This window comes from Vitis riparia, chromosome 17 (assembly GCF_004353265.1).
Source record: "Vitis riparia cultivar Riparia Gloire de Montpellier isolate 1030 chromosome 17, EGFV_Vit.rip_1.0, whole genome shotgun sequence".
Classification (NCBI taxonomy): domain Eukaryota; kingdom Viridiplantae; phylum Streptophyta; class Magnoliopsida; order Vitales; family Vitaceae; genus Vitis; species Vitis riparia.
The window spans coordinates 6,863,343-6,935,431 of record NC_048447.1 but is presented as its reverse complement, the minus strand read 5'-3'; the positions used below and the strand labels follow the sequence as shown (position 1 = coordinate 6,935,431).

Here is a 72,089-nt window from a genome sequence, read left to right as displayed (position 1 = left end):
TTGAATTTTAATGATTGAAATAAATAAATGAACAAATATGGAATAACGATACTTATTAACGAAAATAATGTTCAAACGAATAAAATAGTGGAATTTTTCTAATTGAGAATTTGAATTAGGGCGTTGGATTTTTAAAGGATATGACTTTGAGTAAATAGGTAGGTATGGGATTATAATACTAATTAACGAGAATAATATTTAGGTGAATAAAGATAGATAATAGAATTTTTGGGACTGAAGTTTTAATTAAGGCATGGGGTTTTCGGAAGATTGGACTTTGAATAGACATAGAATAATGATACTAATTGATGAGGACAAAATTTAGACGAACTGTAGAATTTTTAGGTTTGGAGAAATTGAGTTAAGACGAGATTTTTGAAGATCTAGGTTTTAAATAAATGGAGGAATATGAGATAATAATCCTAATTGATGAAAATAAGATTTAAACGAATTACTAAGAAACTAAATTAAGACAGAGGATTTTTGAAGGAGTAGATTTTTAAATAACTAAATAAACCTGGGATAATAATTCGATTTATGAAAATATGATTTAAACAAGTATTTGAAGAATTAAATTAAAAACATGAGATTTTTGAAGGATTAGGCTAGATAAATAAATGAATGTATAGGATGATAATGCCAATTGATGAACATAAGATTTAAACGAGTATTTGAAGAATTAAATTACTAAATAAATATGGGATGATGATTCTAATTGACGAAAACAATGATTAAACGAATTATTGAAAAATTAAGTTAAGGCACGGGATTTTCGAATGATTAGACTTTTAAATAAATAGGTAAATAGGGGAGTATAATTCTAATGGAAATAAGATTTAAGCGAATTGTGGAATTTTTAGATTCGAAAAATTAAGTTAGGGAGTTGGATCTTTGAGGGCTTAGACTTTAAACAAGTACATGAATATAGAATGTTAAGTCAAATTAAAGAAAATAACATATAGACAAATAGTAGAATTTTAGGATTGAAAATTAAATTATGACATTGGAACTTTTTAAAGGATTGAATTTTGGATAAATAAACTGATACAGGATGATAATACTAATTAACTAAAATAATCATTTAAGACGGGATAAAAAGAATAGTGGAATTTTTAGGAGTTTGAAAATTAAGCTAGGACATTGGATTTCGAAAGGGTTGGATTTTAAATTAGTATATAAATATGGGATATTAACTCTAATGGGTGATAATGAGATTTGAACTAATTATTGAAGAATTAAATTAAGACACATGATTTCTTTGAAAGCTTTAGACTTTAAATAGCTGGACACATATGGTGATAATTCTTAATTGATGAAAATGGGATTTAAATAGATTATTGAAAGATTAAATTAGGATATGGGATTTTTCAAGGATTAGAATTTAACTTTAATGACTGAGAGTTTTAAAAGATGATAAATAGATGCGTACGAAGTAATAGCAATAATTAACAACCATGATGTTTAAACTAGTGAAATCGAATAATATAAGCTTCAAGATAAAAATATAATTAACAATAATAATGTCTTTTAATTGTCTCGAAGATGAGTTAACTAAATGGATGAAAATAAGATAACAAATAAAAAGAAATGATTTGATTAATTAATTATGGATATTGGAGGTTTTGTTTTCTTTTAAAAATGATTATTTAGGAATTGGTAGCCTGATGGGCAAACTTGAAGTGGGCATGGACCATGAGAGTGAATAGTACAGGGGGCATGAGGCCCTTTATTAATGCAATTGGGCTTGGGCTTCCCACCAGGCCCATTTCCATCATCTTGGACAGGTCTCAAATTCTAACTCCATCACATGCTTGGATTGGGCTCCAACTCAAGCCCAAATTGAAAGCAAACCCAAGGACACCAAATTCTCTCACAGCCCACATCTCCAACCTCCGCCTGGGCATCACCATCTAAATACTCCACGTCCTTGAGCTCACCGTCAACCTCATCGTCGTCTTCATCGAAACCCCGCATCTCATCATCCTCTTTCAAGGTCCGCCACCCACGCGCACTCGCGCATGCTTACTCCGGTTGCTGAAGCCAAGAGCTGAACCAGTCTTGGACAGCCGCGGTGACGTCAACGCATGGGCATCGACTCAGTTCTCAGGTTAGACGAAGGAGACGGGCCTTCCGATCGGGGTTAAGGAAGAAAGGAGGAGGCGATCCTGCTCGTTGGTGCGAGGCGGCTTCGCGATGCGGCAGGGAGTCAGCCGCCGAAGTGGAGCCTTGCTGCCCGCAGCAATGTGCCTGGTGACCATGGAGATCGGTGGAGAAGTTTCTCCTAGCCTCTGAGACGAGCAGTGGAGGAGGAGGAGCTCCAATGCCGCCATTGATTCAGCTGGCTGGGCAAGCTTGAGGAGGCAGGTATGAAGGGTGGCAGCCACTCATGGCTATGCATGGCCACGCAAGAACGAGAGGAATGAGTGCCATGGACAAGGAAAATGGGTTTGGATAAGTTAAGAGATATGATATGCATGGGCTGCTTGAGAGGAATATGATGGATGAACATGGAGTATACTATGGATAGGAAGGTAGGGGTGACCATGCGCATGGAGCTCCATGCACACGAGACGGCAGAGGATCAAAGGGTTAGTATAGATAGCATGGGATGCTCAGATTTCAATGTCTTCAATATTGTGTTCTCTGCATCACTCCAAGCATGACGCTGGCTTTCAAGATGGAGGCAAACGGAGCAAAGAAAAAAAAAGCAAAACCAAGCATGGATAATCGAAACAGATGGAACCCATAACAACCTCATGTTGTGCATCAATCCCTGGGCTTAGGTGAAGGTGGATGAAACCAAAAGATCATCAAACAAAACCAGAGCATGGTTGCAGATATATTATGGGGAAGAACAAGGACGAAATCACCTTAAGCAAGAACCATTAAGAAAGGATATATGGATATGCTTACCCTCAACACACAAACATCACCCAAGAATGGACAGAGGAAGAGAAAAGAACCATACCTGTGAGTGATCTTCTCTGACAAGATCGAGCAAAACTCAGCGAAGCATCCCCTTTTTCCTTGCTTCCTTACCTCATTTTTTCTTCCTTCTTCTCTTATGTGGGTGTCTTCTTCAGCAAGCCAACCCTCCATTTCCTGTTCCTCTCGTCAGCAAGGATGGGGTCTCTGACCACTCGCACGGCCGGCGTCTCTGCCCCTCCATGCAGCTCGTCTCCTCTGTCGGGAAGGGGTCCCCCCACTTGCCTAGGGTGCTGCCAGCTGCCAGTGATCCCGAGGCACTCTTCCAATGTTATTATCATTAAAAAAACCTAAAGTCCCTGGCTCCTAAAAGGGGGTCTACAGTGTGCCATATAGGAGATTCTTAACTAAAGTATTCAAGGAGTTTAGGATTGACTTAACTTATGAGAAGGACATCCAAGTTACATCTATTTACGACACCTACAATGTAAAAATTGAAAGACCGGATGAAGTTCAAGCAACTTCTAGATGGCTCTTCAGTGCACAAATTTGATGTCTCACCACCTAGAGCAACCCCTTCACTAGCAGATGAAGAGGATGAGGAAGTTAGGGCTATGAAGGAAGGTGAGTATATTTAGGAGGATTGGCCAAGTGAGGCTACAATAGAGGTTCCATTGAGTATTGAGTATTGAGTATCCAAATTTGACTCAGCCATATACAACATACTACTTATGTTAAGACATATTACTTTATTGATCTTACATATATCGAGCCTATGTGCACTAAGCATGCATTCATTGATGCTAGTTACACTAAGGTTCCATCTCCACATGGTATTGAGTATAGCAACCCTTAGGTTCCATCCACTAACTATGCAACATGGATGGACTTTTCTACTTAGATTAGCTTATTAAGGACTCGGATAAATGAATTAGCCTTGATTAGTGACCGTCATTTCTACTTGATTGAGTATCGCATGGATTAGTATTAGACAAGAATCACTTCTCAATATGAGCAGCTTACTACCTACATAGATCAAGATTAGCATCAAGATGGAGTGGCTACCTAGTATGATAGCATTCATGCCCACCTTGATAGATTTGAGGCATTCCTGTGATCAGTGTTTCCACTTCTTCCTCCCCAACCTTGATGATGTGACTTTGATGCCCTTTTGTTCCTTTTTTATGTTTCCAATGGGGAAGACATTGTAGCCATATATCTAGGAGGATAGGAAGATAGTCATTATACTTGCATATTTTAAGATTGACTTGCACACTTTGTCTTATTTTGCTTATCATGTATACTTTGGCTTACTTTGGTTCTCTATTTTGGATATTTTGGGCATATTTGGATTGGTTGACATGCTTTGTTACCTTTATTTCTACATTTTGGATATTTACAATATGATGATTCACACTATTCTCTATTGCTTTCAATTTAGCTCATGTTCCAAAATCTTGATTACCTTGCCATATGTATCTTTTGATTAGCTTATATATTATGTTTCATTACTTGTTACTTATCTAGGAGTTAAAGACTTGATTTAATTTATGCATCAATTGAGGAGGACACTTTATTTCTTCTACTAGATAACCTAGTTTTATCACCATAAAAAATAGAGAGATTGTTAGCCTAAGAATTTCCCTAAACAAGTTTGGTGTCAAGAAAATAAGGTTAAGCAGTCTAATGTTTTAAATCAAGTTAAGTTTCAGGTTTTGAAAAGAAAATTAAAAGTGGATAAGTTTGCTTAAGAAAATTCAAGGAATATGAAGATTTAAGTATGTGAAGACCCATCAAGATTTGGATAATCATGTAAGATGAATCCTTTGGGTATACTTAAGATTTAAATTATTTTCATGCATTCATTAATACTTGGTTTTCATAAAATTGAGCTTTAATGTTTATAAATTATTTAAAATTGAGTTAATATTTAGAAACCTTAGGCAAAACAATTTCAAATTGACTTATAAAGTCCCTTAAAAAAGTTGTCTAAGTGTTAAAATATTTTTTGGATGAAAAAATGGTGGTTTTAAGCCAAATTTGGTCCAACTAGTTTAGGGGGACCTAAAATGACTCAGCCAATTGGGAATTGATTCAATTGATTTACCTTTTCTCAGTCAAGGTTTGGTGCAAGCTTAAAAAAATTCTCTCTCTTCCAGAGAGTTTGTACTCCTGATTGAAGCTTCACATTTCCTGGTCGAGGTGCAATTAAGGGCCAGTTGAAGCTCAAAAATGACCAACAATCACTAATAGTAGATGCTCAAAGGCTAGTTAACTAGTCGAACCGGAGCTCAACCGATCAAGGCCTCTTTCTATTGTTTGAGGTGTCCAAGGTTGGTTTCCTATAAATTGAGAGCTTCTATTCATTTATTAATAAAAGAACATCTACATTAAATTTCCTAGCTACTCATTTCTCTTTTTCAAAGATCTCATTCTCTTGTGCATTGATTATTCACTTGCGAATCATCTTCTAGTGCACCCATTTGTGTTCATCCTAACTTCCTTTGTACTTGAGCATTTATTGTGCTAAGTCGAGTGAGATTAAATATTCCTTAATTGAGAAAGGTTGAATGATTGAAGCTTCAAGTAAGTATTGAATTTGAAGAGACGTGTACATGTCCATTGGAGCCATTGAATCCAAGTTAAAACTTGAAGGCTTGCATTTGAAGCCTTGAACTAGTAAAACCCTCACTTGAAGAATGTTGAGGAAAGTGGATGTAGGTAGGAATTGTCAAACCACTATTAAATTGTATTGGCATCTCTCTATCCCTCTTTATTTACTTGTGTTATTTATTGCTTAATTCAATTAGTTTTCAAAAAAGTTTTATTAACCCAATTCCCTCCCACCATCTTAGGTGTTTTGTTTAAGTCAATTAGTATTATTTCACATTTTGTTAATTATGTAAGGTTGCATAGGGGTTAGTAAATGATATCTCTTGACTATGCTAATTGATTAATTAGAGAGCTACTTGGTTAATTAATTGATTAGGGTCTTTTTTGGGCTAGATTAAGTAGCCTAAGCCCTAGGTAGACTCAAGTCACTTAAGCCCAATTAAAAACCCATAAATACCTCCTTATGGGATTAAGGCTTCAATCTTTCAACACTTTTGTTAGGAATTTGATGTTAATCCAAACTATGGTAATCACCCTAGAGGGGGGGGTAAATAGGGTGATGGTCTCTTTTTCACAAATTTAAACTATGCAAAAATAAGAGACAATTATATGCAAATATATAATAAACAAAATAAACACAATTGTATATAATTTAAAAGAGTTAGTGAAAAGAGAGTGCAAACACGAGAGTTTATAGTGGTTCGGCACTTCTTTGCCTACGTCCACTCTCCTCAACCTCCTAGCCGAGTGAGGGTTCCACTATCTTGAAACTTCAACCAAGCTTCCAATCTCTTTACAATTAGATTATGGTTCCAATTCACCCTCTTGGACTTTTGGCTTTAAGCACCCTTTACACTTCTTCAAGAGATATCCCTCTCTTGAACAACCTCTCAAGTGATACCCCTCACTTGAGAAAATTCCTCACAAAAATACACAAATAATGATCTCACAAAAATCCTAGTAATAGAACTTTAAGCTCAAAGATACAAGAAAAACTAGGATTGAATGGTGCACTAAAGATATGCAAGTTATGAAACAATGGTGCACTCAAAAACATTCTTCCAAGGCTCAAATATAATCAAGAATGATTTGGGAAGGTTAAACTTATGAAACAATGAATATTGGAGCCTTTTTATAGAATAAAAAAGTCAAACTAGCCGTTGGGGATTCGACCGATCGAGGTAGGGGTCGACCGGTTGACTAGCCATTAGGAAAAGTGACCGTTGGGCCTCAACCGGACCTCAACCAGTTGAGGTTCAACCTTGATCGGGAAGAAAAGGCCACTGGGAGAGAGAAAAACTTTTAGGCCTCTCTTAACCGGTCCTCGACCGGACGAGCATAACCGGTCGACCGATTGAACCGGTTGAGCCATTTTTTTGGCTCAACACTCAACATTTTTCAACTTAAAACCTTTTAACACAAGTTTGAAAATCATTTAACACAAGGTTTTAGTTGAAAACATGAAATCATCCAATTCTTAAGATATTTAAAACAATATTACTCTTGGATGATTTTGGTGCATAAATAAAGAATGAAATGCATGAAAGTCCTAGTGCACCAACAATCTTACAAAGAGATCTTAAGAAGTTTTGGTCTTGAAAAACTCTTCTCTTTGAGGTGGTCTTCTTCTTCATGATTTCTCCTTGGCTTGATTTGTCTTTGGATTGCCACTTTGGAAGTCGTTTTGCCTAATCACACTTGAAATATGATCATTAGTTCTAAACCTTGTTTTGTTATCATCAAAATCAAGATTAACCAAACCTTGGTTTCACAACTTTCCCTTACATTTTAGAGATAGTCTTAGTCTTTACCTTCAGAGATTTCTACCACTCTATGTCAGGCTTCAAGGAAGATTTATTGGGTAGAAGATCAAAGGTTTGTGAGATCATTTTCGAATACTAAAACATTTGACAACACTTTTCACTACAAGGAATCGATTTAGGAACATCCAGATCTTGGTAATCAATCCTAACTCCTAAGTCTAGATCCTAATATGTTTTAAAGTGCAATTATTTTCACTATGTATAGGATCTAATACCCCTAAGAATAGTTACATGTACCTAACGAGATCCATGGTTTGGAAATTGAGTAATCCAGAAATCCCAACAATGATAAGATAAAGATTTAATGTAATTATATGTGCCCTTAAGCATAATGAGGTGAGGAAGGAGTATTGAGAATGGTTTTAAACTTTCCATTTCCTTAGTCCTTAGGCTCTATAAATAGAGGTCTTTTCTTCCATATTATATAAGCATAACAATGCTTTAGGATTTGTAGTATCTCTTTTCTCATTTTTCTTTCAATATTTAAGAAACTAGAGTAACTACAAAAAGTAGTGTACCATGCTCTAGTTGTATCAATTATGCTCATATTCTAACATTCTAAATTATACCAAACTTGCACATTTTTAGTTATACTACATTTTCCGTAAGGAAAATATATTTCTTTTTTTTTTTTCTTTTTTTGCTCAATTTATTTTTGAGATTTGATCAAATTTGCCTCTTTTATGTATATGCACAAAATCGAGTCCAAGCATGTTCTCTTTACTCATCTAATCACTTAATGAAACAAATAAGGCTGCTACAATCTACAAATGCAAATTATTAACAAGAGTCAATTATAGTTTCTCTAGAAATAAATGCTCTTAGGTATCTCTGAATGTCTAAGAATCACAAACCATTTGAGAAGAATTCTAAATGAGAAAATTTCTTATCCAATTCGCATTTATAATTAGTGAGCTTGAGAATAATAGTGTCATAAGTTAATCAATTAAAGATGAATTCTTCTCCACTTTCTTCATCTCAATATTCCACTTTGTGATAATATGAGACTGGTTCAAGACTATTTGTGCATGATGTGAAGCTTCAAAATGATTTTACAATTGAGATTTGTAGTGTAACTCTAAAATTGATGTGATTCATATCCCTTGGTGTAAAATCAAAGTGTCAGTGAGCATGAAGCTAGTTCATAGATTTTGACCTCTAACAAGTTTTCCATGTCATTGTTACTCTAATTAATGCTCATCATATGTACTAATTATTCATTTATATAAAAAAATTTAAGTGATAAAAAAATTTCCAACATTATTATATTAGTCAAAATTTGTTAAGTCTTGAATCTTTTTTTAAGAGCATTAGTTCCCCCACAAGTAGAAATAACAATAGGTCAAGTTTAGAATAAGGCACCCCTATCCTATTCCCATCCCAAAATGTAAAATTATTTTGCATCCCTATCCCAAACCTGGGTCAAGGTGAGGTAAGTGTTCTCATTTATGTTTTCAAACAAAAATTATAATCTCATCCCCATCCTCGTACCCCCATCTGACACATGCAAATCTCAAATCCAAAATGAAATTGAACCAATGAGAAAGGAAAAAGGAACTCACATAGAGGTGGATTGAAGAGTGGAGGCCATGAAAGCTCTATGAGATTTGGGACAACAAAATTAAGGAGGGTTATGGGATGGGGGGATGAAGGCAATGTTGAGCTTGAGAGCCATTGCAATGGTTGTCATTTCAGTTGTGCTTTATCTTTGTGAGAACAACCAACTCCACAAAGACTCAGAGTAAAAAAGATAAAGAAAGATAAGAATGAGCATCTCCACATTAGAGAAGAGGAGAGGTTATTGAGTGAAACCCTAAAAGTGAAGAGGAGACAAATATTTATAGGGGGGTTTTAGTATATTGTAATATATAAAGGGTAGTTCGTAATTTTATATATGAGGCGAGGCAAGACATGTTATTACAAAATCCAACCCTACCTCAAACCCAAATCAAGTTTTAAAAAATAAAGTCAAACTCATCTCATCTTCGATTACTATGCTCTTATACTCATCCTAATAGGGACAAGGCGGGATGGGTAACCCAAAAAACCTACAAAACTACCATCCCTACCCATGAGACTCAAAACTGGATATTAGTTTTCAATTAATTTTGTTATTGGCCATTTTAGTTTAGTTATTACTTATACATGATTTGTTGGATTTTCTATTTGATTCAAACCTAATTTAATATCTTCTATAAAAAAAATACTAATTAAATTTAATAAATTTTGCCATAAATATCAAAACCCAAGAAGAAACAAAACAAAAAGTCACAGTAGCCGAAACCCAAATTCATTCTAGAAATTTTGGGTATGGGCCAAAGCTAGCTGATTCAAACCTCCTGAGATTTAGCAACCCTTTGAAGCTTAATAAAGGTGACCAATAATGGAGTTCTGGAGTGATCAAAGTTGGCTTATTCTTCACTACAGGCCTAAAGAAATGAAATGATTTGAGTTGTTACATGATCATATGTGGAATCTTTCTTCCTCTTAATCATATGAGAATAAAGCTAATTTATTAATAATACGACAAGGCTATTTATTTTTTATTTTTTTCCATAATTCATTATAAATATTCCTTTGATTTAATCTAAACAAAATTATACGTGCATGTCGGGATAGAGAAATAGCTGGGCGAACACCGTCTGTCATTTTGCAAAACTAACAGTCCAACCATAATCATTCCCTCACAGAATGACAATGAAATAAGAGAGTCAAGTGAAGATAGTTGTACACTTGTACCAGCCAATATCAGTTAGTCACCGTCAAAGACGAACCCCGTGGTGAGGCGATGAATCGCTAACTACCCGCCGAAAATCAATCACTCAGTGGACCAATCCTTTTCATCCATCACTCCGGCTCCGGCCTTTTCTGGGTGTTCCTGGACTCTCGTCTGTAAGCCTCTTCTCTCTCTCTCTCTTTTTTCAATCTCTTCCTCTTTTTCTGTTGTTGAGGTCTTTTTATTCTTTTCTTTTCCTTTGAAGGGAAATCGATTCCCGAGTTTTAAGTACTTTTATGGCCTGAAATTTGATATATATATGTTTTTGTTTTTCCTTCACTCATCTTTCTGTAGATTTTGTGGTGCTTCCGTTACTCAATTCTCTGTAGTTTTTATGATTGGGGATGATTGGATTGCTCTGTTTTTGTGCTATTCTTTGACATTCTTGAAGAAAAAAAAGATCCAACTTTTGAGGGGTGGTTTTGGAATGATTGTGAAAGTCGTTGGAGGTTCTGTTTAAAGAAATTTCAAAGAAATCGTGAGACTTGATGATACTCTTTTTGTGTTTAACTCCAACCTGCTTTGTTTTTCCTTGTCTAATTCGTCTTTTGTCGGAATTGTAATTATCAGGTGGTATTGGAGTCTGAAATTTAGTTGTTGGAATATAGTGTTAATTCTAGGGATTTCTCGGATTTTTGCTTGGCTCGTCAAATTCACTGGAAGTTTCCTTTTGGGGTTTTTCCTCTTAGACAGGGAAAAAAAATGGAATCCTTCTGGGATCTATCAGATGGGAATGTGAAATCTGGTGGAGAAAATTGGCTATCAGCAGTTCTGCCATTGATGAAATTGCTCTCACTCGCTGTCATAGGCCTAATTCTCGCCCACCCAAAACTCCAAGTTATGTCAAAAGCTACTTTCAGGCTTCTCAGCAAGCTTGTTTTTGTCCTATTCCTGCCATGCTTAATCTTCACCCAATTGGGACAATCCATTACTGGCAAGAATTTTGTCCTCTGGTGGTTCATACCCGTAAACGTCATTATCAGTACTGCTGTCGGTTGCATTTTGGGGTACTTGGTGGCAATAATATGCCGGCCACCACCCGAATTCTTTCGGTTTACCATCATCATGACTGCATTTGGGAACACAGGTAATCTCCCGCTTGCCATCGTTGGGTCGGTATGCCACAGTGCGAAGAACCCATTTGGTCCTGATTGTCATACCTCTGGTGTGTCCTATGTCTCTTTTGCTCAGTGGGTTGCTGTAATTCTTGTTTACACACTTGTATACCACATGATGGAACCACCCCTTGAGTATTATGAAATTGTTGAGGAAGGGAATGAGATTGAGGAGGTGGTCACTGCTAACGATTTAAGCAGGCCACTGCTTGTTGAAGCTGAATGGCCAGGAATGGAAGATAAAGAAACTGAGCATTGCAAGACACCCTTTATTGCAAGGGTCTTTACCAGAATCTCTAGCATTTCACCAAGTACTTTTCCTGATGTTGGTTCACTGGAGGAGGGAGGTCCAAACAGTCCCAAGTCCATTAGGTGTTTGGTGGAGCCCAAGGTGGTTAGGAGAATTAGGATCGTTGCTGAACAAACACCAATTCAGCACATACTTCAGCCCCCTACAGTTGCTTCTCTGTTAGCCATTATTATTGGGATGTTTCCTCAGCTCAAATCTTTTGTTTTTGGCTATGATGCTCCACTTTCATTTATCACAGACAGCTTATCAATCTTGGCTGGGGCAACAATTCCATTCGTGTTGCTTATCCTTGGAGGAATGCTTGCTGAGGGTCCATATGAATCTAAACTTGGAATTCGGACTGTAATTGGAATTAGTGTTGCAAGGCTTTTGGTACTTCCTTTGATTGGAATTGGAATCATTCTTTTAGCTGATAAGATGAATTTTTTGGTTCCTGGGGATAAAATGTACCGGTTTGTGCTTTTATTGCAATATACAACACCAAGTGCCATCTTGTTGGGAGCAATTGCAAGTTTAAGAGGTTATGCAGTTAGTGAAGCTTCATCACTCCTCTTTTGGCAGCATGTGTTTGCAGTGTTTTCCCTTTCATTGTATATAATTATCTACTACAAAGTTCTGCTTCCTTATGTCTGAGGTATGTTCAAACCAATCTGCTTTGTGTTCATCACCTTTATGAGTTATATCTTGCATGTAACATTCAATTGACTTTATGATTATAGACATATTTTTCTGCTCCTTCTTGTGCACAACAGTAGATTTTTGTGCAGAGGGCAGTTGATTGGCTGTTGGTCATGCAAATGAAAAGATTTTTTGTTCTATTGATCATATGTATCTCCAAGACATCCTTTAATAGTTTTTTTTCTGTAATTCCATGCTAAATAATTACAAAATGACAAAATTTGCTTGTTTAAAAGGAACTTAAAATCTTGATTGGATTTGTGGTTGTGAAGATGAGCTACCCGAAAACATCTAAGTAACTACCCCAGTGTCCAAAATTGTATGACGGCATTGATTGAGTTGCCCAAGGAGAAAGATTAATGACCTATCTTGGTTGGGTTTTGGATCTGTCCAACTAATAGTTCTAGTATCCGGTATCTTATTGTATTTTCTCCTTCCTGCTATTTGTATAAAATAATGCATTTCAGTGTGTCTGATGGCTGTAACACATTCTTAGCCTAGATTTACCTTTATAGATGGAATCCCCAAAGGTAAAAGAGATTCCTTCTGCAAATTGAAAACAGGTACTGCATGCCTGAGTTCCCCTGGGCGTATAGACTTAGCATCTGTATGTTTCTTCTACTCTTATTAGAATTCATTGCTTGTAACATCAAAGAATTCATTCAACCTTTTTCTAGCTGCATCTGAACTAGAAATATGTCTATCTTAATCATTCCCAAGCAGGGCTCAAGCATGCTAGGGATGCTATTCTCATGGTCCAGGGGCATCAGCTTCTGCTTTATTTATGGAGATCCTATGATCAAGTCCTCTGGGTCTGTAGCAGCTTAAAATTGTGAATGAAGTGGAAGTCTAACCTAATAGACAAAGCTTCAGTTCTCATGTTAGGAGGGCAATAAAGATAACAGTGACAACACCAATGGTCCATGGCTCTCCTGACACACTCCATCTTCCTTACCAAGGGGAAAGGGAAATTTATTTGTTATTAAAAAAACTTGGTTCATATATTCTGCTCAAACTGTGCATGTTTGTATAAGCAAGTAGTTGGAGTGTTTCTACTTGATGATTATTGGAGGGATAATTCACAGTATATTTTAATTTCTTTTTTTTTCTTTTTTAATAAATTTTGTGGAGCTCCTCTTGCAGAATTGCTATTTGTTTCTGTTTCATCACTTCATGTTCTAAAATTGAATTTATTCTTTCAATTTGGATCATTCTAAAGATGAATATTTATCTAGTTTTTCATGCCTAGACCACATTATAGTTAAAATCTCCTTAATAGACTTGAGGCATTAATCCTTGCTTCTGATTCTTTGATTATGTTGCACATGGAATTAATGTGGAATGAACTAAGAAATTTAAAGATCTGAAGACAGAATTGGGTCTACCAAAAATTTAGTTTGAGAACTTTTGAAAAGCATACACTTTTTTTTTCTTTGCCTATAGATGACTAAAAGAGAAGAAAATTTGGATTGTTACAAGAATTTGGCAAAAAAAAATAGTTGTTATGAGACTCAGCTACAGTGTCTAAACCACAGTTTAGTTGAAATACCTTTAACCAGACTTGAGGCATAGAACTTTTGGTTCTTCTTAGTTTTTAGACATGTTGGAGGTGGAAATAATTTGAAATAGCATGGGAAGTTTTAAATCTAACAAAAAATTGGCTTTCAAAAATACAATTCGAGAATGTTCAAAAATCTTATGCTCCATTTTTTGCTTAAGGTCTAGCTTTAAGAGAAGAAAAAATGGATTCTTACAAAATTGCCTTATGGTCAATTGTAATGAGATTACAAAATTTTCAGTTCTCCTCCATTAGCATGGTGATAATGCTCAAAACCTCAAACTGTAGTTCAACACCATGCCCCAGTCAAAGAAGTAGTTGTTTGGGTTCCTTAGGTGGATTTCAATGTAGACCTTTGTAGGAGCTTCCAAGTGGTTTAGTTTTCAGTTAAGATGTACTGTACTCTGTTCAATGCTTGGTTCTGATTTGGGTTCTTGCCCTTTTTGACTTGCCCAATGATCATTATTGGCTAGTAAATGCATCGTTTATCTCCACATTGAACAGAAAAAAATTTTGCATGGAGAAGGATGAATGTAGCATCTGTGGGCATATATTACTTGCATATTTGGCTTTCTCCATTCTATTTTGCTGTTCTCTTCCAACTTATTCTCAAGAGATTTTCCCAACATTTTTCACTCATAGAATGTAAAATTATATGAAATAAGTTTGTATTGTAATGTGGGTGCAAAGGGGTAAAGAAAAAGAAGTTTGGAAGATTGTATAAGGTGGATGCATCTCAGTTTTATATTCCAAGTCCTTTAGTTTTCAGACTACTGATGCACTCATCACTATTCATGTTTCAGTTTTCTTCAACAGCTTGAGATCCCTTATCATGGACATATATACGAAACATCTTGCAGATAGGATTTCAGCATAACAGAGAAATCTGGGTGATTTGTTAGTGGAAGGAGTTATGACCATCCAGACTATATGCCATTTCATCAAGCTGGGAATCTCCATTCTGACTTACTACCTTGTGAGTCCCCTCAATTCAACATCTCTCCCAGCTTCTGCTAGTCCCAATTCAAAGATTGATCTGTAAGTCTTCCAATCTTGAACTTCTCATAGTTCTGCGATGAGAATGACTAGTCATTGTAGCTTCAGAATTTGTAAACATCTTAAAGATGATCTCAAACCTTTTCCTTGGAGAGGAATCTTGCAAGTTTGACCAGCTCAAACTATAATTAAATTTCTATCGATATCCTTGGAGAAAATCCAGATCTAGTTCTAGCGGTTTGATGGGTCAACCAGCATGCAACCACCATGCTGGTCTTTCATGGCAAGCAATCCTTCAATGGGTCTTATAAAGAAATAAAGTCACAATCAGAGCAATTGAGCCCCTATGCTTGCTCCTTGTAGAACTAAAAAATGTGAGCCCTAAGGGATAGCACATGCAAGGAGAAGTGTGCCCACTAAGTTGATGCGCCTAAAGAGAAGTAGCACACTTAAGAAACAAGAGGGTGGGTGGTGTACTTAAAGTTCAAGGAAGTTGGCGCACCTAGAATGTGTGTACAAAGGCTAATGCACTTGAAGTAGTGCACCAAGGCTGGCGCACCAAAGATGATCTATGTCAAGAAGGTTGGTGCACCTAGAAGCAGTTTGTGCATTGATCATATTTTTCAACACCTAGAACCTTCTAAAAACACTCATTGAAGAATTTTATACCTTGAAAACTTACCTACAATTGGAAAACTTGAATTACAATCTTTCGCCAATGACAATCTGTGACATGTGAGGGTTAGGTGAATAAAAATAAATAAAAAATAAAAAAATTTTATAGGTTACCAACCAGGCAACCATGCCAAGAAAATAATCCAATATACAACACAAAATTTTTAAATCTTTATAACATCCAATTATATAATTTGAGGAATTATATTATAAAAATCAGAAAATATTAGATATTTTGTAAAAATAAAAATTTTGTGAAAGAGAAATTAGAATTTATTTTATTTTGTAATATAAAGTGATAAACCCAAGAGGTGAAGGAAAATTAAATTAAATTTAAAATAAACTATATGATGTAAAAAATAATTTGGTGCTATAATTAATAAATTGAGAATTTGTTAATGTATTTTATTTTAAATTGAAATTATCTGTGGAAAAAATTGGATGAATTTTGAAAGTGAGAGAAGCAATATAATTGGTTTATGAATTGAAATTTTTTTTTTTTTTGAATAATTTCAATGAATTGTAATTGTAATTAGACTTTTATAAAAAAAAAATGGAAAATTTTGAAATAAATTTAAATAAGTATACATTGAGTGAGAGCAATCAATGTGTGATAAAACAAGAAGCAGAATCTACATCTCATATAATCAAGAATATAACAGAAGAATTCCAAAATGTCAATGGCATGCACCGTGGATCAACTTGGCAGATGAGCTTCTCATCCAACACAACGGCAAAGAGGTAGCATTTTATGAGGAGCAGAATCCACAACAAATATTTAAAGAGGAAGAATTGTGCACCAAGCATAACAAGGAATAAGGATCCCCTCATATGAAACCATGTGATATATGAGGTCTCCAGCCAGTTGATGAATTGGAAACATGGAATGTCGTGCAAATATGGGACAAGGGCATTGTGTCAGGCATAGGACATGGGCACAGTAGCACAGAGCATATATATATCCAATATGGAAGATGGATCATCAAATTGAATTTTCTTGAAAGCGTAATGGACTAGTAAATTCCATGTGGTCAGATGATTAATAGTTCAATTCCTGACCCAATTCAGCTCATTGACAGGTTTTTATTTATGTTGTCCTTTTTATTTGGAGGAAGGAGATTGGAAAATGGGAAAGGGTGCTCAAGAAGTTTTAAGACAGAATCCATGCAAAATTTCCGATCCCTAAATCCAATTTCCAATTGCCAAAATCCCATCTGCGTAATTATCTATCCAATCTTTATTATTTTTCGTTATTCCATTCATTTATTTATTCACTCATTCATTCATTTAAAATCTCATCTCTAAATAATTCTTCAATTTTCCAATCTCTAAATTCAATTTCCAAATTTCTCATCTTCGTAATTATTTATCCAATCATTATTATTTTTATTATTTCATTCATTTATTTATTCACTTATTCATTTATTTAAAATTTCATCTCTAAATAATCCTCCGAAATTCCAATTTCCAAATTTAATTCCCAATTTTCCAAAGTTCCGATTTTCATATTTGTTTATCATTATTATTATTATTATTATTATTATTATTATTATTATTACTTTAGAATTTCCACCTTCAAATTTAACTTCCTAATTTCCAATTCTTAAATTTAATTTTTAAAACTTCCAATTTTTAAATTCAATTTTCCAAACTTTAACCCCCGAGTAATTTTCCAAGTCCTAATTTTCATGACTCCCAGTTTCAAATTATTTTTCTAAAAATTCAAATTTTCAATTTAGTTCTTAAAACTTCAATTTTCAATTTAATTTCAAAGCTTGATTTCCAAAACTTTGTCTTTCATATGGTTTTAAATATTTTAAAATTCATTTATTCGATCTGTCTATTTGCCAAACTTAATTATTTTTATTCGTTCATTTTTCACATGATCATTTATTTATTTATTTTCTTATTTTACTTATTTTATTCGTTTACTTATTTACTTGCCATTATTATTATTATTATTGTCATAATTACTTTTATTTTCCTTTTCTTCATCAAAATCCCGATTCACCAAAATCTAACTTTCTAATAAACGTGCTGCCATTTTTCATTCAGGCACGCATCTAGTGATTTTCTTTTGTTTTTTTAATTATTTTCCTTGTTTTTCACTGTTTTGATAAGCATGAAAACGATTTTCATAATTCCAAGTGATGAAATTTATGGAATTAATTCATGCAAAAATAAACGGACTTTGGTGGGGGCCCAACATTATTGGATGTTTCCTTTAAAAATCAATTTGATTGAATTGTGACATGTGATGACTTTATATTCGATTTAGTGGCATGCGAGCCATGTTTTATGTCCATTATTTGTGCACTAACCTCATCTCTTGATAGCGCATTGTGGATCGTTGTCTAGGTATGCATCCTATTCCCACTCTCGCTATTCTCGTGTGTTTTTTAATTTCCGTATGTACATAGTCGCCTTAGGTATCCATCGATTTTCTTATTGATTATCGCATCTACCACATTTTATTAGTAGAGACCTGACTTTAGGGACTTAGCGGGGTCCTACGGTATTTACCGTACCTTCCCGACAAGTAACCTGACCCCTGAACTTGATCCGGTTTTTCATAGTCTTGCTTCTTCCAAACAAGGAGTCACATTTAGGGGTTTTTTTTTCTTATTTTGTTTTTCCTTTAAAAATAAAACAAAAATAAGTGGCGACTCTAAGTCATTTTTTTAATAAATAAAATCATTTTCAAATAAAAATCAACCTCGCCATCGAGTGAAAAACGCATGAGCCGAAATGCAAGGTCCACAAATATGCTTCCTTAATTTTTGAGAGCATTCTCAAAATTTTTGTTTTCACGTGGATTTTAAATCAAGTGTGTTTAACCTAAACTATTCAATTGCTTTGAATTTTTTTATGACGTTGTGTGATTAGTAGAAAAGTGCCATGGAATATTGCATTTTTCCTGTATTCCTATTATCCTATACAAGAATGGTATTATAGCCTAGTTATACTTTGATGTAAAGTCCACTCAGCTTAGGAAGAGCCTGCTTCAGACATGCATTTTGAGGAACTAGAATAGCAAGTCAAATAGCCCATTGGAACCAAAATTCAAAAAAGGGTGAAGAATGGTGGCTATGGGGAGAATACTTGTCCGCAGTTGAGAAGAAAACATGTGGTAGCCACACATACACGTGCTTGGCACGTGATGCCATAGCCATCATCCCTTATCCGTTTTGAACACGACCAACAACTCTGGCTTTTTTCCCCTTTCTTTTTTTTTTCTCAAATTTTAATTTTTTTTTCTTTTTTTATACCTATGGTATTTTTGAAAAAAAAATATTAAATCGTTTCGATATTCTTTTTAGCGCAAGTTCAAGTGTGAGGTCCATTATGTAAGAAAGTCCACATTATTCAATTTCCTAATCCTAGATTTCATTAGGTGCATGCTCATTCTAAGGTTTTCTAAATCTTAACAACGAAAGTGAAATAACCATAAAAACTTTTCCAAAATCTAGATATAAGGTTTATGTGTTTACATAAATTTGGATGTTTTTAAATTGATTCTTATCAATGAATAGTGCAACAAAAAGTGTAAGTCTCATAGATAAAGAGTCTTTCGTCTTATGACTCTTTCTTGAATCCAAAACACAAAGATGGTGAAGATTTCACAAAGGTGAAGACTAAAGTTCTCTAATGGACGGGAAGTAAGAAGTTAAACCCTAACCCATAAGAAAGTATTTTAGGCTTCTCATAAGCTTAAGTTACTTGAACCCAACTTTGTTTTAGGTCACTTAATCTAACTTTAAAAAAAAAATGAGTTATAATTATTTAATTAGCCTAATTGGACTACAATCAGGCAATTAGCCTAGAGATTGTTCACTAGCTCTTGTACAATTTTACATATTTACCAAAATACCTAGATGTACACTAGTGATAAGAACTAATCCAACCCATATAAATTATGTTATCAAGAAATATAAGCTGAAGGAGTAGAACAATGATGCACTCAAAAAACACTCTCCTAAGGCTCAAATATATTCAAGAAATGCTTAGGAAGGTTAAGCTCTTGAAACAATGAAGATTGAAGCCTTTTTATAGAGGAAAAATGCTAATATAGTTTTTGGGGGTTCGTCCGGTCGAGCTCCGATTCAATCGGTTCACTAGCCATTAGCATTTAATGCATGGCAAGTGACCGTTAGACCTCTATCGCCCCTCGACCAGTTAAGGTTGAGTCTTGACCGATTGAACAAACATTCCGGAAGAAAGATAAGGTTTTTGCACCCCTCGACCAGTTCCTCATTTGGTTTAACCGATTGAGCCATTTTTAGCTCAATAACCATCTTTTTCAACTTAAAAACTTTTAAACAAGTTTGGAAAGCATTTGACACAAGGTTTTAGTTGAAAACATAAAATCACCTAATTTTAAAGGATTTAAAACAAAATAACTCTTGGTTGATTTTGATGCATAAATAAAAAATGTAATGTATGAAAAACTTAGTACACCAACAACCTTACAAAGAGATCCTATGAAGCTTAGGTCTTGAAAAACACTTTTCTTTGAGGTCGTTTTCTTCTTATTGATTTATCTTTAGCTTGATTTTGTCTTTGTGATTGCTACTTTGGAAATCTTCTTACCTAATTACACTTGAAATATAATAATTAGTTTTAAACTTTGTTTTGTTATCATCAAAATTGAGATTAACCAAACCTTGGCTTCACACACTGCATGTAATCTTTTCATAAATTAGTGTTCGTAATGACTCACCATATAGTATAACAACTTGGTGAAGTCATGACTACCCAATAGTCTTACATCATGACTCACCATATGTCATGTCTAATGTATAACCATATACACTAGTGCACTCATCATAAAAAACTCATTTCAATGACCAAAATTAATCATTCCTTCAATTGAGAGACAATATACTACAATCTCAAATAGATTACTCAAATCCACGAACTAACTATAAACAAATTATCTATTTACAAGGAACTCGCATCTTGAATCTTTTGTGCAATTCTTAATACACTCAAATCATGTACAATGCAAAAATATCAAGTTAATATATTTAAAAAAAATATTAGAAATTTTTAAAATCCAATTAGGTTTTTTTTTTTTTACCCTTTCTGTTTTTTCAAACATGGATGCCAATGTAGAGAATGAGTAAGGGTATAGTGAGCATAAAAAACCCACTTAGCACATAATGCACCAATATCTAATACTTTTCTCATGGTTTTAAAAATCGAACCGATTGGTTCGACTGTCGGCTGGTCACGGTTTTGATCTAGTCCGGTCAATTGGGTCGAAAAGTGGACGGATCAAAATTGGACTGGTTAAACCATTGGTCTGACTGGAGAACCAAATGAACCAGACGGTTCAACTTTTTTTTTTTTCCACTACCGTCGTTCCCCTCCAACATGACCTCCCTCCTCCCCCCTCCCCCCCTCCCCTCGCAAAGCCACCCCCATGACCCCGTTGGAACACCACCACCCCCTACCCACATGTGCTGGAAAAACTCTTCTTGCCCACCAGAACCCCACCCCAGCCGCCCCCGCTAGAACCCCTTGAGCTAGAATAGCAAAAAAGCTCTTCCCTTTTTTACTCTCCGAAAGCCCTCCCACTCGGCATTGGAAGTGGAAATCTCACCCCCCAAAACCCCGTTGGAACCTTTTTTTGCCCGCTCCTCTCCTCTCATCTCATTGTTATTTATTTTCTTGTATATTTATTATTATTTTTATTTCATGATGTTTAAAACTTATGATTTTAATTTAAATTAATGAAAACATTGCAATTTTAAATAATTTCCTTATTTTAAAATAAGGTTTTTGTTTAAAAATGAATTTTAAAATTTTAAATTTTAAATTATAATTATAATTATGATTTTAATTTAAATTTCTAATTTGAAACTAATTTTAATGATTTTCAAATAAAATTTTAATTTTTAAATAATATATAAATTATTACTTTTATAATTATTTTAAATTTTAATAATTTACAAATTATATATTTATGACGTCACCAGTTCTACCACTGTTCGACCGCCAGTCTAACCAATGAATCGTGAATCAGTAACTTTTCTGATTTAATGATCGGTCCGATTCTAAAAACATTTACTTTTCCACATTAACACAAGTATCTTGGATTTCCAAAACTTGTCTTCTCAATATCTATTTACTTTGGAATAGGCAGTTTAAAACATACTTTTCCCTAAATCAATTGATAATATCGGTATTCTTAAATTTCTTGGTTTCCTACAATATTCAAATCTGAATGGGCCAAAGTGCTACACTTTTCCCATGTTATTATTTAAGAATTTCCTTTTTAAAATTATTAACATTCTTTGATATGTGTTTTATATATTTTTTTGCAAAATCAGTAACATTTGTTTATTATGTTTATTTTATAAAAATAAAAAATAAAAATCATTTTAGCCAATTTGTAGAAATCATGTAAGCATAGATCAAAAGGTTTCATTTTTGTTTATGTATTTTTACATAATTTTCACAAGGCCAAAAATATTTATTTATTATATATATATAAACAGAAATAAAGATCAACTTACCCCAAATAATTCTAATATAGTAATTAAATAAATAATTAACTTTAACCACCAATGACTAAAATTATGTATCTAATTACTATTATGATTACACTTGAAGCTAGTGACAAATCCAAATTTGGCAAAGAACTCCTAACCAATTATTTAAAAACCGGAGTCAATCGAACCTTGATTTGGTCCGGTTCAGCTTTTGAGCCCGAACCGGACAAATCATCCGGTTTTTTATGAACCGATCAACATGTGGGTCAATCAAAATGCCACTGGGCCTTGGCCGCATTTGGCCCAAAATCTTCCTAATCTTCCACCCACTAGGAAGGCCTTGCAGCATTTGGAACCCCTCCCACCAACAGCCCACTCGTCAGGCGGCCCATTGGGCAGCTTTACTCTTCCTTCAATGAGAGGTTATTTATGGAGCTCATTAAACTTGTGAGTTTCCGTTGATTATAAAGAAAAATAAATGCTTGCATTGTGAGGATTTGAAACCCATATCTAAGGTTTAGATAAGGAGGAGACAACCATCATGCTACGTAATCCCTTTATAAAATATAAGTAACAATATTTTATATTAATGCTCTTTGCAATTTTTATAATAATTATTAATAAATATGAAAATAATATAAATTAATTAATATAATATTTTTAAAATAATAAAATGCATAGATATGTAGATAAAATTAAATGTTATAATTTTCTTCTCATATGTAAATATTATACATATTCTATTTAATAAAATTTGATATATTAATACATTTATATTTATGTTTATCAATTAATAGACATATTAAATACAAAAAAAATGAAATGCTATATATATAAATTTCTTAAAATTATTCTTAATTTTAATAAAATATAAATTATATACTTATAACATCATCGTTCCGACCAGTAAACCGTGAACTGGTAACTTTTTCGGTTCAATGATCGGTTTGCTCCTAACTGGTTAAATAAAGAATTATTTTGTTTGTAATATAATAAAATTACTTTATTAATCTTATATTATGTTATCATTTTTATTATTGTTGTTGTTCAAAAATTATTTTCGTGTTTCTTGCGCGTCTTGTATAAACTAAAATGAAGTTTTCAAATATATTAAACCAGTCATTTACATCTATTTTAAAATTGATTTTTGAAGGGTTGGAAGTGGATTATGATCCTTGAAAACATTTTTATTTCTATAAAAATTATGTATTTAATAAAATTATAAAAATATATATTTTAAAAAATTTAAAGAATTACTTAAAATATTCATTTTTTTTAACAAGTACTAGGTCTGATTGAAGTGCAAGACACGTGAACACTAACTAATAGTGAATTTTCTTTTATATTTATATTGATTTTAATTATTTGATAAAAATTATAAGATAATAATTTTCATATATTTTATGATTGTACTTCAATATATTTTATTTTATAATAATTATATTTATCCATTTTCACGTTACAATTGTAGTCTAAATTAAAATTAGGGTAAAATAACTTTCTATTCTCTCAAAAGGAAAATAATTTTGAAAAGCATTTGTTTGTCTTCTTTTTGCAAAAAATAAAGTCAAATAATAGACTTCTTTTTATAATAGAAGATTAATTCTTTTATTATTTTTAAAAACAATTGCGTAAAATATCTAGAAATACATAAATAAACCATGTTTCCACAACAACTTCTAATATTTATCTTCTTCCCTTTTATTTTTTTTTTCTTCTGTTTTTATTTTTTTTTTTATTTTTTTTTTCAGGATAATTCCATGAAGTGAATGGTAGACTATAGACTGAAAAAAAAAATCCAAAATATTAGGGCCTGTTTGGTTGCTGGTTTTGAAAACTGTTCTGGAAAACAGTTTTTGAGAATAGTTTTTAAGAACAGTTTTTGGTGTTTTTTTAAAAAAAATTGTGTTTGGGAACTGAATTTTAAAAAACAGTTTTTGTTCTCAAAAACAAAAAAACATATTTGGTTGAGTTAATAAAAAAAAAATTTAGAACAAATAAAACAAAAAACACGTTTGAAAGATGTTTTTTTTTCTTTTCTAATTAATAAAATATTTTTTTCAAGTAATTTTATATTATAAATTTATAAATATTTTTTAGATATATAGTTCATTTAAATTAAAAAAATTATTTATCTTATTAATTTTAAAATAAAAATAATTTTATATTTTTTTAAAATAAATCAAACATAATAAAATCATTTTTATTAATATTTTTTTATTTAATCTTTAACTTTATGAAAAATTATAGCATATTCTTAAGTTGAGATAAACTTGTTATCGTGATTTGTTAAATTTTTTTTTATCTCTTCTCTCAAAATAATGAAATGGCCTTTTTTCACTCGGGCATCAAGAAGCCCTTTTCTGAAGTTGCCCTCCAGACGAGAGAAACCCTAAAAAGGCCCTATTTTCCTCTGCCACTCTCAATCCTCCCAGGTACTAATCTAATCTTGTTATTTATTTTTATTTTTCTGCAACCCCGTTTGATTCCCAAGAAAATCCATGCCTCCGTTTGATTCCCAAGAAAATCCATGCCCGTTCAATTTCTGGGAAAATTCATCCTCGTTTGATTTCCGAGAAAATCCATGCAAAACCCCAAGGAAAACAAAAAAAAATTACTTTTCTTTTGCTCCCTGTGTTTTCTGGATCTGTTTTAGGGATCTCTTTGCTATTGTGTCATTGGATTTAAATTTCACGAACCCTGAATCAAAACTGAGAAAGGGGAAAAATCAAGAAAGAGGCGACGCGACTGTGCTGGAGAAGAGATGAGAACGAGAAGAAAAAAAAAAACACGGAGAACAGATTGTTTTTTTTTTTTTGTTTAATTTTGTTCTGTAAACAGTAAAAAAACGGGGAAAACAACATTTTGTTGTTCTCTAAACAGTGCCATTTTGAGAACACGGGGAACAACAAAAACAAAAACTACTCTCTCAACCAAACGAGTTTTTGGTATTTTTTGTTTTCAAGAACAGAAAACAGTTCTTGAAAACACTAAACAAACAGGCCCTTAGTCACTCTTCCAACGGTTTTCCTTTTTTTTTTTAAAGGGTGAATAAAAAATTCACCCATCTTTGAGAGAATGTTTTATTTTGCATAGTGCAAATATTAATATTTACAAACTATATGGGATTTAGATATAATTTTTTTATAATCTAAACTATTATTTTCATTTTAAAAGAAAAAGTACATGTCACATCATAAAATTTGTACACCTAAACTTTCATTTATGAAATTAAAGAATAATATGGAAGGTGTCGTTTGCTTACCGAATTGGAGATCCAATGCCTATTTATCAAATGAAAATGATTTGTTTTTTTTAAATTTAACATTTAGTTATTTTCTAATTATGAAAGTTAAGATTATTATTTTAGTTTTTTAAAAGTTTAAGAAATATGATGTTAAAGGAATTCTATTTAAATGAGATTAATAGTTTGTTTTTCTAATTTTTTTAAATTTTTGGAAAAAATTGTGTCAAACAAATCTTATTTAATTAAGTCATACTCATCGACATGACAAATAATAATATAAGCTTGTTTATTAGATAATTTTAAAAAATAATTATGTATAATTATATTAATTTAATTAAAAATAATCAATTACTAATAGGTGATTTTCTAAAAAAACATTTTTAGAGAGAATGCTTCTCCTAGAAGCATTTTAAAGAAAAATATTTGACAATGATTAAAAAAATCACAAATTTTATAAAAAAAAAACTTTTAAATTTTTGAAAAATCACTTTTAAAATTGAAAAATTATTTATAGTGTTTTTAAAATAAACACTTTATAGGTGATTATTCTAAAAACACTTTTAGAAAAATCACTTGAAATTTTTGTATTGTTTTTTTTTTTTAAAAAAATACTTTTAGCCTTAAAATGTTTTTAAAGAATAATTGAAACATTTTTAAAATTTTGAAAAATTATTTATAGTGTTGAAACATCACTTATAATGTTTGTTACAAAAACATTTGATATGTGATTCTTTTAAAAATACTTCTAAAAAAACATTCTCACTAAATATTTTTTAAAAAATAATAATAATAATAATAATAAAAGTTACAACAAAACTATATTCCGACTTTTATATTATAAAAATATTGTGGTTGATAATATACATTTTCCAAATTTAATTCACTTTTATAATATAATATGTTACAAAAACACTACAAAAATATCTTTGTTATTTATTTATATTCAAATACTTACCAATGTCTCATAAAATAATTTCTAATAATTATTTCCCAAATTCCGTAAAAAGTAAATATTTTTTGTTTCTCCTTTTTTAAAAAATAAAATTTCTATGTTCATAGGTTTTCCACCAATCTAAAACCATAAAAAGTATATATAAAAAAAAATATACAAGAAACTTAGGTTTTGTTTGAAAACTTTGAAATGTTTTTAATTTATTTTTATTATTTTAAAAAATAATTTGTATATTGGTTTTTTTTCAAATCATTCAACATGTTATATAACTATTTTTTAAAACAAAACTTAAAAAACCAATGAAAACAATTAAAATATATATTTTTATTTTCTGATTATCAACCATATTTTTCTATTTTTTTTTCTAAAGAACAAAAAATTGTTTAAAAAATAATTGTCAAAAAACTTTATTTTCATATTAAAAACCTCTCTTGAGGCCTTATTTGAAAACCAAAATAAATAAAAAATCAAATAAAAATCCAAAACCGAAATCTCAAATGAAGAACATGAATTAATCACGGCTTTAAATAAAAATAGAGATGAAGACAAATAAAAACAGATCAACTATCATACGAACATAGATTATGTTTCAATATGGTGGGTCAATGAGACGTGACATCTAAAAAATTGTCGCCATAATTGTGAGTAAAGGAGAGGATGTTCCAAGGATGTCCTCTGATTTTATGTGGCGTGGTCATTTTCTCGTCATTGAAGGGAGGTTCTTTCCTGTGTGTTCTTTGGTCTTTACAATGGTAAACTCCAATTAAAGATAAGACCGAGTTGTTGGGACAGGAGTTCCTAAGGAATTGGTGGGCAGCTATGTAGAGAAGGTGGGTGCACCCCCGGAAGCATGCTATTGGGTCTTCCTCGCCCGACAACAAAATCAAGAAGGATCCACTCCCATGCATGCCCTATCACTGTCTCTTAGATTCGTCAATCTCACTCTCCTTCCACACACACTCCATCAACCCTATCCCTTTCTCAAAACTCAAATCCTACTACCCTCTATGTCCCTTTATTCATTTCAATGTCTTCATAATGCAAATTCCTCAATTTTCCACATTTAATTTATTTTGCCAACCTTACACCTGTTGAAATTATAATCCATTTTGGGAATTTGAGAAAAATTAGAAATTATTATTTACTTAGGTTTTTTTTATGTTAATTAAGACTTTAGGTCTAATATAAATTAGAGTTATACCACAAGTATAATTAGTTTATTATAAATAGGTTTATTATTATATTAAAAAAAATATAATTGAATACAATAAAATATTATTTTAGAAAAATATTATCAGCATCCAATCTTGTGTGTTCCAACATATGATATCAAAGGTAGAAAATTAAGGAATGTGAAATGTAATATCAAAGCTAGAACAACAAGAAATGTATATAATTGCAAGAAAGTCACAATTTTATCGGTGAAAGTATGGTTATAAATAATAACTCAATTCATCTTCAACTCTCCAAATTTATAGGTAAGAACCATATGCTTATCTTGTTTAGACCTTAAGATTTATCAAATATAATAAATAATGGTTCCAATGAAGTGACCAATTCAAAAGAATTCAAGGCACTATTGTTGGGAATCCTAAATTGCTTTATTCTCTAGCTCTAGATTGAAAAAGGTGCATGTAATCTATCCCTATACTCTCTAGATCTAACATAATGGAAAATATGGTAATCTAAAAATATAGTGAACATACCTGTGATCCGGATGTTTCCAAATCAAATACAATTCATTGAAGTTGTCATAGAAGCTATAGAACTCATCTACTCAATGTTCTTCCACCCAATCTCTCCACACACGAATCTAGGCATGTAAGAGAAATGTGAGATTTTCTTCCTCTTTAAGGGTGGCTAGGATTTCTCTTTGGAAAAACCCTCTAGAAGATAGAACATCTAAATCCCAACCCTTAAGGGGGGTTTATATACGGCTCCATGTGGGTTTAAGTGACTTAAACCAAAATTGGACTTAGCTCACCTAATCCAACCCACCTAGGTCTTAATTAAGTAATAGCCCTATTAGACTCCATTAATTAATTAGTCATATTAGGCTTTAATAAATTAATTAACCTAGTCCAAACGGACAATTCATATGATCTACTACAACTTTGTGCTTTTACTAAAACACTTAATGCACACTTATGAACCAAAAACTCAAATCCCATAAATAAGACATGTCACCATTAATTAGAAGCTCAAGTGGGGACTACTAGGACCATAGGAAAATATTGTCTCTCCCATAATCCTATTCTAAAATTGATTCAACACTCTACTAAAAAGAATCAACTACACTTCGGTATCCTACAGAATTACAACAAAACAAAGTTCAAGTCTATAAGTTACTAACCATTGCTTGTAGACTCTCCATGAATTGATGTTCATAATCTAATAAGATAGTGTTATCCTATCAATATTATCTCTCGAATCATTGAGTTACAAATCCACTTATTATATGATCAATTGACATACTCTAACTTCAAAGAGAATATGTCAAATATCACTAAAAGAATTGCTATGATCATAATCTTCTTAATCACATGTCCTTTAGACCACTTAAAGGAACACGTTATCTCAATCTCATGAGATATCATGGTACTTTCATTGAGAATACTTATTGTCACCAACTTTCATCAGCAATGACCAAATCTGTGTTGATATATGACCATATTAGGATTTTATCCATAGGTCAAAGCTTCTTATTGACTTCAGCAAATGCTCAATATCCTCTCAAAGTTAAGAGTCTATGCAATATAGTAGTTTGGTGAACCATAACAACTAGTAGTCGTATATTATGATTCACCGTAAGTCTTATATAATTTGTAACCATACACAATGAGAAACTCATCTCGACAACTAAGATAGATTATCCCTTTAATTAGGAGGTAGTTCACCACAATCTCTACTGGATTTCTTAAATCCATTATTTGACGATGAACTACTTATCATCTTGCAAGAAGCCTATGGCTTATATCCTTTATGCAATTCCTAATGTACCCAAGTCATGTACAATGTGAGTAATATGAAGATGAGTGCTAAGATAACCAATTAATTCATATAGGATAATAAAGGAAACTGGAAACATAAATAAATAAATTTATTAATAAATCAACTATCCATTACATCATACCATGCTTTCCAAAGCTTTATCCCAACAACTATCAAAGAAACAAAAAAGTTCACTGACAAATTTATTGAAAGATTCTTAAAAGAAAGATCAAAAAACACTCTATGCAATACTCCAAGTAGTAGATGAATCCATATTTGAGAAAATCTCAGAAATAAAAACAAAAAAAAGGCATAGGTCACTCTATAAAAATTATATAAAAGTGATGATCATGTCAAACGAATGAAATTGTAGACAATAAAAGGTGAATTCGAGCCTTATTACATGAATGACTCGAAATCAATCTTAGATTATTTTGATCATGTACAAACCATTGTAAACCAAATGCAAGTTAATGGTGAGAAGCTTGATGATCAACGAACAGTAGAGAAAATTATGTGATTTTTAAGTACAAAATTTGACTATGTTGTTGCAACGATTAAAGAAAGAAAATATATCCTTACTTCAATAGTTGAAGGGTCGATGAGTTCATTATATTCACATAAATAGAAAATGAATAAGAAAATCAACTGTAACAATTTGAAGCAAATATTGTAGAGTAGAATATCTACAAGAGGTCGTGGTGGCTAACAAGGTAGCAAAGGTTGTAGTCATGGTAGAGGTAGAAGAAAAGAAACAATAGCTTCAACAATATAGATGGAGATGGTGATAAAAATTATTCTAAAGGAAAGGGTAATACTCTTAAACTTAAAAAAAAAACACTGTTGAGGCAGAATAGATAGATCACAAAAATGTTTGGTACCTTGATACATGATGCAAAAATCACATGTGTGGTAAGAAAGAATTGTTTTTATAATTAAATGAATTAGCGTTTGGAAACAAATCCAAAGTTCCAATCATATGCAAAGGTAATATTAAGATACATTCTAAAGATGGTACCATTGTTATTATAGCAAATGTATTTTTTGTTCCACATTTTTTTTATAATTTGTTGACCATAAGATAGTTAACAAAACAAAAAATAAAATACCATTAACATCTCTAATAGAGTTTGCACCCTTAGTGATAAAAATAAGAAGATGATTGCAAAAGTACAATTGACAAAGAAAATGATGTTTTCTATATTTCTTCAAGAAAAAACTTTATTTAGTTTGATGAAAATAGCGGAAATATAGCAATTAGCTTTAGCATATACATTTTGGTCATCTTATTTTTTATGAACTATTATTGTTGGTACAAAAAAAATGGTAACAAGATTACCAATGATTGATGTTCCAGATCATGCATGAGAAAGATGTCTCCTTGGGAAACAACATAGGAATTCTTTTCCAATTGAAAGATCTACAAGAGTTAAACAACCTTTGAAGTTGGTGCATATAGATATATTTGATCCCGATGAATTAATATCTCTTGGTCATAACAAATATATTGTAACCTTTATAGATGATTTTACAAGAAAAACTTGGATTTATTTATTAAAATAAAATTCTGAAACTTTTAACAAATTTAAAGAATTCAAAATTCTTATTGAAAAACAGTGGTTGCAATATTAAGATATTGAGACTTGATAGAGAAGGAGAGTTCACCTCTAATGAATTTTATAATTATTGCAAGAGTCAGGATATTCGATAATAGTTGATAGCTAACTATATACCTCAAAAAAATGATATAACTTAAAGGAACAATAGAACCATTGTACAAATGGCAAGAAACATGTTGAAGGCCAAATCACTTCTAAAATTATTTTGGGTAGAAGCTATTACATGTGTAATGTTCTTGTTGAATAGGTTTCTTACTAAAGCAATCTTTAGAAGAGCACCCGAAGAAGCCTAAAGTGCTCATAAGTCAAAAGTTTTTTTTTTGTGAATTTTTTATTTATTGCATATTCCCATATACCAAAAGAGGATAGGAAAAAGTTTGATGATAAAAGTGACTAATGTGTTTTCATCTATTATAGTGATGTAACTAAAGGTTACAAACTACATAATCTAGAAACAGGGAAGTTGAGTGTGAGTAGGGATATTTACTTCCTAGAGAATGAGAGTTGGACATAGACTCAAAAATAAAGTGAGAAAAGAGGAGTTTTCATTAAAAAGGACTTTATGGAAGACAATGAGAATTAGGAGAATTCTATAACAAATATTTCGATTTTAAGCACACCTTCTCCTATTAGAAGCCTATGTGAACAGACACATGGTAGGAGTCTAAATCACAAGGTCACCCAAAACATTATCATATTATACCTACACATCTAAAGGATTATAAAACGATGATAGATGTTAAAAAAACTGATAAAGGTTTAGTTAACTTTTGTCTATTTGCATATTGCAATATGATTTCATATGAAGAAACAATAAGTGATAAAAAGTGGATTCGAGTAATAAATGAACAAATTCAATTAATAGAGAAGTACAATACATGGAAGTTAATTGTTCTACCAATTAGAAAGAAGCCTATAGGTGTTAAATGGATTTATAAGAAAAACTATAAACCTAATGGTAAAGTTGATCAATTTTTTGGTTGCAAAAGGCTATAAACAAAAGGCATGCATTGATTAGTTTGAAGTTTTTGCATCAATTACTAGACTAGATACCATTTGCATGACAATTGTACAAATAGTTGAGGAAATGTGAAAAGTCATCAAATGGATGTGAAGTCAACTTTTCTTAATATTGTACTTAGAAGAGGTTTTTGTTGAACAACCACTAGGATATATTAAGGAAGGGCAAAAGAAACAAGTTTATAAACTCAAAAAGGCATTGTATGGTTTAAAGCAAGCACCACGTGCTTGATACATATAGATTGATGCTTCTTTATTACGATATGGGTTTCAAAAATGTTCTTTTGAGTGAACACTTTACATCAAGTTAAATTTTAATGGTGATGTAATTGTTATATGCTTCTATGTGGATGATTTAATTTTTATAATAAATTATCAACCGATGTTTGAAGATTTCAAGGAGGTAATGACACAACACTGTGAGATAATAGAATTGGGATTAATGTCATATTTTCTTAGAATTGAAGTCCAACAAATGAATGATGGTATCTTTATCTCAAAAAAGAAGTATATCATAGATATAGTAAAGCTATGCAAGATGAAATCATCATCATCAATAATTTGTACCCCTATTATGGAAAGACTAGAAATGAAAAAGAAAAGCACCAGATAATTAAATCCCATATATTTCAAGGGTGTAGTAGAAAGTTTATGTTATTTGACTTCTACTAAACCATATATTCTTTATGGAGTGGGAATTATTGGCTAATTTATGGGAAAAAAAAAAAAACCATATCAATCACACTTGCAAACAAGAAAGAAAATTTTGAGGTATGTAAGTGGTACTCGTGATCATAAAATTTTCTACTCCTACTCAAGCTATTTAGATTAATGGGCTATACAGATAGTGATTGGGGAGGTGACGTTGAGACTAAAAGAGTATTATTATGTAAGTTTTTTTTTTTTTAATCTTGCATTATATAAGAGCATTTTCATGGTCATCAAAAAAGCAATAAGTTGTAGCATTATCAACTGTAAAAGCTAAATACATGATAGTTACTTTCACAACGTGTCAAGTAATTTGGTTTCGTAGAATGCTCATAAAATGAAGTATAAACAAAAGTCCTACAAAGATTTTGTGTAATAATAGGTTTGTTATTTCATTGACAAAAAAATTGTTGTTTCATGGTAGAAACAAACATGTAAGTATTAAATTTCATTATATTAAGGAACTTATGAAAAAAAAAAATCAAACTTGAGTTTCATATATCAGAAGATCAAGTTATAAATATTTTTAAAAAATCATTAAAAACAGATGTGTTCGAGAAATTGAAGATGATACTTATTGTAATTAATTTTACAGCTCAACCTAAGGGAGGTTATTAAAACTATAATCTCACTTAAAGTCAAATTAGAAAAATTTTAAGAATTTGATAAAACTTAGGAATTGTTATTTACTTAGATTTCTTATGTTAAGTAGGACTTGTGATCTAATATGAATTAGTCATAATACAAATATGATTACTTTATTGTAAATAAGTTTATTATTATATTGAAAAAATGCAATAAAGTATTGTTTTAACAAAAATATTATCAATACCCAATCATATGGTTCCAACAGCACCTACATACAATATCTTTCATCTATATAAATAAGAAAATATATTGTATGACCAACTTCCTCCTTTAGCTGATATCAGACAATATCTATAATAGAGAGATTAAATTATTATTATTATTATAATCTTATTCGGTATAGCTTATGAAGGTTAAAAAAAAAAGGAATATTTGAAGATGTCATATCATATTTGGAATCAAATATTCTAAGAAAGTAATTTAGTAAAATAAAATTTAAAATGAAAAGAATGTGATTTCAATTCATTCATCATATTTAATATAAAAAAAAAACTTAAAATAAAAATAGTTATTTTCTTTATTTGGGGTTACAAAAGGGATAAAAAAAAAAAGGAAGAGAAAAGAAATAATATTTTTCCTATTAACCTTGTTTTAATGGTAAATATGAATAACCCAAAATTATTAATATCTATCATCCTTTAAATTTTCAATTTTTTAAAATTTTAAATTCTATTAAAAATTTAATTTATAAATAAATAAATATTTTAAATACTTATAATTTATATTTATAAAAAGTCATATTTTATATATGTTAAAAAATTGAAAAATAAAAAAAAATATCAACTAAAATGATTCTTTATTTAATATTTTATTTAATCATAGGACAGGATAGGATAAAGTTAATCTAAACTTATCTTGAATTTAAAAAAAAAAAAAATCAAACTAGTGACAAATCTATTTATATCTATCCCAAATTCGTCTTACAAAGATGAAATGAGAAGACTTTTAAAAAAAAATCTGAGTCAATATCATTCGAGTAAGAGTTACCAGTTAAGCACAAACGGACACTAAAAAAAATAATAACCTAGAGACAAATCTAATTTAAAATTTTTATAATATTAATAATTTATATTATTATTATAGTAATTTTATTATTTTATTTTTTAAAATTGTTTAGTTATAATCATATCATTTACTAATTTTTTTTAAATATATAATTTTATATCTATCTTCCTGTTATCATTTTGAAATATGGTGCCATTTACTATTTACATTTTAATATAAATATATAAAGAAAAGTTTTAAAAAACCAATACCCCTGCCCAACTCAATTCTCACTTATACAATCTCATCAACACTACCCATCAAAATCTAATCTTAACTTAAAAAGAATATGATTGTGTATGATTTAAAGTAAGAACATCTTGTTAGAAATTGAACTAGATTTTATATAGATTAGCCACCAACCCGATTGAACTGACACAACTCATAGTCCCATCAATATAATTTAAAATTCAAAATTTTCAAAGAATAAGAGATAAATAGAGAGAGAGAGAAGGAAAAATGAAAAAAAAAAAAATAATCTTATAATCCAAGTGATGGAGGAGTTGAGACTTAGAAAACTATTTGAAAGGATACAAACAAATCACATATTTGAAAATGTCCAAAAGTGGGGGTCAAAAAGTCACCCATGCATACATTATTGGTCCCCATCCCCTCAATTAATGACTAGTAAGATTGTCACTCATCCTCCAAAACCCCCTCTGCTTCTTGATGTTAACACATCTTCCCTTTCTCTCTTTTTTGTTTTTTGGTCTAGGGTTTATGAATGTGATCATCTATCTCCTTGTAAATCTCACTACATGATGATGGAAAATGACACTCCTCTATCCAAACTTCCCCTTTTATAAACCCTTGAAATTGACTTTTGATTTGATAAAAGAGTGTGTTTAGTGACTTTTAGTAAAAAAAAAAAAATTACGTCTCATTTGTATAAATTTTTATGTGCATTTTTGTATGATGTTAGTCCTTTGATACATCCATTGCCTCTTCCAATGGGTTACCCTCTACTATATCTTATAGCATAATTAATTTAACAATCTTATCATCATCTTGAAGACATTTATTTCAACCTCAACCTTGTATGATTTTAATATGCACTTAATCATTATTAATTTTATCTATTTTGGTTGAGTTAGAATCTGATAGATTGCAAGCAAGTACTAGTGCAATAAAATAATTTTTGGTGAAAAAATTTCTTAAATATGTTTTTTGTTTTAAAAACTAGAAAATTATTTTTAAACGTACTTCTCAAACAAGCTTTATAAAGAATGTTTCTACTTTGAAGTGTTTTTAGTGACAGTGTTTTTAGAATAATTCCTTATTAAAAGTTTATTTGACTATGCATTAGAAATATTAAAAATGTTTCCTAAAATCACAATCAAACCAACTCTAAATGTTTCTCGAGAAAATATTATAAATAATTTTTCAATATTATAAATGATTTTTCAAATTTTAAAAAGTGTTTCATAAATTTTATCAAACGCCCAATAATTGTTTTAAAACATTTTTTTAAACCTAAATCACTACCATAGTAGTGTTTATCACTCATTTAAATTTTCAAATAAAGACCAAATCTTGTATATAGAGGAAACAACTTTTTTTGGTCAAATTACTGTGTCAAAGTACCATTAGAGTGTTGGGTGAGTTTTGGGTCAAAGTGACCCATTTATACATTATATATAAAAATAAAACATCTCACCAATTTATGAAACTTATTTTCAAATTGGCCTCTTTAGTGTCATGTAGGAGTCATATCATATATATATATATATATATATATATATATATATATATATATATATATATATATATATATATATATATATTCATAATTTTAGTTAAAGCCTCAATTGGCAACTGATGCTTTATTTTTTAACTAAAGTTGCAATTGTCAATAGATACTTCTTTTTTGAACTGAAGTCTCAATTGGCAATTGAGACTTTATTTTTGAACTAAAGACTCAATTGACAACTAAGACTTCATTTTTAAACTAAAGTCTGAATTCTCAATTGAGGCTTCAGAAATTTAATTAAAATCTATTAAATTATAATTTATTATTGAAATTATAAATATATACTTTAATAATAAATTAGTCGTCAGTCCATCACCTTGTCAATATCAGCATCATTACAACTCTTTGTCTTTCTATCCCTACGATTAGTACAATCACTCATCTTTTCAAACATACTATCAGTACAACCTTCTACCTATTTAGATCTACCATCAATGCGGTCTCCTACCTTTTCAAACTCACCATCAGTATAACCTCCTACCTCTTCAAACCTACCATCAACATGACCCTCTACCTCTTTAGACCCACTATCAATACAAACCTCCAATCTCTTTAGACCTATCTCCATTACAACCCCTTATCTCTTCAAGCCCACCATCAGTGCAGCCCCCTACCTATTCAAACTCATTATTAGTACAACCACCTACCTTTTTAGACCCACTTTCAATGTTTGCTACCCCATATGTCGATCCCCTTTCATTGCACCTAGATGCTTCCTTAGCTAGTCTACTGGGACCTAAGTTTAGGACATAAGTTCTACCATCACCAAAGCTATATATATTTGTCCATATACTTTTACAGACTGACACATCTACTCAGCTAGATTTACCCCTAACCATTTCAAGGGGTAGGTGTGACCTACGTCAACCTAAATTACTACATCCATCACCACCTCTATTTCCAACCCCAACTCCATCACAAACAGATGTTCTTCATATGTCACATGTAGTACTTGCTATAGTTGGAGAGGAGTGACCAAAAAGGAAGAGAGTACCGATTACACATAAGTTCTCTCCTTATGGAGGCATGTGAGATTATATATCTTTTTTTTCCCCCACTATATAAATGTCTAGTGAGTATCTTTTGTGACTTTGATGAAACTATTAAAAGTTACATTTTGTAGTAGACTTTTTCTAATTAATTTCATTAACTAATTTTGTCAAAAAATCTATATATGGCAATTTAAGAGTATACTATTATTTCAATAAAGATAAGTTTGTCATAATACAAATAAATTAATATCTAAAAAAACAACAAATTAAATATCTTAAATTAATAAATTATACAATTTTATATCTTATTTATATGTTGTATAAATTTATTATTTTAAGATTATTAATTTATTAATAAATAAATATTCATTTATAATATCTTTTATTTATTAATTTATGTTTATCGAAGTAATACTAGATTTTTAAGTTTAAATAGAATAATTTATCATTAAAGTATATATTTTTAATTTAAATAATAAATTGTAATTTAGTTGTTTTTAATTAAATTTTAAATTTTAAAAAAAAATAATTGAAACCTCAATTGTCAATTGAGGTTTTAGTTCAAAAATAAAGTCTTTATCGTCAATTGAGACTTCAATTAAAAAATAAAGTCACAGTTGGTAACTACGACCTTAGTTTAAAAACTAAAGCATCAGTTGACAATTGTAATTTCAATTTAAAAATAAAGTCTTAATTACCAATTAATGTTTTAATTAAAATTATAAAAAAATATATATACATTTTTATGATATGGCTCCTATCAAAAGGATCAGTTTCATCAACTGGTTAAATGTTATATATATATATATATATATATATATATTTTATATATAAAAGGGCATTTTGGCCCAAAACTCGTGTAAGGTGGATAAGTTTAGAGTACTTGGCCTTCTGACATACATTCAGTCATGCAGTACCAAGTGACCCCACTCTCCCTCAATTTCTCAATAGGGTTCCTTAGTTAAATTTTCTCAAAGATTTATTTCTATGCCCCATATGATTTTTCATCATTTTCATTACATGCCATATATTTTTCAATTAGTAGCTTACCTAAATTGGAAATAAAATTTTTTTCCTATGCTAGACCTGCCCAAATCTTTTAATTGAAAATGGAAAATAATTATTGGGTTGAAGAAATACTTTTATTTTATTCTTGAAAAGGAAAAACAAATTAGTACATGCAATATTTTATATTTACAAAAACAAAGAGGACAAATCAAATAATCATTTCAAATTATAAAGTGTTTTATTTAGATGACAATTTTCTTAATAGATTTTTGGAAAAAATATGTTATAAGATAAAAACCTTTTATAAATAATTTAAGTTTTATGTATTCATCATTTTAAAGGTAATACCTAAAATAGTTAAAGATACTACTCGAATGGTCAAAGTAAATACATTTTCAATAATTAGCATTTCATATATTTTTATAAACTTAATTTTCTATTTTATTATTTTTTTTCATATGAGCGGATGAAAACATGTTTTTTCCCTTGATTTTTCCATTCTCATAATTACATGTATTGAATTGTAGTAATAATAATTTTTATATTAATAACAAAGTTATAATGATATATATTGAAAAATCTTAGAGTCTGTTTGGGACCTTTTTTTAGAATAGTTTTGTGTTTTTTAAGACAAAAATCAAAGAAAAACATGTTTGATAGCTAAAAATTATTTTTGGTTTTTTATTATTAAGAACAAAAAAATAGAATATTTTCAAAAAATGTCTTTTAATTATTTTCACTTATTTTGAAGATTGTTTTAAGAAATAATTATATATAGAATTATTAAAAATAAAATATTAGATATAAAAAATATATTTAAAAATAGATTAAAAATATTTTAGATTTTTAAAAAGATTTTTGTTCTACAAAAAACAAAGAAGGGTTTTAAAAATTATTTTCAAAATATAAAGAAATAAAACTTGAAATTTTTGGAAAAAAACCCTTTTTAAGTTTTTTTTTTTACTCTAAATTTGTGCACAACTTAAATATTGGAAGTAGATGCATTAAATCTTCACCTCCTCATAACAAGAATTAATTATAAGAAATCTTGATCATTATGGCACTAAAATCTCTACATAATTATTATTATTATTATTATTTGTTCATTATTACTTCTTGTTCATTTCAGCTTCTCAAAAGAGGAATTAAATAGTGGGATCCCCATGGCAAGAGTAATGGAGAAAGAGAACCTCCAAAATGGAAACCTAAACAAAAATAACCCACAGAGACACTAGGATCAACAACCACCACTCACTTGATTCAGTGGGAATCTACCTAACGTAAGGATGGGCCCACAGCCCGAACCCCTTCTGATCGAGGACCCACTCTAACTCCAGTACACCCCCACCCCACCCAAACTCACCTCTACCACATGATAAATTCACGTGAAATTGAATTTATCTGGAGGGGTGACGAGAAATTGGAGTTCTAGTAGGGGGGGGGGAGAGAGAGAGAGAGAGAGAGAAAGAGGGGGAATGGGATCGTGGCGGTCGTGGGTTTTGCCGTTAGAGTCTCTCCACCTTTCTCTCTTCTCCACTTTGGCCACAACAAGTGAGAGAAAGTGTCGAGAGAGAGAGAGACCAAGAGCTGAAGGGGGAGGAGGAGGGAGGAGGAGGGGGAGGGAGAAGGAGATGTTTGTGTATTTATGTATGTGTGTATTGGGTTGGTTTGTTTGATCGATGACGAGGATGGTGATTGTGGTGGTGGAGGTGGAGATGAGTGTGATGGAGTTTTGGGTGTGAAGAGGGGCACTCCATCTCTTGCTTTGTTACAGAAGAGAACAAGGGGGGAGGGAGAAAAAGGCAAGCTTTTCTTGTCTTGCAGAAAATCCAATCCCATTCTTGTAAGCACTCTCCCCCTCTAGAATCTCTCTCATTTAATCCTCTTGGTTGTATCTGTGAAAAAAAGGGTATTGATTCCTCAAGGTTACCTGCTCTTTTCGTCTGCGTTTCTTTTCTTCTCTTTCTTTCTCTCTCTCTCTGACCTCATAGAGCTCTGTGTTCTTCTTCTTCCTGGGTTTTTCTCCTTTCATATTTTCCTCTTGTTTTCATGGTTTTTTTTTTTTTTTTTATTTATCCTTAGAGATGTATTTGTGATCTGGGTTTGGCTTTTATCTTTTTTATTTCTTTTTTAAAAAAACGTATTTTCAGCTGCTGTTTTTTCAAAATCTTTCACTTTTGGTTTCTGGGTTTTGTGTATTCTAAGGCATTTCTCTCATGGCTTTTGATTGTGCGTAAAGGTATCTCTAGTTTCACACCGTTCCTGTTCTTTTTCTCAGTATCTTTCTCATTCTCTTTTGTTTCGATGGTCCCTTTCGGTTTGATGATTCTTTTTTTCTTTTTTTTTCCCCTTTGTTTGGTTGTTGAGAAAATGGAGGAAACAAAAAAGAAAAGAACTCTCTGTGCGTGTGTTTTTTAATAAAAATAATCTACAAAACATTAGTTCACCTCAACCATTTCAAATGGCAATAATTGTTTCGTTTCTGTGGAGGCTTTTGTTTTCTCACTCATCCAGATAATTATGAAATATACAAGACCTGAAATTTTCATTTTCTGTTCTTCCCTTGTAATCTTTTAGCCATCAAAGCATTTGGGTTTCATTTAATGATCGGGGTTTCATTTTGTTGCAGATTCTTCACCGCTACATTGGCAGTAAAAGAGGCATGTTCTATTTCTCCTGTTCTTTACCTGTTAGGTTTATTTATTTATTTATTTATTTATTATTATTATTATTATTATTTTGATTAATTTTAAATTTTAAATTTTTTTTAATTTTTAAATTTTTTTATTTTTTATTTATTTTTTTAACCTGAATTGTTTATATTCAAATGCAGGCTAAGACTTGATTGGGATTTGGTTTTCCGGTCTTTTGGTGAAGAAGAAGAGAATAAACAAAGGGTTGGCTTATGTTATTTTGTGTTTTTATTTTTTTTGGATATTGTTTCTTGTGTAATTTGAAAGGATGGGGGATCATTTTGTGTTGCTGGTGGATCGGTTGCTCACCGAGTCCACTCTCGAAGCTGCTATCGAGAGCAAAAACCAGTGGCAGCATACCACACCCTGTGGGAGTGAGGATATGATGACTAATTTTTCTGCCCATAGGATGGATGTGGATATTGGACCATCTCAAAGGATATTAGTACAGTGTAGGATTTGCCATGATGAGGATGAAGACTCCAACATGGAAGTACCGTGCTCTTGCGCTGGTAGTTTGAAGGTTAGTCACAATTTAATGTTTTGTACATTTGGTGATTTCAGTGGAGGTTATTAGAAGTCGTATTTTCTTTGTTTTTGCTTGCTTTATATTTGTCTATCTAATATGGTAATTACTCTATTAGTAATTTCAATGTAGCTTGTTGTAAGTCAAAAATTCTTTGATTTGTGTGCGTGTCTATATGCTTATGTATTTTGGATCTACTTAATCTAACATTGAAGTTCTTTAATATTTCATATAGTTAGATAAATTTATCAAGTTATGTTAAGATCATCTCACACTAGACCTGGTGTCTTCTATTGAATGTTGTACAATTCAAGGGCTCGAAACAGTCACTAATATTGCATGTATCAAAATGTTAGCATATTATGGAATTATTTCTTTTATTTCTAGTATGACGATAAATTCTTCCTTGTATTCGCATCCATGTTTTTGGTTTTTCCAATATGACAACAAATTCTTCCTTTTCTTACTTGTATTCGCATCCATGTATTGGTTTTTCCGCACTAAAATCCATTCTTTGATTTCCCTTGCTAAAGTCCTTTCTTTGTTTTTTTATCATTTATTTCTGACATTTTGGGATCGAGTCAATTCCAAGTATCCCGTGTGTTATGATATCCAAATCCCAATTTGTCGTATCATGAATGCTTTTATTTTTGCATATTTGCATTTATAAGGGTTAATATTTATCTATCATGAATTATTTCTTTTATTTCTAGTATGACGATAAATTCTTCCTTGAATTCGCATCCATGTTTTTGGTTTTTCCAATATGACAAATTCTTCCTTTTCTTACTTGTATTTGCATCCATATATTGGTTTTTCTGCAATAAAATCCATTCTTTGATTTCCCTCGCTAAAGTCCATTCTTTGTTTTTTTATCATTTATTCCTGACATTCCGGGATCGAGTCAATTCCAAGTATCCCGTGTGTTAGATGTCCAAATCCCAATTTGTCATATTATGATATCCAAATCCCAATTTGTCGTATCCTGAATGCTTTTATTTTTACATATTTGCATTTATAAGGTTAATATTTATCTATCTAGCTAGTTAAATTGAGCATTTGTATATGGTATTGTTATTTTTCTCCTCTTATGGTTGGAGAAAGGATCAAATAGGTATTGACATGAGTAGGTCATGTGGAGTCTCTAGTTGAAGTATTGGGCTCCTTTTTCGTTGCCTAGGTTACACCTTCAAAAGACACCCTAGAAGGGAATTTTGCTCTACTCCCCTCAATCTTCACTTTATGCCATGCCTTGTCATAAGGCGTGGAATTTGACCAAGGGGAATCTCCATAGGAACTAGTCCCTCAAATTCCGCACGCCCAGGGCTGTGATAGGATATCAATGCACCTCAAGCTTACTTTTAAGCTTTTTCAATGGCATATCATTTCAACTGCCCTTCTCATATTCATTGTACCACTCCGATTTCTCTTTAACCCTTGCTCCTATCTGAAAAGGGGGTAAATGACTATGCCATTGATGAATACCCAATTTGACTAGCTAGACCCATGATTATTTCTCCTTATTAATGCATATCTGCTAAAAGAAAAGCATTAGGAGCATAATATGACAAATTGGGATTTGGATTTGGATATCTAACTAGTGGGATCGTTTGGAATCGACTCCATTCGGAAATTTATGGACTCTAGCAATGAAAATCAAAGAATGGATTTAGTGTGGGAAAGTCAAAGCATGGGTGAGTACAAGTAATAAACGGAATCATTTAGGCATGGATTTTGTGGCATACCTTGTCCACTTTTCCCCTTTTCTCAATTATAGAGTGTCACATGTCCTGAGAATTCATGCCATGTCCTAGATGGTTCTCTACTAGCATGTTGGTACTTTATGACTTCTTCATGGACAGTTCTCCACTAGTATGGCACTTCCTCTACCTTTGGATGAATACAACATGTGGACAACTCCTTACTATCTTTTTTTCTTAGGGCTTAATGTCATGGATGGTTCTTGGCTAGTGTGCCGCCGAGTGTTTTCTACCCTTAGGTGAATGGACTTCATGGCCTTCTCCATATCGTCTGTTGTGCTCATTGGAGCAAAATTTTCCAATAACACTTTTTCTCAACACACAGGGAAATGCCAGATTTGGATGCTTTGGTGGATCCCCCTTTGATGGTCATGTTAGTGCTCAAGCTATGGAAGGAAAAGGAGAGCAGAAGAACAAAAAGAAGAAGATACACCTGACTCTCTTGCATTAGCCTTAAGCTAACCACCTATTTATGGTGAAGAATCAACTAGTGAGTCACTGACACACAAGTTCTCCCTCTTTAGGCTGTGAAAACCATTAGTGCTACACATGGGTTCACCCTCATTAGGCGATGAAAACCGTTAGCAACATGTGTTCACCCTCATTAGGAGGTGAAAACCATTAGCAAAAATCTTCTTGTCCCATATGATGATAGCACCTTTTCACCTTGAGAATGAACAAAGGATGATAATCAAGACACCTATATGTCTTGAGCAGGGACGAAATAAAGTGATAGTGACTTCGTCTCAACCGGCCAACAAGATGGCCACCAAGCCAATGGAATCAAGAATGGGTTTAGCCCCTTGATGATGTGTGGGGGAATCCATTCTACATGCTGCAGTCGGACCATAAAGGATAGATTCTAATTCCTTCACTCAATCTCTCTATACTTTTTCCCGTGTTGTGATGTATAGCATTTAGGTATGAATGCTTACTTTAGTAGATGCTCGAGCATTTAAGATCCTTACAGAATATAGGTGCCCACATGTGCTAATCATGTATGACCATGTGGTCTAGGACTTAATGCCATGTAGCCAAGACATTTCACCATTGACGTGGCACCTTATGTCTTCAACTTCTTAATGAATCTGCTGCTTGGCTGCATCCTTACTCTCTCTTGTTTCCATCTCCCCTCACTTCCTCCTATAAAACAACTGTGATATTATAGCATAGATGCCTACCTCCAGGTACATGCTCAAAGCCGAAATGTGGATGCCCACCTATGGCATATGCTAGGAGGGTTAATGGCATACTCCAACAAGGGGAAGTGTTTATAACCTATCAAAGGTTTCTTTCTTCATGGAACAACGTAACGATAATAAGTGTAGCTAAGTTAAGAGTTAGGCTCAAAAGTTCGGATTTGGTGAACATTAACGGTGGAACGGTTGTTTGACCATGGTTATTTGGTGGTTAGAGTCAAAACACTTGTCTTGGTAGGAATGTGAGTTCAATTTGGAAGGAAAGAGAAGGGGAAGGGATCTATTGACATGTATTACCACTAAAAGTTTATGCATCAGAGTGGCAATTAATAGGGATGTTACCTTTAGGAGCCTCACAAAAAAAGTTCCATTTCTACAACAAAGGAAGATATAATTGAAAAATTGCTCTCATATTCTCAATATTCTCTCTCAATATGATATCCTCTTGCATGTGAGGTTTTTTAAAGAGGGACCACTGCCACTCATCACCCCTCCCTAACCTGTCGCTCTGCTCACTCTCCTCTCAAACTTGGATGCCTAATCATGTTGTATGGCTGACCTTCTCCAAATAAGAATCTACCATATAAGATGTTCAAAGTGTTATGACTTGTATTCAACATTATTCACATTTCTTAATTGCATGTAGAACTCAACTGAGCAAACCTTAAGTCTCCACTACTTGAGGCCAGTATCATTTCTTAGTTACTTGTATAACTGATATCTGTCATGGGATGCATTTGGAAGCTACATCTACCTGGAGAACCAATTCATTCTTTATGTTTTGGAGTTCCCTTCTTAAAGCAATGTTGAAGAAGATTTGTGAAATTGATTCCTTTCGATCTTACTATGGGTTGAAGTAGAGCATTGAAAAGTTAAAAGAAAAAAGGCTGGTGAACTGAGCTTGCATAGATGTTGCTTCCAAAATTCCAAAATTTGAAAGCATCTATATCTGTCAAGTGTGTGAAATCCATAAAACAGAGTGTGGGGGGGCTTTGGATGTCTGAGAGGAGAAGTATGTATGGTGAGAGCATGACATGTTTCCACAACTTATGTGAGTTCTTATAGTTCGGCTCTTGGAAATATGTCAATTAAAACCATTCAAATATTGGTGGTCCTTAAAAGCCTTAGTTTTTCTAATGGCAATCATACAACCTTTCGAAGTTTGAGTTTTGAGCAACTAACTTTACTATCAAGCAGACTAGGCATCATGCTTCAGATTAACATGTCTAGTAATAGAAGTGTGAAAAATAAGGGTTTCAGTTCTAGATAGTCTTACCTTGATATCGAGAAATTTTCTTGTGCACAACACTCATTAAGGCATTAACGATGACATGCCATGTGTAACTTCACTTGGTTTTATAATCTTATTAAGCTCAATTACCTATTGGAGAAAAAGTTTAATTGCTCTTTTATCTGTATATGCATATATATTCTTTTTCCTGCTCCTTATTCACTGGCATTTTGATGGTTCCAATGAAATTGGTATCATGTATTAATTTCTTGATTGGTGCAGTATGCTCACCGTGGATGTGTTCAACGTTGGTGTAATGAAAAGGGGAACACCACATGTGAGATCTGCCACCAGGTCTGACGTTGATTTCTAATGCGTGCTTCTCATCTCTAGTCTATTTTTAACTCCTTATTTGTAATGGTTTTGGCTTTAATTATATGCTCCAAGTTTTGATTGATGGCCCCAAGCCTATCTTTTTGTTTCTTCCTCCTGTTGTATTTTTTTTTCCTGCCAAATCAGGAGATAGTACTTCTATTTATGTTGAATATTTGTGAGGTTGCAGCAATTCAGGCCAAATTATACAGCACCACCCCCTCTGTTTCATTATGGCGGTATTCCAATGAATTTCAGGTATTTTTTTAACTCTCACCGGACAAGCTTCTTCCTATGAGATGTTTACATTTATGACTGAAATTTATATAAAAATATCAATAGTTAAACTATCTGGGGATTATTTCAGGGGAAATTGGGAGGTTTCCAGGAGAGATGCAAATCACCCTCGCTTTATAGCAATGGTTGCTAGTGACCGGAATTTTCTGGATACTGACATTGATGAGTATCCAGCTCCCAATTCAAGAAGTGTGATATGCTGCCGGATAGTTGCTATAATTGTAAATTCTCTCTCTTTGGGTGGGTGAGTGGGTGTGTCTAATTTAGATAAAAGAAGGCCACATTTTGCCACATGTCTTCCACTTTAAGTTGCTGGAGTGGCTAAATAATGGGGCCTTCTCAGCTGCTAAATTTTAACACTCAAGATTAGATTGGCTGTGTAGGATATTGCCACTAGGTATGGGTGTTTCTATAGTACATGAGGGGATTTTTTTCCCTTGTTGGCACTCATCAAGTGATGGAAGTACAATAATGGTATCTTCATGGAAGGGGATGGACTGTCCATCTAAACCTAGGACCTGTAATTTGCCCCAAGTACTCAGATTTATCTGTCACAGAACTTAAGAGAGATTGTGGAAAACCAAGGAAGTGTTTTTCTCGGTTCATAATGCAGTTTAAAACCTTCTATCATCCAGTGTTGTATCGCAGATGCCTCTTAAATGAAAGTTTGTTAGAGATTGTGAAGTTTTGACCGGCATTTTGTCTCTTCTGTGTGTATTTGCAGTTCATGATCCTCCTGGTTTTGCGGCATACCTTGCCAATCATAATTAGTGGGGCTGGTGAATACTCGTTTACACTGTTTACGGTGAGGGTGGTTTGTGTAGTTTTTTGTTTCTAGAAAGAGAATGATGGTGTCCTAATATAATAAAAGTTGAAGGAACATATTGATTTGCTTTATCTTGCAGTTGTTGATGTTGAGAGCCATTGGGATTCTGTTGCCTGTCTATATCATGGTTAAAGCATGTACCGCCTTTCAACGTCGGCGACACCAACAGGTCAGTAAAGTTTAAATTTTCGCACTTCTTCCCCAGGAATGTCTGCACAAGGGAGACTAGGGAGAGGATTACTTTTTTCTTTTCTTTTCTTTGGGATGTATAGAAAGGATACCAATACTACAAAAATAAGGATACAGTGCCCACCTCGGACATGCACTAAATCTCGCACTCTCCCACTAACACAACCAATCAAATAAAATCTAACAAATAAGGATGCAGGGCCAAGTTTGAATATACTGGTGAGCGAGTCCTTGAGCCACCTTAGCTTTAAATATTCTGTTCATTTCTTGCCAAAATATTCAAAACAAGCAAAAGGGACTGTTTTCTAAATCTTCCTTTCATTTTTGCTCACAAAACCATCATGAATGGAGTACCCAAGAGATGTCAAAGAGAGATCACAAAAATTGCCAAAGACCACCCTTCAACTTTCCACAAGAGAGTGTGTGGTTAGCCAATCCTTCCAAACTCTTTCATAAACAGCAATGATTGGCCAGTTGGAAAATGGCTTTTCCCAAATCCTTAAATCCTCAAATGTCTAATAAGCATTGCCCCTTTATCTTTTTTTGGAACCTTAGAAGATTCTGTTTTAACATCTCCAAGAGAACACTCTGCTGCATAGCTTTCCTACTGAGTTATTGTTAAATATAACATGCATTTACTGTTCTCATGTAGTGATTTGTTTCCAATTAACTATGCACCAGGATGCTCGTAACTTAGCATCAGATGAAGAAAATGAAATGCCAAGACTACAGCCCCAGCCACGCATCATCCAAATCCGATAGGTTATTTGGAGGGCTTCCTTGTAATGTTGGAGAATCAGTTGTAAAATTACCAAGTTAATAGTCGGACTACACTTCTGTAAATTATGAGTAAATGTTTAATGGGACATGTATCTATGAATGTGGAAGGAAGGACGAATGAATCAAGCATACATACATGTATATTACTCCAGTTGATTTTGCCCATGCCCATGCCTTTTGTTAAAGTTTCTGTTATTTCTTTGGTTTTATTCTACCTATGTGAGGTTTTGTGTGATTTTCTTTGGTTTTGTGATTCCCATGTATGTAACCCAACAACCACAAACAAAGATTATAACATAGCAGAATTGTATAAAAAAGCATCTAAAACTTCATGTTCTGCAAATTATAAGACACCCCCAAAATAACCCTCTTACCGTCTCCACCTCTTCCTAAATAACTGTTACACACCGACCCAACACACATTTTTATTCCATTCCAGACAAAGGACACCACACCCCTGCTGCATTCAAAACACACTTTTTATCATTCCTCCTCAGATTCAGACTCCGCACTCTGGATCCAAGTGATGAAAGGTTGGGCATTCTTCCAGATCTGAGACTTCTTGTTGGCTCCTGACACCCCTTCTTCATACCACTGCACTATGTACTCCTCCTCCAACACATCTCCATCATACAGACCCTTCAAAACCAATGCCACTTCTTTCAATGCACTTGGCCTCGACTTCCCACAGAATGCCTCAATAGCACGAAGCAACAGCAACTGCGACCCCTCATCCCCTGCAATAGTTGAAGCAAGGTAGCTCTTCTTCTTCTCCACTTCCTTTGCAAATCCTTTCTCAACACCCTCAAACAGGGCCTCAAACAGGGTCGTCATTTTTTCCTGGCCAGAGCCAGTCAGTGATGCCAAAATGGACTGCAATTGCTTTGCACCAACCCCTTTCTTCAGATTTGCTTTCACCTCTTCAACCAGCCTTTCATGGTTAGATTCTTCTGAACTCCCATTCTCAGCCTTGGGTTTTTCTTCGGGTGGAGGAGAAGCACATTTTGGACTACCATTTGCTTTATTATTTACTGGCTTTATTTTCTTTTCTGGTTCATCCGTAGATAGCATAACCATCTCAGCAGTTGCAGCACTCAATTGCTCCTGGATCCGTTGACGAGCTGCCTCCAGTGATGTATCAGTTTGCCACTGAACATCATCATCGTCATCTTCATAATCAGCCTCTTCCTTTTCATCAACCTGACTTCGAGGTGGTGATGTGCGATCCTCATCAGAACCATTAGCTTTCTTCTTGGAAGAGAGAGATTTTGTGGGGCCATCCTTGGAAGTGGAAGACCCCTTCTTCTTCACCTCTTTCTTCAGCTTCCTCAGCTCTTCATCAGCAGCCTCACCTTCCTTCAATCTCTCTTTCTCAGCCCTCCTCATGGCCTTCTTGTCTTTTGATCCCTTCTTTTGCTCAGGCGGATTCTTCAAGATGAATGTCGTGAGTTTATCCCTCATATCCACATCAGACACGAAACCACACGCAGCACACTTCAGTTGAATCATCTGAGTTTTTGTAATAAGTATCTCAGTCTCTGGGTTTCCACAGCCATAACACTGGACATACTTCTTAATGAAGTTCTCAAGAAGGCCAGCAAGTTTAGGGGTGTCATGGGCCCCATTAACAAGAGAAACTCCAGTTTTCTCATCAAATTTAGATTGGGCTCCAAGCTCACAACCAAAATACTTTGTAGTGTAAGAGGCCGGCCTAGCCAATGCTTTTGCAATATCTACCATGTTGACCACATTTGTCTTGATGCCATTTCCCCGACCCTCTATTTTGGTAACCATTTTGGGCATCTTATACCTGTAGAAGGCATCATCCCTATTCCCAGCACCTATATTCTGCAAAGCCATCTTTGCTTCAGAATAAAGAGACCAGAAAAAAGGACTAAATATCAGCAGGGCGCAAATGCTGAATTCAGTATGTTGGCAGCAGTATGGTTGACACAGGAAGACTGACTGTCTCTAGCTAGGGAAGGTTGCATCCAGCTGCAACCACGACACACTCTGTATTTCTGAAATGGACCGATATGCATACAGTCAAGCCTGTCTAACAAGGGTCTGTTCTTTTTTCTTGCCGAAGGACAATACTCTCCAAGCAACCCAATCGATCCCAAATAGAGAATGGCCTGTTCGGACATAAAAGAAACTTCACTGTGGACACTCTTTAACTTGGAAATCTGCAAATAGCAGATGAACCCGCAAAGCTACCTGAATCAACAAAAATATTCAGAGTTAGGTCATACAAACCCAGGAAAAATAGTCCAAATTGTTAGCAAATGATAACCCTCCAAATGAATAATGAAATGACTATTATGAAGATAAAAGAAAAGAAAAATATTCCATTAATTCCCCACAACCTCATTCAGAGTTTATTACAATACTACAACTAACTTTATAGTAAAGAAGGTATACTCCAACTCAACCTTTTACAAATCACTCAACAACCTACAACCCAATTCCAAGCCCAGCTCTAGGCTGAAGTCTGGCTCTGAATGCTCATAAATTCACACAAATTTAAAAATATTAAACCTTGTAAGCATATATCTAAATGAATTATCATTACATATAGGGGTATTAACGTACATAGCTTATACTATTGAACTTTGAAAGATATATTGAACTTCACAGTTTATAATTTACAATTACAAGTTATGTTTTACATCTTATAAAAAGAAATTACTAAATATCAGTGTTTCTTGCCGCCACAAATTGAGATTCTATAACATTGATATTAAAAAAATAATAATAATAATAATAATAGGCATGGCCTGCTGTAATGGGCTACATTCTTGGCCAGGAATTGGCCCTACCCTTGTTCAGGACAGGGCCCTTAGAACGTTCACAACCTGCTCATACAGATCCTAAAGCAAGTCATTCCACACAACAAACCACAGAATTCATCTTCAATTTCATATTTGTAAATGATTGACAAGGAATAATATGAAAACTTTCAGCTGCAACTCAGATGAATTTGTTACCATAGCAGTACTAAATAACACCAAAAAAAACACAAACGTGAACAAATCCGAGACAATAAGTTAATTTAGAGTTACAACTCTCTGCAATTTGGAAAGTATTTCAAAAACATGTGATGTGGATTTAGAGTCCAAAAAAGTTAAATTAAATAAATAAAAAAGGGATCAGGTTAACTTTTTAGCCTTGAGAAAATTAAATAAAAAAGACATGTCCATAGAAGTCTCATTGAAATTAATGGCATGTACAACTCTCACATCCCATGTTGAAACTCAACATCTATCAGAAACTCCCATCAAAACTCCCATTTAATCTCTTATATTTTAATAAATTTTTATTGTGGATGTACACATGTTGTATGGATCACCACCTATGGTATATATAATAATGTTAAAGGAAACATTAAAAAACACAAAAAAGGAGTCATCTATAGTAGAAAATTCAACATTCATTTGTATCAATGTTTACAACCTGAGTACTACAGCAACTAAATATCATTGGGACAGGTAGAGAGACATAAATAACTGCATGTGAATCTCCAAATCATACATGCCATTGGGCAATCGGCAAACAAGAATAAAACTTGGCAAAGAATCTTCTTCCCAACACAAGCAAAAATAAGAAAGCAACCAATAGGTTCAGCAACAATAATAAATTATGCAGTGTCATATAGAATAATCAACCTTAAGGTACCAAATGTAACCCCACAATGCACAAAAATAGAAGAATCTTAATTAGTTTTGGCTACAAAACGCCTAAGTAAACATAAAATCGAGAACAAGGAAGATTAGAAATCAAACTATTTTTTCTTTACCACGAATTTTAAACTGGCTCAGTAAATTAAAATGCTTAAATAAAAAAGAATCAATTCCGATAATAATGGAAGCTGTTCAAAAAACCAAATAATTTCTTTCTCCGAGAATCTGAATCTTTCCTTATCAAATTCCAATATCAGCGGAAGCTGTTCAAAGAACCGTATAATCTCTTTCTAGGAGAATCTTAATATTTTCCAGGAAAAGATTCAGATATAAACAAAAATAAAAATACAAAACGATTTTCAGAAACAAAATCCTCATTGGAGAGGGAAAATAATTTTTTTAAAAAAGGCAATTAACATTTCACATGTTAAACATTTATCGTCAAAAAAAAAACAACATATTTAAATCTGAACAAAAAAAAAGAAAAAAAAAAAGCAAGATCTACGATTAGAAAATACGATCGATTATTAAACGGACGAAAAATACAAAGGAAAAAAAAAAAAAAAAAAACCTTAGATCGAAGAAAGCAACCCTAAACTTAAATGAGATACCTGATCGAATCGGAGAAGACTGATGATTAAGAATCGGCTATGGTGAAATGAAGAGAGAGAAGAAAGGTTGTTAGGGTTTTGGTTTCTGGTGTTGTGATGGAAGACGAGTGATGGAGGTGCCCTAGCGATTCTTTATATAGGGTAGGAGTCCGAGAAAGAGTAGTGTTCCTCTACCATTCTTACCACTGCAATGTACGTGTTTTTCTTTTAGCCGTTGATTCTTTTGATATCGTGATGTTTCTGGAACCCCTGTTTTTCTTATGTTATTTGTTTTTTGTTTTTTTTTTTTTTCTGTTTTTAAATCCTATTTTTACCCACTCGCCCAACCCAACTCCGTTATCATGGGCTTGGGCAGTGGGTTGGGCTTGGTTTGCTCCGTTTGGGGTAGGGCTCCCTAACCCAAATCCGTTTTAGTTATTTTTAATACAATTTATATTAGATTATGTTAATTTTTAGAGTAAGTTTTTTAAATAAAAAATAAAATAAAATTGTTTTTAAGCTTAGCAAAAATTTTCATTAGTCTAATAAATTTCACTCTTTGACAAGATGAAGAGTTTGTTGGTCCTATGATTTCGAAATGGTTTTCTATTTTTAATTGAGAAATATGAATGGAAATAAATGGTATAATAAGAATATTTTGATAACAAAATATTTGAATGGAAAGAAAGTAATGCAAATAGTACCAATTATTATTTAGTCACAAAAAATGAGAAAAAAAGGTGTCTCCTCCACTATGTGTTTCAAAATGTCTCGAGAATAATCTTTTAAGAAAGTGAAATGTGTGAAAAACCATATGTGAAGCATGCCATAGAAATTCTTGATACCGAAGAATCTCCATCAACCATTTGCAAAAACAAGTAGTCTACTCAAATAATTTTATAAATTTCAATAAATTTCTAAGTCCATAGATTTCAACAAGTATCAAGTTCGTCAAAATTCTATATAAATAGAGTCATGAAGTTCATCACAAGGTAAAGATGATCAAAGCGAGATAGAGGCCTATTCGATTAATGATTCTTAGCTTTTTTGTAATCTCTCTCCTTTAATTCCTTTGTAATAAAAACCTTTTGTTGTCAATAAGCTTGTTGAAGTTCATTATCATTATTAACACAAAGGAAACTCTGTCAGGAATCTCATGTTAAACCATACAAAGAAATCATGCCTGAAGGTTTTGCGGATTGCTACCATATAGAATCCAAACTAACCTGAGTCCATTGTGCGTTTGATGACGGTATGGATCTTCTAAGGCTATGGAGGGCACCACCTTTCTTTGGATTCTCTCAGGCAATGGGAGCGGGAGAGATTAGGGTTCTGTTCTATTCAAAAATGTGATATCCAAAATGAACAGAACCTTGACCTTTTATACCCTCCTGCCTTATGGACCATACCCATTGGGCTATTGGGCCTCACGGGTCTTAGGCCCATTATCCAAGACTCGTGATGGCGTTTGGGCTCTACACATAGGTGGCCCATACTCTTGAACGAACAGAAAACAAATTGAAGAGGTGAATAGCATCAATGTGTTCAACACCCATATGTGTGACATGCTCATGATATACTTTGGGTGGCAAACCCTTAGTGAGCAGATCCGCAATCATGGAGTTTGTGCTTATGTGTTCAATCGATACTTGAAGAATCTGAACTCTTTCTTTCACAACCAAGAACTTGATGTCAATGTGTTTGGACTTTGACGAACTTCGGTTGTTCTTAGAATATAATTCTACGGCCTTATTATCACAGTTGATTCTCAATGGTTTCTCAATCTCATCAATGATTCGTAATTGAGTGACAAAATTCCGCAGCCATATCCCATGGTTTGATGCTTCGTAGCAGGTTATGAATTCTGCCTCCATGGTGGAAGAAGCAATAAGTGTTTGTTTAACACTTTTCCATGAAACTGCTCCTCCAGCTAACATGAAAATGTAGCCTGAAGTGGATCTCCTACTGTCAAGACATCCTGCGAAATCGGAGTCCGAATATCCCACGATCTTTAAGTGACTTGATCTACGGTATGTGAGCATGTAATCTTTAGTTCTTTGTAAATACCGCATAACCCGTTTTGCCTTTTTCCAATGATCCATACCTGGGTTACTTAAATATCTACCTAACATTCCAACAATATACGCAATATCCGGACGCGTACAAACTTGTGCATACATGAGACTTCCTACTACCGAGGCATAGGGAAATCTCTCCATATCTTTCTTCTCAAGTTCATTTTTCGGACATTGGTGCAAACTAAACTTATCGCCTTTTGCTACAGGCGTGTCTCCTGGTGCACAATTGCTCATGCCAAATCTACTCAACACCTTATCGATGTAGGCCTTTTGTGATAATTCAAGTATACCTCTTGAACGATCCCTATGGATCTGTATACCTAGCACAAAAGATGCATTACCAAGATCCTTCATGTCAAATTTACTAGACAGAAATCGCTTGGTTTCATGCAAAAGTCCCACATCACTACTTGCAAGTAGAATATCATCAACATATAACACCAAGATAATGAATTTGCTCCCACTGAACTTAAGGTATATGCATTGATCAACGGTATTCTCTTTAAAACCAAATGAAGTAATCACCTGATCAAACTTTCGATACCATATAGTGGCCTTTATATTCAATTTATATAGTTTGTCTGTTAGACTACCGTACCAATAAGATTTGAATTTAGATGAAGAATAACCATTCCATTTCCAAATGAACAACAATATTCAAATTTGTCCAAACATGAAACAAAAATTAAATTCCGTCTAAATGACGGTACTACAAAAGTCTCTTCCAAATCCAATGTACATCCAGAGTCTAACTGTAATCTGAAAAGACCAATAGCCTTGACTGCAGCCTTGTTGCCATTTCCCACATAAATGTATCTTTCACCATCAGTTGGCATTCGGCTCCTTAGGCAACCCTGCATAGTGACACTTATGTGAGTAGTTGTACCCGTATCTATCCACCAAGTGTCAGTAGGCACTACAACTAAATTAATTTCTGAATAAACAAAATTGAGAAGTGTACCTTTCTTTTCACGCCAAGCAGCGTATTTGGTACATGTTTTCTTCATATGACTAGCCTTCTTGCAAAAGAAACAAGTGATCTCCTTATCTTGTTTCTTTTGCTCCTTTTGCTTTGATGTCCCAGAAACTGCAGTTTGTTTTCCTTTATTGTCCCTCTTTCTTTTCTTGTTGGTACCAAATCCCTAAGATGTGGAAGCCAAGTGAGCACTTTCTATCTTTTCTTGCTTCAATCTCTCCTACTCTTGCACACATTGAGCAATAAGCTCATTCAAAGTCCATTTTTCCTTTTGTGTATTATAATTGATTTTGAATGGACTGAATTGTGTAGGCAGAGAGATCAAGACCAAGTGCACGAGTATGTCTTCCGACAACTCTAACTTTAGTGCCTTAAGTCTCGTCACAAGATTAGACATTTCCATAATGTACTTCCTGATATTCTCTTTCCCTTTGTACCGCATAGAGACAAGCTTACTAAGAATAGTGCTTGTCTCAACCTTTTCGTTTGCAGTGAATCGGTTTGCTATCTGGTCCAAGAATGCCTTGGCTTGGGTTTCCTTAAGTATTGCACCCCTTATTGCTTCTGGAATTGAGTGCTTCATAATCATTAGACTCATGCGATTGGATCGCTCCCATTTTTCCATAGTAGACCTTTGCTCAGCAGTGCTGGTACTAGTAAGATCTGAAAGGCGATCCTCCCTTAATGCAAAGTCTAAATCCATGCACCCGAGAACAATTGTAACGTGCTCTTTCCATTTCTTGAAATTTGTGTCATTAAGCACAGGAATGTTATTAACATTTGCAGATATAGAAGATGCTGAATTCATAATAATAAAGCTCACAATCAGTCACATAAGCATCATACATACATGAGTAAATAAACATCACATAAGATACCTAGCACAAACATTAATATTCAGTCTTTGGACAAAAATATTAACTTGTAATTGACATCCTTATACAAAATTAATTCATAAATATTGACAAAAAATGAAAACAATATGTCTATCTTTGGACTAACATATCGAATGCAAAATAAACATTATATGTCACATATTTATGACTACTTTATTTATTATTATATTAAAATAATCTTCCTTTGGGCCGATTATTTTAAATAATAATAATAACATGTTCAGATATTGTAAAATAAATAAATTATATAATATAAGTTACTTTGGCAACTGACATACATAATTCATTTATTTTAAAATACAAAACACAAATATAGCAAGAAATAATTTGATCAAAATTATTTATCTTATTTATTTATGCATAAACCCATGTATATATCAATTAAAGCATAAATACAAGTACATATATATATATATATATATATATATATATATATATATATATATATATATATATATATATATATATATATATATATATATATATATATATATATATATACCGATTAATGCATAAAATAAAGACTTGGTGTAGTGGTTCAACCGTGGCCTTGAATTTAAGGGGAACAAGGTCATCGGTTTGAGCTCCCTAGGTGGCCTTTCCTCCATTTTCCACCTTTTTTTTTTTTTAACCAAAAAAACGTCATTCATGGCGTTGGCAGCCTGCAATAGCACGACGCCTAAAGTGCGCCCTAAACAGTGCTGCAAATGGCACCGAAAGTGGCGCCTAGAAGCCCGCCTCAACGACGCTGTAGATGGAGCCTCAACGGCGCCTAGAAGCGGGCCTGAAGGCGCCAGAAATGGGTTGCCTGAACCTCGTAAACCGTGCCTGAAGGCGCTGCAGTGGCGCGCCTCAACGGTGCTGGATTGGCGCGCCTCAACGGTGCTGCAGTGGCGCCATTAACGCGCCCTAACGACGCCCGAAGATGGCGCCTCACAACGCTTGGAGAGGCGTCTTAAAGGCGCCCCAACGGCGCCTTGGACTTCGCCGAAGACAGCGCCTGAAGCGCACCAAAATGAGCGCCTACAGTGGCCCTCAACGCACCTTGAAGCAAGCCGCGAACGGCGCTTCAAAAGCCACTGATCGCCTCATGCCTGAATCCAAATTAAAGAGCCATTTTTTCAGTGATTGGTAATTTCTTAATGATTTAACATGCCGCTCTGATACCAATTGAAGTTCATTATCATTATTAACACAAAGGAAACTCTGTCAGGAATCTCATGTTAAACCATACAAAGAAATCATGCCTGAAGGTTTTGCGGAATGCTACCATATAGAATCCAAACTAACCTGAGTCCATTGTGCATTTGATGACGGTATGGATCTTCTAAGGCTATGGAGGACACCACCTTTCTCTGGATTCTCTCAGGCAATGGGAGCGGGAGAGATTAGGGTTCTGTTCTATTCAAAAATGTGATATCCAAAATGAACAAAACCTTGACCTTTTATACCCTCCTACCTTAGGGACCATACCTATTGGGCTATTGGGCCTCACGGGTCTTAGGCCCATTATCCAAGACTCGTGATGACGTTTGGGCTCTACACATAGGTGGCCTATACTCTTGAACGAACAGAAAACAAATTGAAGAGGTGAATAACATAATCATGAATTATTGTGAGATATGTGAGTCCATATCTTAACATTTGTATCTAGATTCAAACTTTCTGTATCGAGGTATTATTTTCAATATAAAGTTCATTTTAGATTCAATTATTGTGTTTATTTTATTCTTTAAATTATATTTATAGAATTTTTCTTTTGATTTATGAAATATTTCATAGTGTATGTATAGAAAAAAAAAGATAAGTAAATAAATAAATAAAAATGTATATTTGAATTGAAGGATGATAGTATATCTAGTGACATAAGTAGTGGTGATATTTGGAGTGACATCAATAGTTTATTTATTAAATATGAATAATGTTCGAAACTCCTTTCAAAGTACATAAATAGACAAATAAAATATTTTCAAAAACCATAGTAAAAAGGCCCATAGAAAAAATATAGAGCTAGGGCAAAATTGTAAATACAAGAAAAAAATGTCCTTAAAAAAAATAGAGTTAGGGAAAATTGTAAGTATATTGAAACCACAACCAAATTTTTATCTTCTTTAATTTAAAATATTAAACATTTAAAAAAAAATAAAATCACGATCAAGTCAGGTGTCACCACTTATTTTACTTTGTTTTTAAAATGGAAAACAAAATAAGAAAGAAATTGTATATGACTCCTTATTTGGAAAAGATGTGCCTGCAAAAATTGAGTATATATTTAGTGATCAGGTTACCTATTGAGAAGGTACGGTTGATTCGTTCCCAATTGGTGTCTCAGCTGATTCATGTCCAGCTGGTGCTCCTTGACTGAGGGAGTGATCAACAAAATTTATAATCTATAGCACCATGCATTAGGATAGCTTTAGCTAATATAACATAGTGGCTCTAGGATCGTTCATTGGGAAGGGTTTTCAACTCTCAACTGATACCAATTCAAAGTTAAATTGGTGTTTTTTCATTTCTGAACCACAGTAATCCCTGACTTCTTTGGTACCACTTGAGTAGGACTCACCCAAGGGCTGTCAGATATGGGATAAATAATACCCGCTTGGAGTAGCTTTAGTACCTCAGTTCGCACCACTTCTTGTAAATGAGGATTCGATCTTCTTTGAGGTTGACGAATTGGTTTAGCTTCTTCCTCCATATATATGTGATGTGTACAAACCAAAGGACTGATTCCTTTCAAGTCAGATATTTGCCATCCTATTGCTTTCTTGCACCTCTTAAGAACTTCAAGTAGAGAAATCTCCTGATGACCGATAAGAGATGAAGATATAACAACAGGACATTGGTTATTTTCTTCCAGGTATGTATATTTTAACTCCATGGGCAGAGGTTTCAAATTGAGCTTCGGGATTTCTTCTGTTACATCATCTTGTCCCTCCTCTTTATTGAATAAAGGTAGGATCTCTTCTTTCCTCCTTCAACCTTGTAGAGTAGCAAGGACATCAGCGGGTTCAGACAACCCTTCTTCAAAATCCTCAAGACTTTCATTCAACTCGTCTTGCATATTCTGATCACAATGCTCCTCCACTAGAGTGTCAATAATGCATACCTCTTCTAGACCTTCTTCTTCTTCCGGAGTAATTAGCTTCTTTGACATATGAAAGATATTAAGTTCAAATGTCATGTTGCCAAAAGTAAGTTGTATAAGTCCATTCCTACAATTTATGATTGCATTTGAAGTAGCAAGAAATGGCCTTCCAAGGATGATAGGAACATAATTAGCTTCCTTAACTAAAGGATCAGTATCAAGAACAAAAAAATCTACTGGATAGTAGAAATTATCAACTTGAACTAAAACATCCTCAATTATCCCCCTTGGATTTTTCACTGACCTATCAGCTAAAGATTGGGTGATTGATGTTGGCTTTAATTCACCAAGTCCCAATTGCTTATAAGCAGAGTATGGTAGCAAATTCACACTTGCTCCCAAATCTAACAAGGTTTTTTCCACTACCTTTCCTCCAATCATGACTGAAATGGTAGGACATCCTGGATCTTTGTACTTCAAAGGAGATTTGCAATGTATGATGGCACTTACTTGTTCAGTCAAGAAGGCTTTCTTATTCACATTCAACCCTCTTTTGATAGTACACAGGTCCTTTAGGAACTTTGCATATGATGGAACTTGATTAATCATGTCCAGCAATGGAATGTTAACTTTCACTTGCCTCAATACTTCAAGGATTTCTGATGCATTTTTAATCCCCTTTTCCCATGCAAAACTTGAGGAAAAGGTGGAGATGTGCGTTTCTTCATCAATTCTTCCTTAATAAGCTCTTTATCCGAATTTGCATTCACTGTTGAATCACGGTCCTCCTTCTTTTCACTGATATCTTTCTTCTTTCCTTTCATTTCCTCCCTCTTCTTTGTCTCTTCTTCTTCCTTCTCTTCAACATATGGCTTGGGTATTGATGACTCAACCTTTTTACCACTCCTTAGAGTGATCAAGGCTTTAACATCTCTCACCTGTGAAGCTTCTCCCTCATGAGTTTCCACTTCATGGGTACCCTTGGGGTTCTGGTGAGGTTGAGAAGGAAATCTACCCTTCTCTTGCACTGTGTTCAAATTAGTGAGCCTTGAGATTGAGTATTGAAGATTATCTATCTTCTGATATAAGTCATTTTGTAGCCCATCAATCATTTTATTCAAAGTATTCTTTACACTGTCAATTCTTTGACTGAGTTGAGAATTGATGGATTTTTGTTCTCCAACAAAATCTCTCACAACCTTGCTGAGATTCACTATTGCTTGTTCAAGACTTGAGGCTTGTTGGGATGGTTGAGATGGTTGAGCCAGCTGTTAGTACTGAGGTGCTCTTGGCTTCCATGAAAAATTTGGATGATTCCTCCAACTTGAGTTGTAAGTATTGCCATACGAAGCATTGCTATTGGGCTTGAATTGTCCAATGACATTTGCTTGTTCTCCAAACATTTCTCTAACAACTGGAATTGTAGGGCACTCCTCCACCAAGTGTTCATAAGATTGACAAATCGAACATGGCTTTACTTGCACTGGTGTTTCAGCAACAGCTTGGACGTCATTCATCTTTTTCAATTCTAGCTCTTCCACTCTTCTTGTCATTGCTGCAAATTTTGCTTTCATATCAATATCTTCATTCAAGGTGTACATCCCAGCCTTAGCATGAAGAGCATTTGGTTGAGACTTCTTCTTTCCCACTTCTCCTCTGTTCGGTTCATCCCATCCCCTTGAGACTTCAGCTACATAACTCAAGAAATCCATCGCTTCCTCAGGATTCTTACTCATGAAATCCCCTCCACACATTGTTTCGAGGAGTTGCTTCATTGAGGAAAACATCACATCATAGAAATAACTCACCAACAACCATGTATCAAAGCCATGGTGAGGACAAGCATTAATGGCTTCCATATATCTTTCCCAACACTCATAGAATTTCTCATTCTCTTTAGCTGAGAAGTTTGAAATTTGCCTTTTCAAGCTATTTGTTCTGTGAGTAGGAAAAAACTTCTTGAGGAATTCAGCTTGTAAATTAGTCCAAGTGCGGATACTCCTTGGCCTTAAAGAATTAAGCCAAATCTTGGCCTTATCCTTTAAAGTAAAAGGAAATAGTTTAAGCCTCATCAGGTCGATAGAAGCTCCTCCCTCTCGGAATGTATTACAAACATCTTCAAATTCCTTGATATGGGCATAGGGATTCTCACTTTCCATTCCATAGAAAGTTGGCAGAAGTGGCACAATATGGGGTCTGATCACTAGCTGCTTTGTAGGGGGCACTATACATGATGGTGCACTCATACGAGGTGGATGCATACGGTCCCTCATTGATCTGAATTCATTGGGATTGTCCTGATGATCATGGTGACTATGCTGATCCTCAGGTGTAGTTTCCATGATGTTCAAGATTACTTCCAACTCCTTGTTATGAGGTGTTTCTAGTTTAACAAGCCTTCCTCCACAATCTCGTATCCACTTTGGCATACACAACTAGTATCAATTATAACAAAAAAACAAAAAAACAAAAACAGAGGAAAACAAAAACAAAACTACCAAAAAGAGTTCGATTAACTAAAACTAAATTAAAAGCTATGCTAGAATATAAACAAGTAAAAGAAACAACTAAGAGAGTTAGTAATATGACAGAAAACTCACCAAACTTGTGATGAAAACCACAAGTACCCTGAAAAAATATCACTATGAAGTTGGCACCTTCCTTGGCAACGGCGCCATTTGATTCGTTCCCAATTGGTGTTTCAGCTGATTCATGTCCAGCTGGTGCTCCTTGACTGAGGGAGTGATCAACAAAATTTATAACCTATATCACCATGCATTAGGATAGTTTTAGCTAATATAGCATAGTGGCTCTAGGATCGTTCACTGGGAAGGGTTTTCAACTCTCAACTGATACCAATTAAAAGTTAAATTGGTGTTTTTTCATTTCAAGGTTAGCTTAAGAAATAAAACACAAACTTTATTTAAATGAGGTTTTGTTTAAAGCTAACTAAAAAGAAAGGAATGGAAATTACTTATGAAGAAAAACATTCCTTGGAGGTTTGGGTTCACAGGGAAGGTTTCTTATGCAAAAACAGAGCTCCGGTCATTTGGTTCATTTCCTCGCATTAGAGAATTAATATATAGTCGATTCTCTAATCGGTGCTGTACAGATGTATCCTTTAAATGGATTTCGGCTCTAATTCCCTCTCACTGATGCAACTTGCAATGACTCGTGCCTTTCACTTAGCATTTGCCATTCAAGGTGATCTTTAACTTTGGACTTCCCTTCTCAAGCTCGCAAGAGATAACTAATGGATGTCTCCTTGGAGTCCAAAAGCTTACCAAGTGTTGGCAATTCTAGAAAATCTTACCTTCAAGTCACTTCCCAAAAGCTTGCAAGAAGTAAACTAGTGCATCTCCATGGATGGATATCACTTGCCTTACCAAGTGTTGGCTCAAGTAAATTAAAGGTGTTTTAAGTTAACTAAAAATATAGAAATCATTAAAGGATCACACTTTCTCTTCATTTATGGCTGAAACCACAAAGCTACTAATTCTTGTACTTGGAACCTTTCCCGACAACCTTAACTCCAAGGAACTAAAAGTCTAGCCACTCATTCTCTGAGGAAACTTCCTTAAAGCTTGTTTGGCTAGAAAGAAAACTAACGAGAAAACAAATTATATGAAGGAAAAACAGAGCAAGTGCCCTCTAAAATATATTTCTTCCTTCCACTGATTACATAATAATCCCCCTGTAAAGAAAATTACAAACTATATATATATATGAGGTTATTCACCCTTTTCCTTGCTTAAAGACTAAGGAATCCTATGATAGGTGGATTACAAGGAGACTTTGGGAATTTAAACAACAAATATCTAAAGCAAAATATCTCAAGATGTCGGTCGGAAATATCAGGAAGCTTCAGGAGAACACCGCGACACTGTATACTGAGAGAAAAACTCTCCGGGTAAGCGCTATCAGAGGATCCGGATATGTCTATCCGGAGAAGTTGAAATGTCCTCCTCTCCTATCAGGATGTGAGATATCCCGCGTTGCCAGTCTATCCGGATCAACTCCATCTGGATTCCCCCGAGTGGAAGGAGCTATGTCGCAAAGGGGGACTGTCTGCGTGTGCAAGGTGTAGGGACCCCTCTCCCGGATGACACGAAGCACGCAAGGCTATCCGGATCAACTCCATCCGGATTCCCCAAGAGGACATCTGGCGCGCTCTCCTATCCAGACTCCCTCAGGGAGAAGCACACGACACTCGTGAACCTCACACCCGGACGATAGCATATCCTATCCGGATATGTTGTCCGGATCATTGATTAAAGTGAGCAAGCCTTGCTACGTCATTCGGACAGCCTGCCACAGACCATGTTCCGCAGCCATCCTGTCCGGACGCCCTGTCCGGACATCTTTTACTCCTTGCATTCCAGATTTGCTTATGGCAAAGGACTTCAAAGCTTCGGTTCTTCATGTTTCTGAGCTTTCCATTGCTTTGCCATGGATTCTAAAGAACTCTCCTCAATTACGGATTGCTTTGGTGATAAAAAAGCTATCAAAACACCAAAACTTAACACAATTTGATTAGAATTGATTGCAAGGGTCCTTAATATGTTAATTGGGTTAAAAAGTGATAACTACTACTCAAAAGTGTTTAAAAAAGTTAATTACAAATTATGAAATAGCACTTTTTGAATAGTAATCAACGGTGCTAAGTTGTAACATCTCTCTAAGCTTGTATACATACGTCTTTACTAAACGAATAAAGGGAACTATGACAATTAATTAATTAATTAATCATGATATCAAAATTAAGGACACAAATTAATATACAAGAAAATGACGATAAAATCAAATTACAAGAATATACAAGGTAAATAACATGAAAATTATACAAATCAATTCATTAAACTAAATAAAAAAATATTTCAAAAATTAGTTTTTCAAGAAATTTTAAAGAAGTTTATTAAAAACAATTTTGAATTAATGATTTCAATTTATTTATTTACGAAAAAGAGTTAATTTATTTTCAATAAGTAATTTGATTTGATTTTCAAGAAAGTTATGCACACTCATTTTATTAAAAGAATTTATTATAAAATTTCAATTTGAAAATAAAAAAGATTATTTTACAACTATTTCAATTTAATTTTATTTACAAAGGAATTAATTTCTTTACAAACTTTGTTTATGAAACTATTTTCAACCAATTGTATTATGAAAATGAATTCTACAACTTTAATTTGAAAAAAAGACTCATCCTACTCTCATTGAAAAGATATTTAAAACATCCATTTACAAAAATTACCTTCAATCCATCATATCGAAAGGTAGTTTCAGTTAAAAAAATAAAAATAAAAACACTTTCTTGGACAATTTAATTAAAAATTAACTTTTTGGGCAATTTTATTTTTAAAAAAAAATTCCAAACAATTTTTATTAAACAAATAAATTTTCGAATAGTTGTTACTAAAAACAATTTTTTGAATTTTTATTAGAAACATTTTTCTCAATTTTTATTAAAAATCACTTTATTTTATTAAGAGGTATATTTTAGGACTATTATTTTATTAAAACATATTTACTGAATTGTCCTTTTATTCAAACAAAATTTATGGTTTATTCGATATTCAATTTTGTACACACTTAATAAATATAAACAAATGAATACTTACAGAAACCAATAAAAATAAAACCAAATAGAAATGAGAAATAAAACGTATACCCCAACAAACTTACAACAAATTCACCACCCCATTTACGACCTTCTTAAGTCTCCTTTCCCTTTATGAAATTCCATTTTCCATGTATCATAAATTCACGCTCAATCAACAAAATCCCAATAGTGAGGTCATGCAAAACAAAAAAAAAACTCAAATGTAAATATAAAAAAATGTACAAAGTCTAAAGCAAATATTCAATGCCAAATTCAAATTTCAAATTAGTACAATAAATTTCACCAATTAAAATGGGTCAAAATTAGCAAATATAACCTAATAGAAATATCCCACATGTCATAGGCCCTAGTCCAAAATTTCCAAATTGATAACAAAAAAAAAAAAAAAACTCAATTAGTCATGCTCAAATATAATAAATCAAAATAAATTTAATTAGGCCTAAATTCAATATTCCACAATCCAAGCCTAATTTAATATACAAACCCAAAATCTACAACCAAAATCAAGCCAAATTTAATATGCAAACCTAAAATAACATCCAAAATATGCCACAATTGATTCTTGTCAAATTAAATCATTCAAATAGGCAAAACTCTTACCAATTATCAACCAATCCAGCAAATTTCACCTACAACAAATGGGTCCAAAATTCATATCAATTAACAAGTCCACATTAATAATATACAAGACAAAAAAAAAAATATCTCAAACTCAATCCAATAAGCTTAAATAACTAACCAATAAGCAATAGGTCCAAGTCCAAATATGATAAACAATATGCAATTGGCCTAATCCAAAGATCCCAAATTAACCACCAAATGCAATATATCTACAAACCCAAATTCTATATCCATAAACAATGCAAGATAAAGAATTAATAATAATAAGAAAATAAAAATGCATAATTAATAAATTAGGTGTAAACACTTTAAAAAAAAACATATAGTTTTTCTTTTGTTTTGGGACCACCCGGGAGAGTAAGTTTTTTTCCTTTTTTAAAAAAAAAGGTGGGGGGGGGGGGGGGGGGGGGGGGGGGAGGGGACCTCTTTCTGGAGAAAAACCAACTGCATGGATGTGCGGCAAGGAGCATGGCTGGCCATGGCGGTGGTTGAGGATGACATCTTCCCTGACTGATGCATAGTGGAGCAGGTGATGGCTTATGGGAGAAGAGAGAAACAGGAGGGGAGGGAGCATAGTTTAGTGGGCTGGGGGAGTGAATACCAGAGGGAGGTGAAAAAGAAAGAGGGAGTTGTGTGTTTGGAGAGTAGAAGAGAATCTGATGTTTCATTAGTTTTGTTGGTTTTGGAGGAGGATTTGGGGCGTTTGAAGCTAAACAGAACCTTACTGGAGAAGGGCACCCTCAGGTATGCATGCTACAAGCTTATCGTTTGATTTGGCTACTTATCATTCCTCTATATATCCTGTTGGTATTTGAATGTTTGTTGATTTCTTTGGGGTGGATAATGGAGGTCACCTGATTGCTTGTCAAAACATGATCCAGAATTCCCATTTATTGTAAATCTTAGCTTGTTTTACCCCTATTGTGAAATACCAAAGGATTATATCCATGGTTGCATTTGATGTGGTTTTTCTCACCTAATCAGAGGGCTCACTGATCATTCAGGAAGTCAAGCCTCTGAACTTTCTTTTATTTCTTCGTTTTCTTTTGTACTTTGTTTTTTTTCCATCTTCCTCTATTTCTAGTACCGGTTCATGGAACGCGTTATTTTTCTCATCTCTGCCCATGGGAGCAAGGAGTTATAGAAAACATATTCTCGTTATTGGGTTGGTGCTCTGTTGGAGACTGTTGCCATGTAATACAAGAAAAGATACCTCATCATTCGAATGGAGCCTTACAGGGTAAAAGAGTTTGCATGTTTTTGAGCCGTTGTTTACGTCGGTGGCGAATGCGCTGGGGAGTTTGGAGGGGATTGGGAAGGTGCCTAAGGAGCTTAAGGGGATGGAAATGGGACTGTTGGAGGTGGAGCAAGGTCTGCCCCAGGTTTCAACAACCTTGGAATTTCTTCATAACCATGCTCATCTTATTCATCGGGCTATATCACCTAAGACTGTCCTCAGTATTTCAAGTGGAGCTTGGAAACTCAGTGGATTTGGCTTTGCAATTTCATCATATCAGGCATCGGGTGATTTAGCTAATGTGCCAGCCTTCCATTATGCTGAATATGACGTTGATGATTCAATACTGCCCCTTCAGCCATCATTGAATTACACTACCCCTGAAATGGTTCAGAGTAGAGGATCTCCAATTGGATCTGCTTCTGATATTTTCAGTTTTGGGTGTCTTGCTTACCACTTGATTGCTCACAAGCCTTTGTTTGATTGCCACAACAATATGGAGATGTACACGAGTAGTCTGACTTATTTAACCAATGGAGCTTTCACATCTATTCCTTCGGAATTGGTTCCTGATTTGCAAAGAATGCTTTCTACAAATGAGTTTTTTGGGCCAACAACTTTGGAATTTACAGGCTCTCCATTTTTTCGAGATGACACTAGGTTGCGTGCTTTTCGTTTCTTGGACCACATGCTTGAAAGGGACAACATGCAGAAGTGAAGTTTGAGTTTCTTAAAGCATTATCAGATATGATGGAAATCCACGCGGAATAGCTGGTGATGATTATCATTTCAATGCTAACAAGGATAGGCCATTCTCAGTTTTGTAGTAGACCAAGCTTGCGAGAATACTCTCAAAAAGAAATTCTCAAGCTAATGTTGGTGATGCCTAGCAAGTTGAAAAAGCTACGTGAGCCCTTCATGCTTGTGGTGTGGGTATGACTGAGATGTGCATTGGAGAATAGGCTTGTGGTGTAAGTATGACATCATTACAATATGTAGAAAAAAATGGGTTTGTGGTGTTTTTTCTTTTCATTGGTTTATTCCTTATGGACTTGATGTACACGTTTGGTGGCCATTTCTTTTTATTATTATTATTGTTATTACTTCCTTAGTTTTCTTCAATTTTTTTATGTCAAAGATTCCAGTTTCAAAATTTTAATTTCAAGATAATTTTTCAAGACTCTAGCATTAATTTAATTTCTCAAACTTCCAATTTTAATTTAATTTTTAAAAAACTCCCATTTTTAAAAAAAGAAAATTGTGGACCCCAATATTTGTCCAAATTTTATTTTTACATTAATTTTGAGTCCAATTTTAAATCCCGATTACATGTGTTATTTTAGGTCCACTCACTCTTTAATTTTTAGTTTTCATTATTTTGTAAATTACTTTTTTATTTTTTTATTTTTATTTTTACTTATTAATTTTATTTGTTATTATTATTATTATTATTATTATTATATTATATTATATTATATTATTATTTTATTTATTTTTTTTTTCTCTCTCCTCTATCTTCATTTTTCTCCTCCACCTACCCTCACACACTCACTTATTCTCTCTCCTCCAATACTCTCACCACCGGCCACTTTTCATTTTTCCCTCAATTTTTTTCCTCCCACTCTTCTCCATTTGGCCTGCCCCCCCACCCCAATTCCAAAGACTTTTCTCCCCATTTTTCCCTCCTCTCTCCTTTCTCCATTCACTCTCACACGGTCGGCACCCCACCCTGGGCTGGGCGTTTTTTTTCTTTTTCTTTGCTCCTCCCAAATTCCCACAGGCGCGGCCCCCATATTTTTTTTTCTTCTCCATCTTCTTCCTCCTTCACAGCATTCCACCACACCTCCTTTCCAGTAGCACGACCCCAACGCCGACTCCCGTCGGTGCCTTTTATGGCGTCCCTCCATCCCCACTTTTTTTTTCTTTTTCTTTCCTCCCATTGATTTTAATTTTTATTTTATTTTATTTTGCTTCCCAAAAACCCGTCCACCCTCATTGTTGCCGGTAGAGCCACCGACCAGTCGTCGCCGGCGAGCCACTGCCGACCGGCGACCCCTTTCTCATCTCATCCGTTTCTGTTATTATTATTATTATTATTATCATCATCATTGTTATTGTTATTATTATTACTGTTATTGTTGTTATTTTATTTTATTTTAATAGTAATTGTTGTTTGTGAAATTTGGATTGTTGAATTAATATAAAATTTGGGGTTAATTTGTTGTTGGTAGATTAATACATAATTTGATTTAATTTATTGTTAGTGAATTAATTTGAAATTTGTTAATTTGGGTTTGTAAGCATATTGTATTTGGTGATTAATTTTGGGATATTTAGATTATATCAATTGCATATTGTTTATTTGGACTTGGGCCTATTGTTAGTTGTTATTTGTTTGAGCTTATTGGATTGAGTTTGAAATATTATTTCTCTTGACCATGTATTTTTTTTTTTTTTTTTTTTTTATGTGGGCTTGTCAATTGATGTGAATTTTGGGGCCCATAATGTGGGTGAGATTTGTTGGATTATTTGAATATTTGATATGAGCTTGGCCAATTTAAATTGTTTAATTTGGACATGGGACAATTGTGGGGTATATTAAACTAGGCTTAGATTATAAAATATTAAATTTAGGTCTAGTAGAATTTATTTTAATTTATCCAATTTTAGGTTTGGTTGATTGTGTTTGTATTTTTGGTTATTAATTTGGATGTTCTGGGTTAAGACCTATAGTAATTTGGGCTCATTTTAATTGATGAAATTTATGAGACTAATTTGAAATTGGAATTTGGGTTTGAATATTTGTTTGGGATTTTATACATCTCTAGATATTTACATTTGCACTATTTTTGTTTTTGCATGGACCCATTTTACAATCTTGTTGGTTGAGTATGAATTGATGACACGTGGAGCTTGTTGTAAGTTTATTTGAGTACATATTTTATTTCCCACTTTTTATTTGGTTTTATTTTAATTAGTTCTTATAAATATTTGTTTGTATATATTTATTAAGTGTGTACATAATTGAATATCGAACAAATTAGAAATTTTGTTTAAATGAGAAGAAGAATTCAGTAAATATATTCTAATAAAATACTAATTTAAAAATATTCTTTTTAATAAAAGAAAATTTTATTTTATTTTTTATTTTTTATTATTCATAAAAATTTAGAAAAATCCAAAAAAAAATTGTTTTTAATAGAATTCAAAAAATTGTTTTTAATGACATTGTTCAAAAATTTCTTTGTTTAATAAAAATTGTCCAAAAATTGTTTTGTAAATAAAGTTGTTCCAAAAATTAATTTTTAGTAAAATTGTCTAAAACTATTTTTTTCAAATGAATTCTTTTTCCTTAATTAAAATGGGATTAAAAGTGTTTTTTCATAAATAGAGAATTTAAATCTTTGTTTTTCTTTTTAATTAAAATTTCTTTTGCAAATAAAGTTATGTCATTTTAAATAATTTATAAAAATAACTTTTTTAAATGAAAATGAATCTAAATACTTTTGTAAATAAAATTGTAAAAATTCATTATTTTCTAGGCAAGTAAAAATAATTTTTGTCCCCAAATTGAAATTTTGTAATAAATTCTTTTGATACAATAAGTGTAAATATCTTTTTTTTTTTTAAAATTAAATACAACTAAAATTGAGAAAATAAATTAATTCTTTTTTATAAGTAAATAAATGGAAATCATTAATTCAAAATCTTTTTTAATAAAATCCGTTGAAATTTCTTTAAAACTTTTTTTCAATATCTTTTATTTATTTAATTCAATAAATCATTTTGCATAATACTCTTATTATTTATTTTGTGTATTTTTGTAATTAGATTTCATCATTGTTTTTGTGCATATTAATTTTCACCATGACTTGTATATTGATTATTTTTCTTGATATCCATAATTAATTAATTAATTGCCACAATTTTCTCAATTCGTTTAGTAGAGGTTGTACGTATACGGGCTTAGAGGGGTGCTACGACTCACCACCGTACCTTTCCAATGAGTAACCTGACCCCTGGACCTAGACTTGATATTTCATAGACCCATTTTTTTCTTCAGGAGTCACACTTATGGTTTTTATTTTTTATTTTGTTTTTCCTTTTAAAAATAAAACAAAAATAAGTGGCGACTCCAAATCTTTTTCTAAAAATCAAATTTTCACCAAATGAAATAAAAAGCGAGTTTCACCATCGAGTGGGAACGCATCGAGCGAAATGTAGGGTCCACAAAAATATTTAGTTTTCAAAACTCTAACTTCCTAAAATTTAATTGTTTTCAAATTTAATTTTCTTTTATTAAAATAAAATTAAAAATAAAAATAAAATTTCATCTTTAAATAATTTTTTAAAATTTCCATTTTCAAATTTAACTTCCAAATTTTCAATTTTTAAATTTAATTTTTAAAACTTCAAGTTTTCAAATTTAATTTTCTAGACTTTAATCATTGAGTAATTTTCCAAGTTCCAATTTTCATGACTAATAGTTTCAAATTATTTTTCTAAAATTCCAATTTTTCAATTTAGTTCTTAAAACTTCAATTTTCAATTTAGTTTCAAAACTTGATTTCCAAAAACTTGTCTTTCAGATGGTTTTAAATATTTTAAATTCATTTATTTGTTCTATTTATTCCCCTAGATTATTTGTATTCGTTCATCTTTCATATAATTATTTATTTATTTATTTTATGTCATTCGTTTATTTATTTATTTGCCATTATTATTATTATCATTATTATTAGCATTATTTTCTCCTTTCTGTACTTTTCTTTTCTTCATTAAAATCCTGATTCACCAAAACTTAATTTTTAATAAACATGTTGCCATTTTTCATTCAGATACGCATTTTGTGATTTTATTTGGCTTTTAATTATTTTTTCGTTTTTCACAATTTTAATAAGCATGGAGACAATTTTCATAATTCCAAAATAATGGAATTTGTGATATTAATTCATGCAAAACAAATTGGGCTTTGGTGGGGGCCCTACATATGAGATCTCTCTTTTGATTGTTAATTGCTAAGCCTAATGAATATTGGTTGGTTTTTGTTCTGATCTTTGACATGCAGGTGATATATTTTGCATTTGATATTGCGCACTAACTCTATTTCATAATAGCGCTTTATTACCTGCTGCCAAGGTACGCTCTCGCTCTCACTTTGTTCATTTATTTACTATCATGACTTGCTTCTGATTTGTTATCACTTTGGTACCCATTGATTTTCTCACCAATTGCCACATCTGTCTCACCTTATTTAGTAGAGACCCGATTTTTTAAGGACTTAGAGAGGTGTTACGGTCTTTATCGTACCTTCTCGATAAGTAACCGACCCCGAACCCGTATTTGGTTTCTCACAGACTATCTTTTCCAAAAAAAGGAGTTGCACTTAGGGTTTTCTTTATTATTTTGTTTACCCTTTTACAAATAAAACAAAAATAAGTGGCGACTGTAAGTCATTTTTTTATATATAAATAAAATC

At 33.0% G+C, this 72,089-nt stretch overlaps 3 protein-coding genes and 1 long non-coding RNA gene across 11 annotated transcripts; 2 read left to right on the top strand and 2 right to left on the bottom strand.

Annotated features, from left to right (window-relative positions):
* The first annotated feature begins 10,084 nt into the window (after window positions 1-10,084).
* On the top strand, window positions 10,085-14,982 carry LOC117905207 (protein PIN-LIKES 2-like). 6 transcript variants are annotated; one of them, XM_034818157.1, is made up of 3 exons: window positions 10,085-10,253; window positions 10,831-12,196; window positions 14,602-14,982. In XM_034818157.1, exon 2 carries the CDS (start codon window positions 10,840-10,842, stop codon window positions 12,193-12,195), a length of 1,356 nt encoding a protein of 451 aa, XP_034674048.1. In that variant the 5' UTR covers window positions 10,085-10,253; window positions 10,831-10,839; the 3' UTR covers window position 12,196; window positions 14,602-14,982. The 6 variants fall into 6 exon arrangements, with proteins under 6 accessions (XP_034674048.1, XP_034674047.1, XP_034674046.1 ...); XM_034818156.1 differs by having other exon boundaries at window positions 10,827-12,196; XM_034818155.1 differs by having other exon boundaries at window positions 10,746-12,196.
* A 24,423-nt stretch (window positions 14,983-39,405) lies between these two features.
* LOC117904413 lies at window positions 39,406-47,987 on the top strand. Of its 3 annotated transcripts, none has more exons than XM_034817002.1 (10): window positions 39,406-39,788; window positions 40,575-40,605; window positions 40,779-40,842; window positions 41,047-41,161; window positions 45,637-45,708; window positions 45,917-45,984; window positions 46,094-46,244; window positions 46,748-46,828; window positions 46,929-47,018; window positions 47,720-47,987. In XM_034817002.1, exons 4-10 carry the CDS (start codon window positions 41,048-41,050, stop codon window positions 47,798-47,800), a joined length of 657 nt encoding a protein of 218 aa, XP_034672893.1. In that variant the 5' UTR covers window positions 39,406-39,788; window positions 40,575-40,605; window positions 40,779-40,842; window position 41,047; the 3' UTR covers window positions 47,801-47,987. The 3 variants fall into 3 exon arrangements, with proteins under 3 accessions (XP_034672893.1, XP_034672894.1, XP_034672892.1); XM_034817003.1 differs by having other exon boundaries at window positions 40,523-40,605; XM_034817001.1 differs by lacking the exons at window positions 39,406-39,788; window positions 40,575-40,605 and having other exon boundaries at window positions 40,783-41,161.
* Window positions 47,988-48,123: 136 nt separating this feature from the next.
* On the bottom strand, window positions 48,124-49,770 carry LOC117904412 (eukaryotic translation initiation factor 5-like). Its single transcript, XM_034817000.1, has one exon. It carries the CDS (start codon window positions 49,676-49,678, stop codon window positions 48,302-48,304), a length of 1,377 nt encoding a protein of 458 aa, XP_034672891.1. The 5' UTR covers window positions 49,679-49,770; the 3' UTR covers window positions 48,124-48,301.
* Window positions 49,771-50,003: 233 nt separating this feature from the next.
* LOC117904414 lies at window positions 50,004-52,326 on the bottom strand. Its single transcript, XR_004649586.1, has 2 exons — window positions 52,110-52,326; window positions 50,004-50,035 (listed from the first exon to the last, which is right to left on the bottom strand). It is a non-coding gene; the product is annotated as an uncharacterized LOC117904414 (long non-coding RNA).
* Between the last annotated feature and the right edge of the window lie 19,763 nt (window positions 52,327-72,089).

What these genes read in the sequence shown, in the direction of transcription:
- LOC117905207 (XM_034818157.1), top strand. Translation starts at nt 10,840, where the DNA reads ATGGAATCCTTCTGGGATCTATCAGATGGGAATGTGAAATCTGGTGGA.
- LOC117904413 (XM_034817001.1), top strand. Translation starts at nt 40,907, where the DNA reads ATGGGGGATCATTTTGTGTTGCTGGTGGATCGGTTGCTCACCGAGTCC. An exon ending in CTTGCGCTGGTAGTTTGAAG is followed by an intron (nt 41,162 to 45,636) that starts GTTAGTCACAAT and finishes TGATTGGTGCAG; the next exon opens with TATGCTCACCGTGGATGTGT. An exon ending in AACGTCGGCGACACCAACAG is followed by an intron (nt 47,019 to 47,719) that starts GTCAGTAAAGTT and finishes ACTATGCACCAG; the next exon opens with GATGCTCGTAACTTAGCATC.
- LOC117904412 (XM_034817000.1), bottom strand. Translation starts at nt 49,678, where the DNA reads ATGGCTTTGCAGAATATAGGTGCTGGGAATAGGGATGATGCCTTCTAC.